The sequence below is a fragment of the Microtus oregoni genome, unplaced genomic scaffold, assembly GCF_018167655.1.
Source record: "Microtus oregoni isolate MIOR12 unplaced genomic scaffold, Mior012 000016F_ref0000370, whole genome shotgun sequence".
NCBI classification, from domain to species: domain Eukaryota; kingdom Metazoa; phylum Chordata; class Mammalia; order Rodentia; family Cricetidae; genus Microtus; species Microtus oregoni.
The window spans coordinates 35,176,736-35,248,824 of record NW_024543075.1 but is presented as its reverse complement, the minus strand read 5'-3'; the positions used below and the strand labels follow the sequence as shown (position 1 = coordinate 35,248,824).

The 72,089-nt window shown below is 45.4% G+C and overlaps 1 pseudogene; it reads left to right on the top strand.

The window, feature by feature from the left end:
• Window positions 1–24,804: 24,804 nt before the first annotated feature.
• Window positions 24,805–58,035, top strand: LOC121457353 (annotated as a pseudogene).
• The last annotated feature ends 14,054 nt before the right edge of the window (window positions 58,036–72,089 follow it).

Genomic DNA, 72,089 nt, shown 5'->3' with positions numbered 1-72,089 from the left:
AGGCACACACACGATGAAGCTCTGACCCAGGATGGATGTAGGCTAGAATCTCCCTGGTAAGCCACCTCATGGGCTACACAGATGATTAGAAATGGGCTAAATTAATATGTGAGAATTAGCCTAGAAGAGGCTAGATAGAAATGGGCCAAGCAGTGTTTAAAAGAATACAGTTTGTGTGTTGTTATTTCGGGGCATAAGCTAGCCAGGCAGCCGGGGTGCTGGGGACGCAGCCCCGCCGCTCTTAATACAACAGAGTGGCGCCCGATGTGATGGACTAAACCCACTTAAAAAACTTGAGAAGGCTTAAAAATAAGGGAGAGAGAGTTTAACACAGATTTTTGCTGTTTGTTGGTGGCGTGCTGGAGAGAGATTTCCTGATTCGGCATCAGCAGCAGAAAAAACGCTGTGTCATTTTAAAGCGCGGCTTCTTGGGGCTGTGCGGCCAGTGCAAACTCTGGCTTTAAAGCATTTCAATGGTTTTTATGGGACTGGATGTTTCTGTTCCCGCTTGGGATCGGAAGGAGAGTGCTCTGAGACCTTGCCGATGGCTCAGCGTTCCCCACCTGCACCTGGGCAGAAGGCAGAATCAGGCTTAGGCAGGCGGAAGAGCATGGCGGATTCCTGCCGCCATATAGAGAGATGTTTTCAGACTGCGCAGTGCTCTGTGTGTCAGATTTGGATGTAACGTGGATGAAAAGAGTTTCTGTGCTGCACGCTCAGTCTCAGAATTAAAGTGCTGAGTGCCGCTCCTACCTGGCGGCCCCAGAGCTAGCACAAAATGGTATGTCCTCCATTTTGAAATTTTCCTGACTCAGCAGCAGGAAAAAACCTATGTTGTTTTAAAATGCCGGCTTTCTGGGCCATCCTGCCAGGGAAAACTCTGACTGTTTGAGGCAGGAGGGCCGGCTACAGAGAGAGGACTTGAGTGTTGTCTGTTGTAGCTCGCTGGCTGGCAGGGACCTTGAAACGCCATAGAGTTGTGGCTATAAACATGGCTACAGCCTGTTTATCCACCATGAGGCTGGAAAGCTAAGGAATGGACTGGATCTAGCTGGCAAAGCCACAGCTTTAGTCCTACTGATATTGCTTGGTAAATTGAAGACTCATGTATTCAGAAAAAGAGAAATATATAGTAAAGAGAGATTCAAAGACAATGAAAATTTCTAAATGGCTTACTCTGTGTTAAAAATATATGCAGGCTAAAAGTTGAAGTTCTTAAAGTAAAAAAAAAAAAAGGAAGAGAGTTGTTGGGTGTGGTAGTACACACCTTTAATCCCAACACTTGGGAGGCAGAGGGAGATTGACCTCTGTGACTTCAAGGTGTGGCAGCACAAGCCTTTAATCCCAGTGCCTAGAAGGCAGAGACAAACAGATCTCTGTGAGTTCAAGGTGTAGTAGCATACACCTTTAATCCCAATGCCTGGGAGGCAGAGACAGGTGGATCTCTGAGAGTTCAAAGACAGCCTGGTCTACAGAGTTACTTCAGGTCAAAGATACAGAGAACCTGTCTCAAAAAGCAAAAAGTTAAAAGTAAAAATAAACAAAATAGAGGTTAAAATAAAGGGCACAAAGATGGAAAATACACAGAGAATTTTGATACTGTATGCTATTATGCTCTCTTTGAATTATTTGAATGCTGAGGAAAGAGCAACAGCTGCTAAAAGATATTTATTTATAAATGCTGCTGAACTAATCCAACATAGATATTTTGAAAATGCCTTGACTTTGAAATTTGGATCTAAGGACATGATGCTTTGGAAAGGAGTTTCTTATTTTGTTTTCACAGAGGATGAGACCCTGTTCATTTCTTCTATTCTGATATGGTATAATGGACCACACCCTCCTGAAGGGTTGGTGTGAACATCTTCAGAAAATTGCTTCGCTCAACTGCCAACTGAGAAGAAACTAGCACACAGGTTATACCATGAAAGACCTAATTAACGACGCCCCCAATCAGCAGGAAGCAGTTTGGAGAGAAAAAACTGCGCCCATGTTCCCAAATATGGTTTATAAACGTTCTTTAACATTTAAAGGGGGATATGATATAGATATGAATAATTTGTATTAGTGTAGATTTTGCTTTATTGATAGAGATTTAAGGTCAATTTTGTTATACGTATATGCATATTTCTGCTATTGATTAAGATATTGTGATTGTGTAGTTCATTAAAAAATGTAATGTATAATTAAGAAATATAGGTTAATGGATAATCATCAGTAATAGTCAAGCTTGTAGTCATGTTAGTTAGATTTTCTAGATATATAGAGATACATTTCAGTTAGATAGACATTCTTCATATCTTTCAAAGACTGCAGAATATGGCATTTTTAAATGTTTTAATAACTTAGGGTTTTTCATGACAATGAGACACAACTGCTCCTGGCAGCACCAATCTACTTCAGGAAGAAGATGGGCATCGAAGAGGATCCTTATGGAGTTTGATAGCCATTTGGCCAAGAAACTGCTCTTGCCTGGACTATTGCACAAACTGGACACAGAGAACCTGCAGAGAGAGGACTACTGAACTTGCCTAAGGTGAGATGATCTTTTGGGGTTCCTGATTCATGAAGGAGTCTGCAAGACATTCTGCAGGACACAACAGATAGTGACTGAACTGACTTTGAAATTTCCTGCTTCATGGAAATGTCTCTGGATACCATGGGCCTGTAGGCCGAAGATGGATGCCCCAATGGTACAGAGGAACTTTGGGTGACTGTCCAGGCAGCGAGATGTCTCTGTCATTTCTAGAGTTTGAAAGTTGCTTATTTCTTGTTTGCTTAGGTAATATAATATTGTATCATTCTGGAGTCTTTGTTGGAGTTAAAGAATAGTTAGTTATAGTTTTCCTTAGTTATGATAAAGATTATTGTAATTTTTATTTGATAACTGTTTTGTTATATATAATTTTGCTATGTTAAAGTTAAAGCCTTTCCTTTTTGTTTAAACAAAAAAAGGGGAAATGATGGAGGAAGGTCATTGGTTAAGTAATATAGAAACTGCTTGGCCTCATAGGTTAAAACACAGGTGGGAGGAGTAAACAGAACAGAATGCTGGGAGGAAGAGGAAGTGAGCTCAGAGAGACGCCATGCTCCCCTCTCTCTGAGGCACACACGATGAAGCTCCGACCCAGGATGGACATAGGCTAGAATATTCCCAGTAAGACCGGTGCTCACAGATGATTAGAGATGGGTTGATCGGCATATCAGTAAGGGCTAGAGCTAAAGGGCCAAGCAGTGTTTAAAAGAATATAGTGTCCGTGTAATTATTTCGGGTAAAGCTAGCCATGTGGGCGGCTGGGTGCCAGGAACGTAGCCCGCCGCTCCTAATACAACAACTACTCAGAGACCATTTGTAATTATACAAAACAGCAATCTTACAGCTTAACCATCATTTTACTTTTACAGGATCCCATAGGAAAAAACATCACCCCCATGACAGCAGGAAGTAATTCTAGGAAGCAACATCCCCTCTTCCAACAAAGTTTATCCTCATGGTTAGAGACACCATTTAGGGGTTGATTACTACTCGCATAGGGTTGGGGGTTGGGAGGAAATTATGTAGGCCTAGAGATCTCAGAAAAAGGGAAAATTGAATGGGATAATAGGTAATTTAGTGTGAACTTATTCACACTAATAATAATAATAGTGAGTAATAGAGTGAATACTTATAAGCTATTATTTATGGACAATTTACACTAGTATAGTTTCTTGTATATTGATACAAGTTATATTTGTTATTTCTGTTTACAATATTTGTACACCTATGCAAAGTTATTTTGTCATATTGTATGCATGCATGTTTCTACCTCTGTTTAAGACATTTTGTATATAGCCGGGCAGTGGTGGCGCATGCCTTTAATCCCAGCACTCGGGAGGCAGAGGCAGGCGGATCTCTGGGAGTTCGAGGCCAGCCTGGTCTACAAGAGCTAGTTCCGGTACAGGCACCAAAGCTACAGAGAAACCCTGTCTCGAAAAACCAAAAAAAAAAAAAAAAAGACATTTTGTATATTGATACAATTTAGGATATATTTATCATATTGCATTATATATTTCTATCTCTGATTAAGATACCAATATATTGTTTACATTTTGATGTTATTGTCCTCCTTTACTGCACAGCTTTTTAAAGATTGTTTAATATTCTGATATAAAATCTTAATATTTAAATTATGTAGGGATTAAGTATTATAGGTAATGGAGGAAGGTCATTGGTTAAATAAAAAGAAACTGCTTGGCTCTCATTGGTTAGAGATAGGTGGGAGGAGTAAACAGAACAGAATGCTGGGAGGAAGAGGAAGTGAGCTCAGACTCCACAGCTCTCCTCTCGGGAGCAGACGCCTCAGAGAGATGCCATGCTCCGCTCTCCCGGGCAGATGCACGCGATGAAGCAAGCCGCCAGGTTAGACATGCTGAACCTTTCCCCGTAAGACTGGTGCTCACAGATTATTAGAGATGGGTTGATCGGGATGTGAGAATTAGCCTGTAAGGGCTAGAGCTAAAGGGCCAAGCAGTGTTTAAATGAATACAGTTTGTGTGTTGTTATTTTGGAGCATAAGCTAGCCATGTGGGCAACCGGAGTGCTGGGGACGCAGCCCCGCCACTCTTATTACTACAGATTGGCGCCCAGACATGTGGACAACTGAATCCACTGAAAGCCTGAGAAAGCTTGGGAAAGAGAAGAGCATGTTTTTTTGGTAGCTGCAATTTAATAGAGACTTCCTGACTCAGCTTTAGCTGCAAAACCCTGCAGCTCATTAAGAGGTCCTGCCACAAAACACTTAAATGGTGTTGACGAAAAGCTGAACACATGCTTTTCGGGTTTTCAGCCGTAGCAGGAAAAAAGCTGCGCCGTTTAAAAATGCCGGCTTTCTGGGCTGTCCTGCCAGGGCAAACTCTGACTCTTTTACACAGGCAGTTCGTGCCGATTTGCAAGGACAGGCTGCTGAAGCTCGCCTGCTGGCAGGAACCTTGAAATGCCATAGAGTTGTGGCAGTAAACATGGCTACAGCCAGTACCTCAGCCATGAGGTTGGAAAGCTAAGGAATGGGCTGGATCCAGCCGTCAAAGCCACACCTTTAGTCCTACTGAGATTGCTTGGTAAATTAAAGACTCATGTGGTCAGAAAAAGAGAGATTCAAAGACAAAGAAAATTTTTAAATGGTTTACAGTGTGTTAAAAATATATGCAGACTAAAAGTTGAAGTTCTTAAAGTAAAAAACAAAAAAAAGGAAGAGAGTTGTTGTGTGTGGTAGTAGTCATTCATGTTTGTTATACTTTTAGTCAGACTAATTAGGTTCTTTAGCTACATAGAGGTTGTATTCTGCATAGTTAGGTAACCTTCAACACCACTTCAAAGATCTGTAGAACATGGCATTTAAATAACTTAGGATTCTATTGACATGAGACACAATTGCTCCTGGCAGCACTAATTTATTCCCAAGAGATTGTTGAGCACCAAAGACACTCCACTTGGAGTTTGTCTTCTTGGGACAACTGGCCTTTGGGCAAGAAACTGCCCATGCCTTGACCACTGACAAAGTGCACGATGTCTGGACTGGACAAGCAGGATACAAGAAAAAAGACTGTCAAATCTTGCCAAGACAGATTAAGATGGTTTTGAAACATTTCCCTGCCTCTGAAAATGGTCTGTCAGTTACTCTAGGCCTTAGTCAAAGTTGGTTGCTTCAACATTGCAAATGAAACTTTGGGTGATTACTCAGGCAGCCAGTTGTCTCTGTCATCTACTACACATTTTGGAAGCTGCTTAATTGTACTTCCTGCCTATTCAATGGGGTTGAAGATTAGATAGTCATAGTTACCATCCTCTTATGATCTAGCCAAGCCATTTCCAATGTAAGACTTAAACTCCTAGCCGGGCAGTGGTGGCGCACGCCTTTAATCCCAGCACTCGGGAGGCAGAGGCAGGCGGATCTCTGTGAGTTCGAGACCAGCCTGGTCTACAGAGCTAGTTCCAGGACAGGCTCCAAAGCCACAGCGAAACCCTGTCTCGAAAAACCAAAAAAAAAAAAAAAAAAAAAAAAAAAGACTTAAACTCCTTAGGATAGAATGTTAATTAAAACATTTAGTATTCTTTCCTTGCTTAATATTGTTTATGCTGGTTGTAATTCTAACCTTATATTTGATCTGTTCCTAGTGTATATAGTTTTGTATTGGGTTTGGAACTCTCTTGTTTAAACAAAAGGGGGAGGTGCTGTGGGAGCTCCTTTTGCTCCTTCAGCCAAAAGCCTTTAAGACACCAGCCCTCTTAGGTGTGGTCTCTTATACTATGGATGTGCTGTAAAGCCTGTGCTTGCTTTCTTGCTTCTGTCTCTCACTTCTGGCTGCTAGACTCTGTTCCTGTTCCTGTTTGTGCAGAGGACTGTGATCTATAATTGTGATCTGTAAGTTTCCCCTAAATAAATAACCCTTTATTATACGTAATTCTGAACTAGTGTGGGATTATTTTGTATCTTCCACCATCACCTCCCCCTCATGTTCCCCTCCAACTTCATGTCTTCTTTGTTTCTCTTTTTTTTAGGCATTAAATCCAATTAGTGCTGTCCATATGTGCATGACTGTGGGGCATCCGATGCAGCATACCAACATAGCAGTGGCTGCACTCCTGAAGACAACCGACTCTTTCTATCAATAGCGTCAGCTTCAAGACAGGCATGTGGCATATGCCTTTAATCCCAGCACTGGTGAAACCCAGGCAAGTGGATCTTTGAGCAAGTTCCAGAACAGCCAGGGCTGCACAGAGAAATTTTGTCTGAAAAAAACAAAACAAAAGATCTTCAGCCTGTAATGGGGCCTCATGTACCCTTCTCCCACCCATGCTAGAATGTTGTCTGGTTTGGTCTTGTGAAGGCAACTGAAGCCGCTGTGATTTCCTAAGTCCTATGGCCCTGTCATAGTCAGAAGACACTGTTTCATCTCAGCCTTCCTTGGCCTCTAGCTCTTGAGATGTTTCTGCCTCCACTTCCCTGACATTCCCAGAGCTTGCAGAGCGTGTGACATGGATGTCTCATCCTTGGCTGAGCACCATTACATACCAAGTGCACTCTGACAGTTATAAGTCTCTGTGTGTGTGCTGTCCACTGCACAGTATGGCTTCTCTGGTGAGGACTGGGAGCTGTACCAGTCTGTGGGTGTACAGATACGTATCTAAAAGGCACTTTTACAATACACCCACTTAGCAATTGTAGCAGATTCTCCCTCAGAACCTATGAGCTTCCAGACTATGGGTTCTTGGCCAGATTTACAACACCATTAAATGAGTTGGTTTTTTTTTTTTAAGATTTATTTATTTATTTATATAGTATCCTGCCTGTAGGCCAGAAGAGGGCACCAGATCTCATTATAGGTGGTTGTGAGTCACCAGGTGGTTGCTGGGAATTGAACTCAGGACCTCTGGAAGAGTAGTCAGTGCTCTTAACTGCTGAGCCATCTCTCCAGCCCTTGTTGTTGTGGTTTTTTTTTTTTTTTTGGTTTTTCGAGACAGGGTTTCTCTGTGGTTTTGGAGCCTGTCCTGGAACTAGCTCTTGTAGACCAGGCTGGTCTCGAACTCACAGAGATCCGCCTGCCTCTGCCTCCCGGGTGCTGGGATTAAAGGCGTGCGCCACCACCGCCCGGCCCTTGTTGTTGTTTTAAAATGTTATTATTTATTATTTTTAATTGTGCGTGTGCATGCGACTGCATGTCCCCTCAGGAGCTGAAGGCATTTGGATCTTCCCGGAGCTGGATTTACAGGTGTTTGGAAGGCCTGGTATGAATGCTGGGAATGGAACTCAATTTCTCTGCAAGAACAGTGCATGCTCTTTAATCACTGCACCATCTGTCAACATCCATCTGTCTGTTTATCTTTAAGACAGGGTTTCTCTGTGTAGACCAAGCTGGTCTCAAACTCAGAGATTCACTGCCTCTGTCTCCCAAGTGCTGGGATTAAAGACATGCTACCACACCCAACTCCATATTATTTTTAATTGCATGTGTATGTGTATGTCTTCACGTGGGTATCTGCACTTGAAATGTCCTCCATGGGGGCTGGGAAATGAACTCAAGCCCTCTGCAAGATCAGTATGTGCTCTTAACTGTTGAGCCTTCTCTCCAACCCCACCCTTAAAAGAGTTTTTAAGACTTAGGAAAAAACATGCTGTTGTAGGGTGTTCACTAGAGAAGACCGCTCAGACATGGGTTTAAGCCAATAGAGAAGTCTTTATTAACTGGCCGCAGGCTAGCATTGGGTGTTCAGGATTCCATTGTTGCAATGAGCCTTTCTCAGGATGAGCTTTTAAGCACAAAACCATGTCCTGGGTTCACATACTTAACAAGAACAGTTAGTCAGAAGCGGAACTACAGAAGCCAAAAAGCAAGGTTAGTACATGTCGAGACTTTCCCAGAGCTCTGTGCTTTGATGGATTAGGTCTTTGTTTTAGTTTTGGCAGGTGGTGCTGTCTACATGTTGCGTTTTACAGCCTGAACGGTACTTCCATTGTGGAGTCCGTTACGCTAAGGTCTGAGGGCCTACTAAGGGGAGGGATCCTGTTATACATTATATAACCAAGTGAAAAAATCAGTAAGCAAAATGACATATGTTGTTGAGCACCTAATTCCAATTCCTGTAGATTGTCAGGGGAATGGATTCAAGGCCAGCCTAGGATACATGAAGCCCACTCGCCAAAACTCTCCAAGATAAAAATAATGCAAGCAAGATGATTCCTCCACTTCCTCTTTGTGCACAGTTATGTACCAGGCTTTTCGTCTGGGCCATCAACCAGCTCCCAAGTCATTGCAGGGAGATTTCTCATTCGTTGTGAATTTAGGCTCGTTTCTCACAACCTCTTATAACTTAACCTGTTTCTCTTCCTTGACGTTTTCCCTAGGGGCTTTTTACCTTTCTTTCCTTCTGTACACCTTATTTCCCCTGCTTCTCTTGACTGACTGGAAGCTGCCTAGCTTCTGGCCCCCATCATGTTCCTTCTCTTCGGTCTAGATTTCTTCTATTTAGTCTTTCTGCCTGCCAGCCACGCCTATCCCTCTCCTGCCTAGTTATTGACTGATTTTCAGCTTTTTGTTAGAACAATCGGATGCCTTAGGCAGCAAGGTGAAACAGCAACCCATCTTTTCATAACTAAACAAATGCAGCAGAAACAAATGAAACACATCTTTGCCCAGTTAAAATAACATTCCACAGCACAATAGAGTGCACACATTGGTTAGTACCTGTGAGGAAATTTTCCTAACGAGAGCTCTCTGCCGACGCAAATTTCCAATCAAGCCAAATCAAAACAAGTCAAATTAAAAAATATCCAGGTTTAATGGGATTCCTGCACTCTCGGGTGGCCCCGAGGGGGAACCAGGAGGCCGCAACCGCAATCACCAGGAGGAAGGAAAAGGGACCCTGAGATTCTCCTTTGGAAGCTCACATAAATACCCTGTGGGCGTGGTCAAGACCTTCCATGCTGGGATTTGGAGACCAGACCTATAATACAGCTCTCAGGCCTGGGGGCTGGGGGCTACACTTCCAACTTAACAGTACCTATTGTTAATGTCAGAATAAAGAGTAATAACTGAATGAAGCTTAATTAATCCACGGGCTACAGAGGTGAGTGTGGCTGACATTTCTTCTCGGTCTTGAAAGATGAGGAAGGGCCTTGCCAAGTGGATGTGCTTTCTAGGTATGAGTGTCAGGTGAGCGAGATACAGGAAATGAAGCCCCTTGGGACATTAGGGGTGACAGACGTGCAGGCATTCCGTCTTGGCGCAATGTCAGCACAATCCTCGGACAGTTTCCCTTGCCTGCTGGGCTCATGCTTTCTATTTCTGGGTTTCAGTTCTGTAATAAACCAGCTGCCGAGAAGTAGAAAGTTCTTGTTTTCGTTCAGGCAAGAGTAGGAAATAGTAACAAGTGAGCAATCGAAAGGATATGTAGGAAGCCCCAGGCTACAGCAATCGAGTCCCAGGGCCTCGACAGGGTGGTCTACACCATTTTTTTGTTGATGTCATTGTTTGCTTTTCTCTTTCAAGACAGGGTTTCTCTGTCTAGCCATGGAGACTAGGCTGGCCTCAAACTCCCAGAGATCCTCTGGGGTCCTCTGCCTCTGCCTCCCAAGTGCTGGGATTAAAGGCGTGAGCTGCCACACTGCCCAGCTAATGGTACAATGCCTTTAATTCTAGCACTCTGGAGGCAGAGTCAGGTGCATCTCTGGCTGGGAGTTCAAGGCCAGTCTGGTGAGTTTGAGGACAGCCAGAGCTACATAATAGAAAGATTTTGTTTCTAAAAAAAGTCACAGGGAGGAGAGGTGGGGAGGGGTGTCAGTTGGTTTTGGCCTCTCTGATCCCCAGTTCTAGAAAGGACCTGGGGTAATTGTTCTTGCTCAGTTATTGGCCCTGTTGTCTTCTTTCTCCTTAGCAAACCAGTTCAGCCCACGGTCACATCCCCTTCGTTCAGTGTTCTTGGTGCCGTCTCCTCTGTGCCTAGGTCTCTGTGCATTGCCATTCCCATACCTGCCCTGTCTCTGAATCCCTGAATGCTGAGTGGCTCAGCAAACAGGCCCAGGGAGCTGGTGATGGAGGGCAGGGCTGAATTAGGAGCTCGGTACCCAGAGGTGACAAGGAAGAGCCTAGCTCCCTTCCTCCTGCCCTAGAGAAGTACATACTTTTGTGTGCCTCCAAAGCTTTGCTGGTGTGAGCCTGGCGGGGGAGGACCTCAGGGCAGGATGGGTTCAGGGTTTAATGTAAGAGCTGAAACCAGAAGAGATCCAATCTCAAGTAGTCAGGGGATGCATAAAGACTGAAGGAAGTGATGGTCAGTGCAGAAAAGTTCCTTCTCAAACAGCAGTGGCCGGCTTGGATCCTGGCTGGCACCGGAGAGAGCCTGGGCTGGGGCAGGTGCCAGCTGCCCCCAGCTGCCCCAATGTTGTGCAATTGGTGTATCATTCTGACACACCCAAGAGCTCACACATGCCTTGGCTCCCGTTCTCACACAGAGAGGCCCAGACCCGTGCGCAAGTCAGCAGCATGCGTGTTATGACCTTTCAACAGTTCCTCTGCACCAGGTCTGCATGGAATCCTTCCTCGAGCACAGACTCTGGCCCATGTGCCGATTCACACCTGTGCTAGTTTCCCTTTGCTGTAGTAGGAGCGGCGGGCTGCGTTCCTGGCGCCCTGGAACCCGGCCGCCCGCACGGCTAGCTTTACCCAAAATAATTACACGGAAACTGTATTCTTTTAAACACTGCTTGGCCCATTAGTTTTACCCTCTTACTGGCTAACTCTCATATCTTGCTTTAACCCATTTCTAATAATGTGTGTAGTCCACGAGGTGGCTTACCAGGGAAGATCTTAACCTGCATCTGCCTCGGAGAGGAGAATCATGGCGACTGCCCCATTCGGCTTCTTTCTCCCAGCATTCTGTTCTGTTTACTCCGCCTACATAATTTTCTGTCCTATCAAAGGGCCAAGCAGTTTTCTTTATTAATTGACCAATGAAAGCAACAGATAGATACATGACCCATCTCCATCATTTCCCTTTTTTCTGTTTAAACAAAAAAGAAAGGCTTTAGCTTTAACATAGTAAAATTACATATAACAAAACAGTTATCAAGTAAGAATTACAGTTACAGTATTTATATCTACTTTATCTTTTATCATAACTAAGGAAAACTATAACTATCCATTCTTCAACTCCATCAAAGACTCCAGAAGGATATAATATTACCTAAGCAAACAATAAGTCCAAAGCTCTAGAAATGATAGAGACAGCTCGCTGTCTGGATAGTCACCCAAAGTTCTTTTGTACCGTTGGGGCATCCATCTTCAGCCTACAGGCCCATAGTATCCAGCAGACTCTTCCACGAAGCAGGAAATGTCAAAGACAGTTCAGTCACTTTCTGCTGTATCCTGCAGAATGTCTCGCAGACTCTTTCATGAATCAGGAACCCCGAAAGACCATCTTACCTTTAGGCAAGTTCAGCAGTCCTCTCTCTGTGGGTTCTCTGTGTCCAGTTTATGCATCAGTCCAGGCAAGAACAGTTTCTTGCCCAAATGGCTATCCAACTCCATAAGGAGCCTCTTCGATGACCATCTTCGTCTTGAAGTAGCTGGTGCTTCCAGGAGCAGACGTGTCTTATTGTCATGAAAAGCCCTAAGTTATTAAAACATTAAATGCCATATTCTGTAGTCTTTGAAAGATATGAAGATTGCCTATCTAACTGAAATATCTCTCTATATATCTAGAAAATCTAACATGACTACAAGCTTAACTATTATTGATGATTATCCATTAACAACCTATATTTCCTAATAATACATTACATTTTAAAAATGAACTTCACAATCACAATACCTTAATCAATATCAGAAATACACATACATATAACAAAATTGACCTTAAAATCCATACCAATGCAAATTATTCATATCTATATCCTATCCCCCTTTAAATGTAAAAGAACATTTATAAACCATATTTGGGAACATGGGCGCAGTTTTTTCTCTCCAATTGCTTCCTGCTGAATGGGGGCGCTGTTATTCGGGTCTTTTATGGTGTAACCCATGTGCCAGGTTCATCTCAGTCGGTAGTTGAGTGAAGTAATTTTTTGAGGGTGTTCACAGCAACCTTTCAGGAGGGCATGGTGTGAAAACTGCTTGGCCCTTTGATAGGACAGAAAATTAGGTAGGTGGAGTAAACAACAGAATGCTGGGAGAAAGAAGCCGAATGGGGCAGTCGCCATGATTCTCCTACCTGACACAGATGCAGGTTTTGATCTTCCCTGGTAAGCCTCCTCATGGACTACACACATTATTAGAAATGGGTTAAAGCAAGATATGAGAGTTAGCCAGTAAGAGGGTAAAACTAATGGGCCAAGCAGTTTTCTTTATTAATTAACCAATGAAAGCAACAGATAGATATAAGACCCACCTCCATCACTTTGCCAGAAGACCTTAGGGCTCTCCCTCAGGTAGAGTTAAAAATAATAAAGCAGCTGGTCTCCTGATAGGAGGAAGGGAACACAGAGAGCAAGGCTGAGCAGACATCAGGTGGTATGGGAGAAATGGAAAGGCTAAGGTCCAAAAGTCAGCATAAGGTCCAGGCATGGTGATTCTAACTGTGGTCCAAGGACTTGGGCAGCTGAGGCAGGAGGACTGCTACAAGTTCTAGCCAGCTTGGGCTACAGAGTAACAGCATGAGAACTTATCTAAAGAAGAGGAGAGGAAAGAAGAGGAGAGGGGAGGAGAGGAGAGGAGGGGAGGGGAGGGGAGGGAAGGAGAGGAGAGGAAAGGAGAGGAGGGGAGGGGAGAAGAAGAGAGGAGAGGAGAGGAGAGGAGAGGAGAGGAGAGGAGAGGAGGGGAGGGGAGAAGAAGTGAGGAGAGGAGAGGAGGGGAGGAGAGGAGAGGAGAGGGGAGGGGAGGAGAGGAGAGGAGAGGAGGAGAGGAGAGGAGAGAAGAGGAGAGAAGAGGAGAGAAGTCAGGCGTGATGACACACACTTGTATACCCAGCAGCACTTGAGAGGCAGGAGGATCAGAAGCTCAAGGTCATCTTCACCTATCTAGTGAGGCGAGAGACCCTATCTCAAAAAGGAAGCAGGGTGGGGAGGGGAGTGAGAGAGACTAGGGGAATAAAGACAGGACAATAGACAGAAAGAGACTTAAGAAGAAAAAGAACTTAGCACGTGAACTTGGCATAGGTGACATGCTAGTCTATTAAGAAAAAAAGAATGAAATGGAACATTTACAAAGCCTTTGACAAAGTGTCCACACATTGCCAGTGCTAGGTGAGAAGTCAGTCTCTCCTCTCCTGTACAGCCCAGACGTGTCATTAGCACCAGACTCTGCAAGTCACCATTGAGACACTGGGCAGCATCCTGAGCATAGGAAACCTCAAAGCCCGCCCCACAGTGACACACTTCCTCCAACAACTCCATGCCCAAATCCAACAAAGTCATACATCCTAATAGTGCCACTCCCTATGAGATTATGAGGACCAATTACGTTCAAACCACACACATTTTATTTATTTATTATTTATTTATTGTGTGTGTGTGTGCACATGCTGCAGTGCATATGTGGAGCTCAGAGGTCAACTTGCAGAAGTTAGTTTCCCACTGATGGAACTGGAGGTCTGTAAAACATTCCCCATTCATGTCGTAGTCAGGATTGAACACGGGGCCTCATGTACGCTAGGCAAGCACTCTACCAACTGACTTATAAACCCAGCCCTTAAATTAAGACAGCTTTAAAGTACATTGGTGGAGGGGCTGGAGAGGATCCTTGGCAGTTAAGAACACTGGCTGAATTTGGGTGGATCTCTGTGCGTTCGAGGCCAGTCTGGTCTACGACACTGGCAGATCCTCCAGAGGGATCTGATGCCCTCTGTCCTCCACAGATGTACACGAAGGTGAAATACCTATGCACACTCAAAACCAGAGAGGTGCAGAGTTACAGCGAATTGGAGAGATTTCTGCCGTGGCCTCACGCTGTCTGGAGGCATTCCTGGCTTTCAGATTGGCGGAAGCTAGTGTTTGCTGAGAATACAGTCTTAAGGTTTGCATAGTCACAAGATGAGGTCAGACATCGGGGTGGACAATGAATGTCTTTCAAAGGGGCTGAAAATAGCCCAAGATAATTTGGCTCTTGTCTGCCACGTTTTAACACTCCATAAGCAGGAAGGTCAGTCATTTGACCTTGTATTAATAGCCTATCTGTCTCTCTGTCTCCCTCTCTTTTCCTCCCTCCCTCTCTCCCTCTCTTTCTCTCTCCCTCTCTTTCTCTCTCTTTCCCTTCCTTCCTTCCCTCCCTCCCTCCCTCCCTCCCTCCCTGACTATGTCTCTCTTTGGAAACTTCAGTATGGTAACAGTACTATGTGATTATGTGATCATGTCTCCGACTGGTCCTGGTCCAGTGGCAGTCGCTTGAACCAAGAAGGTTCCTCAGATCTCATGATAGGTAGCATGGAATCCCTGCCCTGGAGCCAGACCTTTCTGCAAACAAAGGGGGCGTTCAGGAGGCCCAGGGAGCTGCTTCTCTTGGCAACAATGGGGTGAGCTGCAGGCTCTTGGCAGCGCTGAGGGTCCAGGCTGCCGCCTGCAGAAAGAAGCACCCCTGGATCTGTCCACAGTTCATACTTAGGGGTTCCCTTTCAGTCCTTCAGTACAAATTCCTCATCCTGCGGTTTCGTTAAGGTTCCCAAAGCTTCCATCATTCCAAGAACCAGTTTGCTCGCTATCCCTTCATGTCAACAGACCCATGAGGAGTTGTGGCACTGGGGACGATTGTCCCAACACTCAGTTTTGAATTTTCCTTTGTCAGAACCACAGTTCTGTGAACCAGTGTCTGCCCGAGACAGCCACAGGAGGAAGGACAGCCAGGCATTTTCCTGGAGTGTCTTCAGAGGACAGCCATCTGGCTTGAGCGTCACACGTGACTCAGATCCTTGTTAGTAGCAAGCCTCGCGGTGCAGGGAAGCAATACCCACTTCTGACCATACAGCTGACTCTGCCGGCCTCGGTGACCCCTTGTCAGCCCCAGGCGGGCAGCTGGAGAGGCTCGGCATCCTGCCGTAGTTCAGCGGGCCATTAATCCACAGAAAAAGCTCAGGGCTTTAACGGGGAAACAGGAAAGTATTCTGGCTTTCGGCCCCTTGCAGACTAAACGGACATTCAGGACAGTGCACCACACCTTCAGCTGGTAAGAGTGGAAGTTGTTCACGTTTCCTCTTCTACCCAGGAGAGGAAGCACCTGTCGGTCTTAATTATACCCTGCTGTGTGACTGGGACAACATGTCTGAGTGAAGACGTGAGGAGAATTTAGGTTAGAGAACAGAAAGTTGAGTTTTACTAATCTCTCTGTTTCTGTCTTGCTTCAATAATTTTGGGTGTGAGCCTAGCCTTTAACAGCTAAGCCATCTCTCCAGCCCATGTCTCTCTGAAGACAAGAACTCAGATAGCTAAGGCTGGGCTTGTACTTGACCTTGAATTTCACTTTTTAAAAGATTTATTAAAATGTCATCTATGTGTATGTGTATATGTATCTCTTGGTGTGTATACCACATGCATGCACATGTCTTCAGGATCAGGAAGAGAGATCAGAGCCCCTAGAGCTAGAGATATAGGCAGTGTGAGCCACTGGACGTGGGTGCTGGGAACCAACCTCAAGCCCTCTGGAAGAACAAGAAGTACCCGCTGACCACTGAGCCATCCCCGCAGCCCTAACCTTGAACTTATGAACGTCCACATTCACCTCAGAAGTCATCACTTCCATTACAGGCATGGGCCATCACGTCCATTTCTGCAGTGCTGGGGCTCGAACCCAGGGCTGTGTACACCCTGGGCTAGCACTCTACCCACTGAACTACACCTCCCAAGCCCCTAATTTTGTCTTTTCCTTGATGCTACAGATCAAATTCATGGCTGTGGGTATTCCCAAATACCCACAAATGGCAAGCTCTCTGCCACTGAGCTACACCCCCATCAAAGAAAATTCAGTTTTGACCATGTCAAGTTTAAGTTCACTAAGAATTTTGAGAAATTAGTTATATAAGGCCCGGGGTTCAATTTTCATATGGATCGCTGGCATTGAGGGAAATGTTGAGTGTAGGAGAGTCTGAGAAGAATTTGTAACGTGACAAATATATCCAGGATAGAGCCCTGAAAAGGCACTGTTTAGAACATTGATGGGGAAAAGGGGATGGGTAGTAGTGGTGGAGAAAGAAGATTCAAGAATCTAGAAGAAACCAAACCCACTGGGCAGTGGTGGTGCTCGCCTTTAATCCCAGCACTCAGGAGGCAGGGGCAGGCAGATCTCTGTGAGTTCGAGACCAGCCTGGTCTACAAGAGCTAGTTCCAGGACAGGCTCCAAAGCTACAGCGAAACCCTGTCTCGAAAATCAAGAAAGAAAGAAAGAAAGAAAGAAAGAAAGAAAGAAAGGAAGACCAAACCCACTTCTGCCCCAGGAGGTGACACAGCCTGCATTAATGTTCCCCAGAGAAACCGAACATACAGCAGACACAGTTCTTCTAGATATCTCTCTCTCTCTCTCTCTCTCTCTCTCTCTCTCTCTCTCTCTCTGTGTGTGTATGTGTGTGTGTGTGTGTGAGATGCACGTGCCTGTGAGTGCTCCTGCCTTGTGGTTGTTGTGGAGGTCAATTTATAGGAATCAGTTTTCCCTTCCCCCCACATGGAACACAGGATGACAGGCCTGATCTGCCCGAGAAACACTAAGGAGGCCTAGAAAGGTGTTAAAGGGGAGATGTCAAAGAGAAGTCAAAGAGCTGATGGGCCAGGTGACCTGGGGCCCTTAGGGCTAGGAACACAGTAGCTTTTAGATCTGATAAATGGGAAACCTCAAAGGATTTAAGTACAGGACTTCTAAGAACTGACTTCCTACTTATTGTTTGTTTGGTTGTTTTTTTCTTGGGGTGAGGAGGGGTAGGTGGGTATTAAGATAGGCTCTTATGTTGCCTAAACTGGACTTGAACTTGTTATATAGCTTGTAAAGACCTAAAATTCTGGATCTTCCTGCCTCCACCTGAGATTGCAGGCATATGCCCACCATGTCTGGTTTTATTTATTGTTTTTTATTTGTCTGTTTTTCAAGACATGTTTTCTCTGTATAGCCTTGGCTGTCCTGGAACTCACTCTGTAGACCAGGCTGACCTTAAACTCACAGAGCTCTTCCTGCCTCTGCCTCCTAGGTGCTGAGATTAAAGGTGTGAGCCATCACTGCCTGGGTTATTTATTGGTTTTTAATTTTAAATTAAATAAATTGTGCCAGGTGGTGGTAGCACAGGCCTTTAATCTCAGCACTTGAGAGGCAGAAGCAGGGGAATCTCCGCGTTCTAGGCTAGCCTGGTCTACAGAGTGAGTTCTAGGACAGTCAGAGTTACACAGTAAAACCCTGTCTTGAAAAAAAAATAAATAAAATGTATCTGTATATGTGAGCGTGCATATTTGCATTAGCTCATGCATTCAGGTCCTTGAAGAACCCAGAGGAGGGCATCAGGTCCCCTGGAGCTGGAGTTAAAGAGATGTTAGCTGCCTGACGTGGGGTTGGGAACTGAAACCGAGAGCAGCAAGTGCTCTTAACCACTGAGCCATCTCTCTGCTTGGGTCAAGGCTTCATCCCAGCCCCTGGCACCCCTATACCCAAAGAGTCTGGAATGTTTGGGTGGAAAGTTCCATCCCAAGACCCTTCCCCTGGGAGTTGCCCCAGTCCAGACTCCCAGTCCAGACTCCACCTCTGAGAGAGCCCACCAAACGGCAACCCCTCCCCCAGAGATGCCCATAACCACGGGGTATTTAAATAGCAACCCAGAGAACAAATATGTGGTTTCCTGGTTTCCTTCCCCATCTCCTCTCTGAGGGCCTGGAAGGCCACCTGGGTGTGTTAGTATCCATTGAACCTGGGCTTTCTTTGATTTGGTTTGATTTGGTTTGATTTTGATTATTGTGTAGGCAGAGGGGTTTTCAGGTTGCAAAAACTTCACTCTCGTCATTTTATCGATTTTTGTTTGTTTCTTTGTTTCTGCTCTTAAATGTATTTTTATTAAGATTTATTAATTTTTATGTATACAGTGTTCTGTCTGTCTGCTTGCTGGCCAGAAGAGGGAACCAGATCTCATTATAGATAGTTGTGAGCCACCACGTGGGTGCTGGGAGTTGAGCTCGGAACCTCTGGAAGAGCAGTCAGTGCTCTTAACTGCTGAGCCATCTCTTCAGCCCCCAGGCACTCTACTCTTATCGAGGTTAGAGGACAGCTTTCCAGAGTAGAGCTTCTTTACTATAACGTGGGTCCTGGGTTAAATTCAGGTTATCTGGGGGCTGGAGAGGTGGCTCAGAGGTGAAGAGCACTGGCTGCTCTTCCCAGAGGTCCCGAGTTCAATTCCCAGCACCCACATGGTGGCTCACAACCATCTATAATGAGATCTGGTGCCCTCTTCTGTTGTATAGGCATACATGCAGGCAGAACACTGTATATATTAAAACAAACAAACAAACAAAAGATTTATAAAGCCGGACAGTGGTGGTGGCGCACACCTTTAATCCCAGTACTCAGGAGGCAGAAGCAGGCGGATCTCTGTGAGTTTGAGGCTAACTTGGTCTACAGAGCGAGTTTCAGGACAGGCTCTAAAGCTACAGAGAAACCCTGTCTCAAAAAACAAACAAACAAACAAAAACAAAACAACAACAACAACAGAAAATCCCTGCTGTCAGGCTTGGCAGCAAGCACTATTACCCACTGGGCCATCCAGTCAGTCCCCTTTAGTGTGTGCGTGTGTGTGTGTGTGTGTGTGTGTGTGTGTGTGTGTGTTTTGAGACAGGGTCTCATTGTAGCTCAGGCTGTGCCCAAAGCCAGCCTTAAACTCCTAATCCCTCTGCCTCCCTTTTTAAAAGAGAAGAGTTAAGATGAGAAATGGTTGATTTGCTATTAACTGTTAGAAGCCCCAGCCCACTCATATACATGTTACCTGGGCAGTGGTGGCACTTGGGAGGCAGAGGCAGGCAGATCTCTGTGAGTTCAAGGGTAGCCTGGTCTACAGTGTGAGTTCTAGTACAGCCAAAACTACACAGAGAAGCCCTGTTTAAAAAAAAAAAAACCAAAATAATAAATTTATTTATTACACACGGCTCCCATATATGTAATGTGTCTGTATGTGTGTCTGTGTATGTGTTTAAGAAGAGTAAATGGAGAACAGTGGTCAGTTAATTTAGACATTCAAATGTTTAAATTCATCCCATGTATTTATTTGTTTTGTGGGGGAAGTGGAGAGGAGTGAGAATATGTGTATCATGGCGTGTGTGCAGAGGTCAGAGGACAAATTGCTGGAGACAGTTTTCTCATTTTGTCATGTAGGTCCTGGGGATTGGACTAGGGTTGTTGGGTTTGAAATCTGAGCCATCTCACTAGCCCTTAGACTTTCAAATTTGAGTGTATATTAGGTATCTATGCAGAAGTCAAGCATACAGATGGATCTTGGATCTGAGTGTGGAGTTCAGAACAGAGTGGATCAAGGATTTTATTTGAAGAATGGTAGAGTACCTGTGGCATTTAAATCCACAAAACCAGAGACTGGAGAGACAGACGATCTGGCCCTTTGGAGCATGTACTGCTCTTACAGAGGAACAGAGTTTGGTTCCTAGCACTTATGCTGGGCAGCTCAGAACTGCTTGTAACTCCAGCTCAGGATATAAGACGCCCTCTTCTGACCTCTTTGGGCATTACACTCACATGCACATATACAAACATATATACAAATAATTAAACTCACTCAAAACTTTTTCTTTTGCTTTAATGACCCTTTCTTTCCCTGAACTGTGTGAACATTTTAATTCCTACGTAGAAAAGGATTGCGCATATTAAAAGTGAAGCCTTAATACTTTGTGTCCGGCTGACTATCCTTTGGAAGAGGATTGGGTGAAGCGATATTTTTGCAATGTCACCTCCCTCTGAGGTTGTTTATATTATGTAATTCAGATACAACATATTTGACTTTAACACCTCAGCCTAATTAATTTATCATTGTTTTTCAAAATATTATGCACAGTCCAGACAGAATCAGTGGGTTTTCTTCTGGTCACACACTCTTGCTTCAGGGATATTATTATACTTTCTGTTCCTTCTGCCTGAAGCACTCTTCCCTCAGGTTGGAGTAGACCTCTTGCTCGGTTCCTCCATCTTTTAGCTCAGGTCTCATCTTATCTGAATGAATCCTCTACGCTGACTAACCAGATTCTAGTAGCAAGTTTCCTTTGCTGCTCTGGGTTTCCTCTTAGCCCTTCAATACAGACAGTGGACCCTTTGAATGCTAGGTCTGGTCTATATAGTGAGTTCCAGGCCAGCCAGGGCTACTTAGTGAAACTGTTAGTATTCAGACATCTGTACTGACCTGTCCTTGGGGTCCTGACAGGTTATGTCCTCAGCTGCAGCCACTAAGAGCACCCCCTATGTTTGTTCCCTTTTAAAAGATGGGTCTTGTCCACTTCCTGTCTCTCCCACTCCCTCCAGCTCCCTCTTTCTCTCCCTCCCTTTCTCTCTCTTCTCTTCTGCCACTCCTTTCCCCAGGGACCAGTCTCTGCCCCTTCTCTCTCCTCTTCAAATAAACCTCTATGTGAGCCCTGTTGCACAACATGACTTCACTTCACAGTGTTTTAAATAAACTACAACAGAAACCCTGTTTCTTTTTTTAAAAAAATATTTATTTATTTATTATGTATACAATATTCTGTCTGTGTATATGTCTGCAGGCCAGAAGAGGGCACCAGATCTCATTACAGATGGTTGTGAGCCACCATGTGGTTGCTGGGAATTGAACTCAGGACCTTTGGAAGAGCAGGCAATGCTCTTAACCACTGAACCATCTCTCCAGCCCCAGAAACCATATTTCAAACAAAGAAAATGCTCCACAGTCATGCAATCCCAGGCCACTCTAACCAGCACAGCTACGTGGTAGCAGATTTTTCCCACTTTGTTTTGTTTGCTAGCTTTTCTGAAAACCTGCACCAGACTCTCAAGCATCTCCCCATTTCAGGGTGGATGGCTGGGAACCCACTGTGTAGCTGAGCCTCATCTTAAACCCCTGATCTTGCTGCCTCCACCTTCCAATTAAGCTAAGTGGTTAAGAGGACTGGCTGCTTTTCCAGGGGACCTGGGTTCAAGTTCCAGCATCCACATGGTGGTTTGTAGCTGTCTGTAACTCCAGTTCCCGGGACTCCAATGTCCTACCCTGGCCACTCTGTGATGTAGGAATCTAGCAAATCACTATGTGGGTGGACATTAGAATGAACAATCTTTTTTTTTTTTTTTTGAAGTACTTTGACCTTGAAGAGTCCTTGTGACTTGTGGAAAACAGTGATTGTTTTGCTGAAGGGGCATCGTAGCCATTCCGTGACTTTGTTCACAAGGCACCTCAGGCACACCCGAGGCTCTTGTGTTGTATTGTGTATTGCAAACGATACATAATAAAGGACTAACGACATGAAGGCCTGTGATGCTCTCCTTTCCTAAGACAGGTAAATTAGATTCGAAACCTTGATATGAGGAAATACTCTGTAATTTTCAACAAATACGTTTTTATACAGCTTTCCAGGTCCAGAACATCAGAAGAGGCTGGACCTTCTGGCTGTCACATAGGCCTTGATCTTGGGAGTGCCATTTTTCAATCCATCTGCACTATATGGTGCATCCCGACATCCCCGAGTCCCAGGCACTTATATAATGCACAGACGTACATGCAGGCAAAGCATCCATACAAATAACGTATTTAAAAAGGCAGACTTTTAGCCTCTAGCAAGAGCTAGAGGAACATCTCAGTGATAGCTTACTTGTATAGCTTACATAAGGCCCTGGTTTGATTGTTTTAGCATCATACACACAAAAAAAATTTGCCACTGTTGCAGATATATAAATTACTGTTGACTGAGATTTCTGTCCTGCCTGGTCCTGCAGTCGTTCAGCCCCAAAGAAACACACAGAGGTCTACATCAATTATAAACTGATTGGCCTATTAGCTCAGGCTTCTTATTAACTCTAATAACTTATATTAGCCCATAATTCTTTTTTTTTTAAATATTTATTTATTTATTATGTATACAATATTCTGAAGGCCAGAAGAGGGCGCCAGACCTCTTTACAGATGGTTGTGAGCCACCATGTGGTTGCTGGGAAATGAACTCAGGACCTTTGGAAGAGCAGGCAATGCTCTTAACCACTGAGCCATCTCTCCAGCCCTAGCCCATAATTCTTGTCTGTGTTAGCCATGTGGATTGGTGTCTTTTATCAGTGAGATGTTCTCATCTTGCTTCCTCTGTGTCTGGCTTCCTCTTTGACAACTGCAGACTGACTCTTTCCTCTTCTCAGAATTCTCCTGTTCTGGTCACCCCACCTCTACTTTCTGCCTGGTCACCCCGCCTATACTTCCTACCTGGCTACTGGCCAATCAGTGCTTTATTAAAGCAATACAACTGATAACTCTTTACAGGGTACAAGATCATTGTCCCACAAAATTTCCAGGATTGTTTTTAAGTGAAAATTTCTAATTATTAAGGATAATAAACATTTCCCTTCCTATTTAGCCTTCCATATTTAGCAGTTGGTTATATATAGATGTATTTGCTGCTGTTTGAGATGGTCTCACTCAATAGCTCTTGTTAGCCGGGGACTCACTGTGTAACTTGCCCTGGCTTGAACTCTGGGCTGTTCTCCTGCCTCACCTCCTGAGTGCTGAGATTACAGACACTGGCCTGCACATCCTTTTTTTGTGTCTGTTGTTTTACCAGTGAACATGTAGACTCCTTACAAGTCAGAGTAAAAAGTCTAGCACACAATCCACAGAATGGGAGAGAGTTTCAGCTAATGTAGCTCAAGAATCTATTTAGAAAATTATTGTTAGGGGCTGGAGAGTCAGTTCAATGGCTGAGAGCATTGGCTGCTCTTCCCTAGGACCCTGGATCGATTCCCAGCACTCACTTGGTAACTCCTGTGTCAGGGGCTTTAAGACCATCTTCTGCCCTCCGTGGGCACTGCCTGCATACGATGCCCACATATGGTGCACACAGGCAGCCTCAATACCAATACACATAAAATAAAAACAAGGGAGGGGGTAAGGGTAGACAGTTTTGAACTTCTAATCCTCCTGTCCCTACCCCTCAGGTGCTGGGACTATAGGTATGTTCTACCCATTTGTCTTATTGGATTTTGTTAGTGTTTTTGAGACAGGGTCTTGCTTTGTAGCTCAGGCTAACCTTAACGCAAACCCTATCTCTGCCCCGGAACTGCTAGATTACAGGCTTCCACCACCATCTCTGGTATTTTTATGTATAAATCTTTACTCATTTGAGACAGTCTTTGCTTGAATTTTGGTGGAGACATTTCTCTCAAGCAATTACTACTGTCTTTTGGAAGTCCTGTTCAGTGTTCATAGTTTTGAATTCCCTTGTAATTTTTTGTTATATTGAGAATTTAAATATTTATCCACAAACGTAACTTTTTCTCTTTTTGCTATTGAGTGCCTATATGTCTTTAAAATATTTACCATTTTAATCCCTGGGAGTTTATTTAATGTATGATGAGGAACTCAGCATTTTTTTCCCTCGAAGTCTTCATTTTCTAGGGCATTCCTGCGAGAGTTAACCCTCCCTATGGCCATATTTGGAAATACTGCTTTACACGGGCCTGATCAAGTTTGTGTACATTTGCTCGGTCTCGTGCTTTTTGGTAGATCTCATGTTCTATTTTTGGCTAGAGTCTCAGATCCTGCTGAGCAAGTTCAAAAGGAACGTCTCGCCCCCTGCTGGCGGGCGCCGGTAGTCCTGGGAAGAAGGGACAAAAGCCACCACGTGGCTCACGTCCTGGTCGGTCTAGGTGCTCCTGGGAACGAACCTCAGGCTTGCTAGGCAAGGGCCCCGCCCCTAATTAACCTTTTTACAAGCTTTTTTTCTGCTGGGGTCTAGAGCGCCCCCGGTGCCAAGTCTCCAGCACCAGGTAAAACCGGCTTTGCTCTGTCTGCTGCAGGGTGCGCTGTCCCTGCTAGATCGAGGGTACGAGGTTTTGGACGGGGCTGCACGGTCGCTGTGAGGAGTTAGGCTCTGAGCGTTGCCCCTCTTCCCACTTCCCAGGCCCCTATTTTCTCTTTGCACGAACTTGATTGCATCCTTTCCGGTCAAGGAATTATAATTGAAACACTAGTCCGTCACAGAGGGGAGAAACATGTCTTTCAATATATGACGTTGAATATATATCCCTGAGAGTCGTATAAGGAGCTAGCCTTGGGAGCCTAGAGTAAGGTTTGGTGGCTAAAGTCACAGCGAGATGCAGAGGGTCTCAGAGGATGGAGGGAAGGCACGAAGGACAGAACTGAGGAGCGCGGTCCAGCAGATGCTGAGGCTGGGTTTTTACACCACTCCTCGGCAGCCCGCCCAGAGGTGCGTGTGCGCAGCCGCAGTCCCATAGCGGGACCGAGAGTTCCCAGCAGAGGGCACTCACGGGCAGGATATTCCACAGGCTCACCCCCGGTGACCCAGGGGCTGCACCTATGGCTTGGGTTTTGCTGGCTACTGTTTGATCATGCCCTGACAACCCAGTTCTGGAAAACTAAGTCATAATCTATCAAAAAATACAACTTAGAGACAGGTTAACTATCCAGTGGCTACAGCATTCGGCGAACAAAACAAGTGATCAAGGCCAGGCTCTGCTACATAGAGAATTTGAGGCCACCCAGAGTTAAGGAGGATTCTATGTCAGAACAAACCCCTTAAAGTCCCATTGTCTCTCGGGCCCTGAAATCGCCTTTCCTAGCTCTGTCGGAGTACCCTGCCTCTCTGGTGTACACACGTAACTAGTCTTTGAAGGTATTATTTCTTTTCAATGAATTCCTATTTGTTTATTACCGCCCTGTAAACAGGCTTGGGAAATACCATTCATTCTAAGATGTATTTAATTCAAGCACACCAGGGTCCTTCACCTGGGGCTTGACTCAAGTAGAATAATCAGGACCCAGGGTGGCTCATGAAACATTGGGAACTGTTTCAACTTCTTAGGCAGATGTGCAATATTTTTGGAAAGAAGTCCAGTAGTTTTTCTGATTACCAAGGAGTTCGTAAGTTTAGTTTGTAGGTCTAGGCTCAGAACAAGCAGCTCAGACATTAAGCGCACTTACTGCTCTTCCAGAGGACCTGTTTCAGGTGGCTTGCAATTGCCTGTAAGCTCAGCTCCGGGAAACTCAACGCTCTTTTCTGGCCTCAGTGCAGACACACAAAGTTAAAAATAAAAATAAATCTCCTTTTTCGTTTGTTTGCTTTCAAGACAGGGTTTCTCTGTGTAACAGCCTTGGATGTCCTGGAACTTGCACTGTAGACCAGGTTGGCCTCGAACTCACAGAGATCCACCTGCCTCTGCCTCCCGAGTGCTGGGGTTAAAGGTGTGCGCCACCATCGCTCGGCATCAAAAATAAATCTTACAAGGAAGAAATACAGGCTGAACGTAGCTGTGCACTATGGTGGTGAAGGCAAACAGACATTCCGAGCCAACCAGGGCTACATAGGAAGACTCTGAAAAAACAATGCAGGCCTCAAATCACTGCTGGGCTAGGGATGTATGGCCATAGCATATAACCCAGATGTGGGAGCACATGTCCATGGTGGAGAGATGAGTACCCGAGGATCCAAAGTTCAAGGCTTCCTTTGGTTACACAGCCACTCTGAGAACTTGCTTCTAGATAAACAGATTGCAAATGAAAGGCAATAAGAATCAATGTTATAAATTCAGAACCCTTCAGGGAAGGAGCCCCTGACCCAGGCCTGGCCTCTCCAAGCAGAGTTCTGCAAAGTTGCTTCAGCCCGGCCTTCACTCTCTTCCTTACAGATGGGCTCAGCTCCACCCAGGAAAACTCCGAGGCCCAGTTTTTTCCTTTTAAAGCCAGGTTAGGCTCAAGTAAACGTACTTCTGCATTTTTGGCATTTAAATAGAAATCCTTCCCTGGTGGGTTTTTCCCCTGAGTTAGTCATGCGAACGCTCCATGCCTCACTTACCACTAAGTTTCAGGTGCCTGGGCCGTTCTTTTGCACGCATGCTGCTCACGACCCTTCTTCACCTCCTCGCATTGGAGTCCCTGGGGAAACTTGGGTCCTGACTTCAATGGGTTGGGATTTTCCTTAGGGTGTGTGTGGGGGGGAGTTAAACACGTGGGGGGGGGATTAAAACGTATATTTTTATAGTATAAAAGAAAAAGAGAGAATACAGGTTGTTCTAATTGTGAAAAAAAAAGGCATGGAATCCTTTTAATAGACTTAATACAATAACTTTGTATCTTTTATTTTAAGATTTTTTTTTTTTTTGAGACGGTTTCTCTGCAGCTTTGGAGCCTGTCTTGGAACTAGCTCTTGTAGACCGGGCTGGCTTTGAACTCACAGAGATCCGCCTGCCTCTGCCTCCCGAGTGCTGGGAGTAAAGCTGTGTACCACCACTGCCTGGTTTTTTATTTTATGCGTGTGAGTGCTTTGCCTGCATGTATGTAGGTACACCATGTGTGTGCACGGTGCCTATGGAGGCAAGAAGAAAGCGTTGTTTCCTCTGGAACTGGAGTTAGAGATGAATGTGAGCAGCTAGGAATGGAGCCTGGGTTCTCTGCGAGATCAGCAAATGCTCTTGATCGCTGACCTGTGTCTCTAGCCCCAACAACGTTGTTTCTAACATAGGTTTCCTAAGAATTCATATTTTGCATTGCTAAAATTATATCGGACTTAACTCTATGTTAGGAACAGATCTGTTTTATAGTCTCTACCTTTTTATAATATGTTGCAAGCATTTGTGCATGTGTGTGTTTGCCTGTATTCATGCGTGTGTAGGCAATGTTCATGCATGGGATTATAAGAGCTTGATATTAAGGTCCCTCTCCACTTTATTTACTTATTTATTTAAAGACAAAATCTCTTACTGAATCTGTAGCTTGCAGTTTTGGCAGATTGGCTGGCCAGGAGCCCCAGGCCCTACCCTTCTCTGCCCTCCCCTAGCCCAGGGGTTCTGAGCCTGTGCTGCCACACCCAGCCTCTTACACGGGTCCCTGGGGATCTGAACTCGATTCTCAAGCTTGCACACAAGCACTTTGCACACAGGTACTTTACACACTGAGCCATCATCTCCGTAGTCCCCACTAGCAAGCAATGTTCTGTCTTTTATTTGGGTTTTATTGTTGTTTTGAAACAGGGTTTCTCTTTGTAACAGCCTTGGCTGTCCTGGAACTCACTCTATAGACCAGGCTAGCCTGGAACTCACAGAGATCCATCTGCCTCTGCCTCCCAAGTGCTGGGAGGATTAAAGGCATGCGCCACTGCTACCCAGCTTGTTTACCTGTTTTTGAAACAAGATCTCACTGATTGGACTAGGACTGCCTATGTAGACAGGCTGGCTTCAAGTTTACAGAGATCCATCTGCCCCTGCATCCCTAGTACTGGGGCTGAAGGCATGCGCCACCATGCCTGGCTGCTTATTTATCTTTTTTTTTTAAAATAATTTTATTTAACTTTATTTCATGTGAGTTGGTGTAAAGGTGTCAGATTCCCTGGGACTGGAGTTACAGACAGTTGTGAGCTGCCATGTGGGTGCTGGGAATTGAACCCGGATTCTCTGAAAGAGGAGCCAATGCTCTTAACCGCTGAGCCATCTCTCCAGCCCCCTGCTTATTTATCTTAAGATTGGGTCTCATCCCCAGATGATCTCAAACTCTGAGTTTCTTTGGATCCTTCTGCCTCCACGCCCTCTGTGCTGGGATGCAGGAGCGTACCATTGCACTCAGTGTATATGGAGCTGGCACTGGGACCTCACCCATGGGGCTCCGCCCACTGCTTCATATTTAGTGTCTGCTTTTCCGCCATGCAGCACACTTCATTTCCCCTTGGTTGTACATTTTTGCCTGGGTTTCAGGTGTGTGTGGTGTCATCTTCTCTTCCTGGCGATGAATTCTCTGCAGCAGTCTCATCTGTTGCTTTTATCCATTTGGCAGCTATGGGTCAATATCAACTGCCTGCCAGTTTTTTTGAGACAAGGTTTCTCTGTGTAGCCTCGAATGTTCTGGAACTCTCTCTGTAGACCAGGCTGGCCCCGAACTCACAGAGATCCGCCTGTAAGACAACTTACAGGAATCAGTTCTCTCCTTCCTCCACATGGAGCACAGGATGACAAACCAGTGACCTGGAGTTTCTCAGGCCTGATCTGCCTGAGAAACACAGAGGAGGCCTAGAAGGATGCTAAAGGGGAGATGTCAAAGAGAAGATGGGCCAGGTGATCTGGGGCCCTTAGGGCTAGGAACACAGTAGCTTTTAGATCTGATAAATGAGAAACCTCAAAGGATTTAAGTACAGGACTTCCAAGAACTGATTTCCTACTTATCTGTTTATTTGGTTCTTTTTTTTTTCGGGGTGAGGAGGGGTAGGTGGGTATTAAGATTGGCTCTTATGTTGCCTAAGCTGGACTTGAACTTGTTATATAGCTTGTGAAGATCTAAAATTCTGGATCTTCCTGTCTCCACCTGAGATTGCAGGCATATGCCCACCAGGTCTGGTTTTATTTATTGTTTTTTATTTGTTTTTCAAGACACGGTTTCTTTGTATAGCCTTGGCTGTCCTGGAACTCTCTCTGTAGACCAGGCTGGTCTCGAACTCACAGAGATTCGCTTGTTTCTGCCTCCTGAATGCTGGGATTAAAGGCGTGCGCCATCACCGCCCTTGCCCAGCTGCTGGGAGTTAGAACTCAGGTTTCTGCTTGCATAGTGAGGACTTACCTCCTGAGCTGTCCAGCAGCCCTCATCTGACTTTTTTGGCGAGACTGCCCCTGACTACCCTAGTTAGTACAATGTTTTTAACCCCTGTGCCTGCTTTCTTAGTTTGAGCTTTTCTTTGTGATGTATATTTCCGCTTAATAACACATATATGATGTACGATCTGAGTATGAGTTCTTCAGCAGCAGTGTCCGACCAAATCTTGGTTTGTTTTTTTCTTTTACTTATATCCCCGACTACCGCGAACAGTGCCTGGAGCGTGGCAGGTAATTGGTAAATGTTGAGTTCAGGGGATAATGCACCAGTCTGATGGCCGCTGAGGCCGACTGCGGGGTTCATTCATTCACTGTTCACTCAGCTGTTGCCAAGCGAGTTTTTTGCATCCACTGTATAAAGATCTTGGTCCAGCAATGTTGTGTCTAGGGTCCTCTTGTGTTAAGGAGTGAAGCGCATTAAAGAGGTGGTTCCAGTGGGTTTCAGGAGCATCCTGGGGTTTCCGGAGTAGCCTGGTGTTTCAGGGGCAGCCTGGTGTTTTGGGAGTAGCCTGGTGTTTCAGGAGCAGCCTGGTGTTTCAGGAGCAGCCTGGGGTTTTGGGAGCAGCCTGGGGTTTCCAGAGCAGCCTGGTGTTTCAGGAGCAGCCTGGTGTTTCAGAGGTCTGCAGAGTAAAGGACGTTACCATAAAGCAAACAGCTTTCATCTGCTGCCTCGGAGCTCTAGGCCTGTGCCCCGGGCATAGAGTACCACAGTAGGGCCAGGGCTCCACTGCCACCGCGTAAGCTGTGGCGGCTGAGACCTGCCTGGATCCACTGTCCCTTCCTTTATTAATCCCTTGTTAACTGGGGCCAACCAAGCTCTTGAGCAGGTTATGTCGGTCACTGGAGAAGACTGAGAAGATCCGCCAGTTAGACAGATAGCAATCAAGAGATACATGTGGTTAACTAGTGTTTTCCCATTGGTTTATTTATGTAGAGTTGAGACGACGGCTTTCAGGGGTCAGTTCTTGCCTTCCAGGTTGCTGAGGTAAGATGTTCCTTTTCTTCTTCTTCTTCTTCTTCTTCTTCTTCTTCTTCTTCTTCTTCTTCTCTTCCTCTTCCTCTCCTCCTCCTCTTCCTCCTCCTCCTCTTCTTCTTCTCCTCCTCTTCCTCCTCCTCCTCCTCATTTCTTTTTTGTTTTTTGAAATAGGGCTTCACTATATAACAGCTCTGACTGTTCTAGAACTCACTCTGTAGAACCAGGCTGGCCTCAGAAATCTGCCTGCCTCTGCCTCCCAAGGGCTGGGATTAAAGTTGTGCGCCAGCACCACCACCACCACCCAGCTGGTAAAATGTTTCTTGTTTCTACAGCCTTGCTGTCATCTAGGCTGACGGGCCTGCAGTCTTCTGGGCATTTCTTCTGTCTCCACTTCCCCTCTTGCTATAGGCATGTTGGAATTACAGACGTGAGCCACTGCACTCAGATGTTAACTTTTGGCTTTTTTTTTTTTAACAATTGTTTATTTTCTTGTTTCTGTGTGTTGTTGGCGCACACATGGAGATTAGAGGGCAATCTACGCAGGGACCTGACTCTCCTTCCACCTATGGGTTCTGGACATTGAACTCAGGTCATCAGCTTGGTGCTAGCCCCTCCCCCGGCCCCCATCTTCCTCACTGCTTCCCTCCTAGGTTCTGGGAATCAAATCTGGATTGTCAGGCTGCACGGCTAGCACCGGGCCACCCAGGTTTCTCTCTTTCTCTGTCTCTGTATTTCTCTGGTACTGGCGATTGAACCCAGAACTTAGATACACTAGGCAAAAGCTAAACTACATCTCCAGCCAACCAGTGGGCTTTCCAACATGGAAGTTCCCAAAGGATTGACACACATGATACTATGGTTTGATTCTATTTCCCAGAATGTTCTATATGTTGAGCCAGATGGGTGGGACACATCTGTAATTCCAGTACTCATGACCTACATACACATCGAGTTCCAGGACAGTCAGGGCTATGTAGTCGGATCCTGTCTTTTTTTTTTTTTTTTGATTTTTCGAGACAGGGTTTCTCTGTGGCTTTGGAGCCTGTCCTGGAACTAGCTCTTGTAGACCAGGCTGGCCTCGAACTCACAGAGATCCGCCTGCCTCTGCCTCCTGAGTGCTGGGATTAAAGGCATGCACCACCGCCGCAGGGCTGGATCCTGTCTTAAAAGAAAGAAAAAAGGTTTCCACGTTGGAAACAGAGTCCCTCAATTGATATGACAAAGGTGTTTGGAGTAGGCCTTTGAGAGGTAATTAGGATGAGGTAATCTCATGAGTGGGACCCTGTAGTGGCCTCCCTGGCCGCGTCACACGATGCCTTCCACCATGTTGGCTCAGCAAGAAGGCCCTCACCAGATGCCAATTAGATGTCGGTCCTGTGCTCAGGAACTTCCCAACCTCTAAAACTGCGTGCCAAAACATTCTCTGATCTACAAATTACTACCAGTGGACTAAGAAAGCAAATAGACTAGGACACGAGAGCCAGGAGGGGATTTGCCTCTTCTGCCTGCACATAGAGTTCACTGACCCCAGACCTTTGAGGCCACTGGAAACCTTAGGATGGGGCTGTCCGAGTGTGGGTGGAACCCCTCACTTGGCTTGGCAGCTTGAGGTAGAGGCTAGACAGAGGCCCGTGTAACCTATGACCTTGTCCCCCCACCCCTCACTCCCACCCTTTGGCTACTCCAGACTGTTTTTGGAGACCAGATCTTAATGTTTTACAGGCTAGGCATGGCCTTACTGTGTAGCTCAGGCCAGCATGAAACTCTTCATCTTCCTGCCTCAGCCTCCTGAGGGACGGGATTACAGGTGTCTGCAGACTGAGTTTTTTGTGAAGCCTAAACTGGCCTCATATTAGACATGTAGCTCAGCCTGGCCTTGAATTTGTGGTCTTCTGTCTCGGTCAAACACTAGGATGATAAGCATAGCCACCATGCCTGGTCATGGCCCTGGATTTGATTCCCAGTACAGTAAACAAACAACAACAAAGCAATATATATCTATTATCAGCTTGCTGAGCATGGTGACATTCGCCTTTGATCTCAGCACTCAAGAGGAAGAGGCAGGCAGTTTGTTTGAGGTCAACCTTGCCTACATATCAAGTTCCAGACCAATCAACACTACCTGGTGAGACCTGGTCTCAAAACAAAACAAAACAGCCGGGCGGTGGTGGCGCACGCCTTTAATCCCAGCACTCGGGAGGCAGAGGCAGGCGGATCTCTGGGAGTTCGAGGCCAGCCTGGTCTACAAGAGCTAGTTCCGGGACGGGCACCAAAGCTACAGAGAAACCCTGTCTCAAAAAACAAAACAAAACAAAAAACAAAAACAAAACAAAAAATGTATCAGGTGACAATTCAATTTTGAGTTTTTGGGAAAACAAAATATATTTTACTCACTTATGCTCCTTCATTCAGCTAATACCAAAGTGGGCTTGTCAAGACTGATTTACAGGTATATATTTTCTCTAGTCCAATATACTCAAGAAGAATTGGGAACTTAAAAATAGCATTATTGTTTCTTTAGACAGGGTTTCCCTATGTAGCCCTGGCTGGCCCGAAACTCACAAAGATCTGCATTGATCCTGAGTTCTGGCATTGAGACATGAGCCACCAGGCCCAGCTCCATTTTTATATTTCGAGGCAGGGTCTCTTACTGAATTCAGGATGTGCAGGTTTGGTTAGTCTGGCCAGCTTGCTCCAGAGTGATGAGCTTGCATGCTCAGCCAGACTTTAACATGGGGGCTGGTTGGGGTTCTGAACTCTGGTCCTCATGTTTGTACTGCAAGTATCCACTGAGCCGTATCGTCAGCTTCCTCCAGCATAATTTTTTGAAAATCAAATATTAAGATGGGAGCAATGGTACAGGCCTGTAATCTCAGGAGAGGGAATTATATGAGACTTGTCTGGGTGGGGGAGGGTGGCGAGAAAGAAAGAAAAGTAAGAAAAAGAAGTTAAAGTCACTTCGGTTCTCAGGCACCTTCAACTATGGCTTTTTTTTTTTTTATTTTAATAATCCCTAAGGGAAGGAAGGGGCCTGGAATCCACTTGTCACTTCTGGGTGTATTTAACTTTATTTTGTGTGCATTGGTGTGAAGGTGTCAGATCCCCTGGGGCTGGAGTTCCAGGCACTTGTGAGTCACCTGATGTGTGTGTGCTGGGAACTGAATTCAGGTCCTCTGGGATAGCAGCTCAACCATTTCCTTAGCCCCTCACCCCTTTCTCTTGTTTTCATGTTTTTATGCATGTGAGTGTTTTTTTTTGCATGTCTCTCCAGGATTTATTCGCATAACCATGTAGCAGATGAAACACTGAATCTTTTGCACTGTCATGATGTTCTACAATGTGAGAGAGAAAAGAAGTGGGAAATGCCGTGAACCAGCTTCCCCAACGTAGCTGCCCACCTGTCCCAGGTCTCCCGCATGTGAGTGTTTTGCTTGCATGTATCCAGTGTACTATTAGCAGTGCCTGGGGATGGCAGAAAAGGGCAGCGGGCATCAGATCCCCTGGAACTAGAGTTATAGCCAGTTGTGAGCCACTGTTCCCTGCAAGAGCAGCCAGCACTCTTAACTTCGGAGCCATCTCTCTAGGCTCGGTTTTATTTTACTTTTTGAGATAGGATTTCTCTGTGTAATTCTGGCTGTCCTGGAACTTGCTCTGTAGAGCAGGCTGGCCTTGAACTCAGAGATCCCCTGCTTCCCAAGTGTTGAGATTAAAGAAAGGTACTACCGTCTGTCATTATTTTTGTATATGGGGGTCTCATACATCCAGATCTAGCCTTGAGCTTTCTATGCCTCTACTTCCCCAGTGCTGGGGCTACAAGGTACCCACACACTATGCCCCCCAAAAAGAAAACCCCTCTTAAATATGACAAGAATATGTGCTGTACAGCAAACATGGTTTGGGGGATCCATAAGGACTCTGAAGAAAGACATATCCAACACCCACAATGTACTGGGAACATTTTGGACTTCGGGGAACTTAGGAGTCAGGTGTGGTGGCTCAGAGTCGGTATCAGTAGGATCAGGACTTCAAGGCCAGCCTTGGCTACCTGAGACCTAAATCCAGAAGCAAACAAATTACCCCCAATAATAGAAATTATGATAGCCCTGTGGGGTAGAGATTCATGCTGCAAAGCCAAGCAGAGAGCTGGGGAGTGTGGTGAGGTCTGAGTGTGGACTGAGCAGACGCCCCAGCGAAGACAGACAGGAGGAGAAGACAGGCCTGTGAATACCTGGGGGAACTTGAGGAGAGAATCCAGCCTGGCTAGTTTCCATACCGGGAGACCTGGGAATGGAGCACAGTGAGGGCAGCTGGCCTGGAGCTATGGGAAGAGAAGAAAGGGCAAGGCAGGTGAGCCCAGGACCGAGAGGCCAGCTCTGGTTTCAGTCTGGGTGGAGAATGGAAGATTTTGAGGCAAGATTGTTCTGTTAGTTTTTGAGAGGGTTTCATGTAGTCCAGGCTGGCCTAGAACTCTATGTAGCCTGACATTGACCTTCTAATCTTCCTGTCTCTACCCCAAGTGCCGTGACAGGCATGTGCCCATTATGTTTATATTATGTTTATGACCCTAAAACAGCTGGAGCTCTTGGGAATCCCACTAGCCTGGGGATGGAGCTCCTTACTATGGCCCTTTAAGGCTAGGAGGAAAATAACTTGGTTTTATTTATTTCTATTGCTCTCTTCACTGTTTCTTCTCATTCTCCCCCACATTGTTATTATTTCATAAATACCTGGATCTGGGCTGGGTGGCGGCGCATTACTGTTGATCCCAGCACACTCGGGAGGCAGAGACAGGCGGATCTCTGTGAGTTCAAGGCCAGCCTGGTCTACAAGAGCTATTCCAGGATAACTAGGACTGTCACATGGAGAAACCCTGCCTTGAAAACCATAAATCGTGAATAAATAAATAACAAATGCCCAGCTCTTCGCAGCGGTCCTGCATCCTGTTACCGACTGTATTTGTTTCCCTACGCTGTACTCTGAATGTGTCCCACCGTTCTGCTTCTCTACCTTACCCTGTAGCCTTAGTCGCTATGGTAATATTTCCGGGGCAAAGCATCCATTGTATGACGATGGATGTCTAAGGCTTCCCCTAAGATACTGGCACTGCTGTGGGCCTGATCTTCCTCTTCTCTGGAGCTTGGGAGTCTGATTTTGTGGTTCTGGGGATTGAGCTTCAGCCTTGAAAACTAAGTAAGGACTATGCCACTTAGTCACATTCTCAGCCCAGAATTAAAAATGTTAAATTGATTAAGAGCACATTTTGCTCTTGTAGAGGACCCAGGTTCTATTCCCAGCACCAACATGGTGGCTCCCAGCCATCTGTGACTCCGCACTGCCCTCTTCTGGCTGCTGCAGTCACCAGGCACATGCGGTACACATACGTATGCAGAATTAAATAAATAAACCCTACAAAATGAAAATGTCACTGGGAGGTGGTGGCGCACACCTTTATTATAGTCCTTGGGAAACAGAGGCAGGTGGATCTCTGCAGGCTGTGCCTGGTCTGCAAGTAAGTTCTTGACTATCAAGAACAGCATGAAGAGACCCTATCTTTAAAAAAAGTAGCATTTGGGCTGGAGAGATGGCTCAGAGGTTAAGAGCACTGGCTGCTCTTCCAGAGGACCTGAGTTCAATTCCCAGCAACCACATGGTGACTCACAACCATCTGTACTGAGGTCTGGCACCCTCCTCTGGCGTGTGGGCATACATCGAGGCAGAATGTTGTAAATAAATCTTTTTTTTTTTTTTTTTTGGATTTTTTGAGACAGGGTTTCTCTGTAGCTTTTTGGTTCCTGTCCTGGAGCTCTTGTAGACCAGGCTGGCCTTGAACTCACAGAGATCCACCTGCCTCTGCCTCCCGAGTGCTGGGATTAAAGGCGTGCGCCACCACCGCCTGGCAATTAATAAATCTTTTTTAAAAAAGTAGCATTTTATTGTTTTTTTACAATTTCATAGACGCATGAAAATGCATTCTGATCACATTCGTTCCCCCACGGCTGCTCCAACTCTTCCCAGACCCACCCTTCAGTCCACCCAGATTAAACTTTTATTTTGTGTTTGTGTGTGTGCATGTGGTTTTTGCATGTGTGCATGTTCATAAGTACACGTATGCTTGTGTGTGAAAATCAGAGGTCGATGTCAGATATCTTCCTCCACAACTAACCATCTTAAAATATGTTTTTCATTATTTAATTAACAAATTAATTAATTTGCGTGTGTGCCATGGCGCAGGTGTGGATGCCAGGAGATTATGTAAGAGTCATTTTCTCCTGCTGCTTTATGGGTTCTGAGGACAGAACTCTAGTGACCAGGCTTGGAGGCAAGCTCCTGGATCTGCTGAGCCTTCTCACCTACCCACCACCTTAATTTTTTTAAAAGCCAGTCGGTGGTGGCACAAATCTTTGATCCCAGCACTCAGGAAGCAGAGGCAGGTTGATATCTGTGAGTTTGAGGACAGCCTGGTCTACAGAGTGAGTTCCAGGACAGCCAGGGCTACACAGAAAACTAATTTTTATAGAGGTCTTCAGGGGACAACTTTTGGGAGTGGTTCTCATCTTCTACTATGTTGAAGCAGGATCTATTTATTTATTTTTTTCGAGACAGGGTTTCTCTGTAGTTTTGGAGCCTGTCTTGGAACTAGCTTTTGTAGATCAGGCTGGCCTTGAACTTAGAGATCAGCCTGTCTCTGCCTCCGGAGTGCTGGGATTAACAGTGTGTGCCACCACCACTGGGCATGCAGGGTCTCTCTGCAGGGTCTGTTTCCATTTCACTGTGTGCTCCAGGTGAGGTGGGCCCACATCTTCTGCCTGGTTTTCCTGTCTGTGCCTCCCATCTCTCTCTAGGAGTCCTGGGATCACAGATAGGTGCCACCACACCCAGACTTTTACATGTGGGTTCGAACTCAGGTTGTTTTTGGCAAGTACTTTTGCCTGCTGCGCCATCTCCCCAGCCCTCCACCGTGCTTTTTGAGAGAGGGATTCTTGTCACTATGTTCAGCAAGACTGGCTACCAAGCCCAAGGATGCTCTCGTCTCAATCTAACAGTGGGTTTATAAACAGGAGCTGTGCTCAGCTTTCTGTAGTGGGTGCTGGGGCTCCAAACTCAGATGCTCACACCACAAGCCCTTGACCCATTGGTCTTTCTCCCCAAAGCACTTTTCCACTTTTGTTGTTGGAATCCAGCCCCCGTGGGTTTCACTGGAGAACCTGATTTACTGTATTCACTCTAGAGTGTATCTGTGTATGGCCTTGTGAGTTTCAGCTGGGCTGTTTTTCTACTTCAAGGATTTCTAACTGGTTCTTCCTCATCTTGTTTCGTTTCTGCCTATTTTTGCTTAATAATTTCACTTCAAAATGGAAAGTATGTATTCATTCTGAGTATTTGCTATATTACTAGTTTTAAAGTTTTTAATACTTTTTTACAAACTTCCCAAGGAAATTTGAGAAAATTTCTGATCTGATGTGAAGGTCAAAGGCTATCTTTCTCAAGGGGAAGAACCTTTCTGTGTTGTCAGGTGCTGGTTCAAAGCTCTTCACTGTTGTTCTGTTTTATTTTCCTTTTGAAGTTTTCAGGATTTCATGAAGCCCAAGTTGGTTTCAAATAAACTATGTAGCACCTTGAACTCCTGATGCTCCTGCCTCTACCTCCCAAGGGCTAGGATTCTGGGTATGAGTTACCCAACCAGACTCAAGGCTCTATTTGTGTGAGAAAGTATTTCCTTAGGGCTTCTTGCTTTTTCCTCATTTCTTCCCAAGGCCCTTCTGTTGGGTCATCTGGGCCTTAACCTGGGGTCAGGGCTCCTCATCAGGGGTGTGTGAGATGGTGAAGTGAGTTGTGGGAATAGCAGATCAACCATGCTGGTTTCATCTCACCTTAGTGCTGAGAGTCTACAGCCTGACAGCCATTACCTGCCTCCCCCCCAACCTAAAAATATTTATTTTGCCAGCTGGTGGTGCAAGCTTCTAGTCTAGCACTCAGGAGGCAGAGGCAGGCAAAGCTCTGTGTCTTCCTGGTCTATAGAGTGAGTTCTAGGACAGCCAGGTCTACACAGAGAAGCCCTGTCTCAAAAAGCCAGTCTTTACCAATCTGTCTGTCTACCTATCTATAATCTTTGTGTTTATTTTATCTCTCATATTTTAAGTATATGTGTGGGTGTGTGCACATGTGAGTGTAAGTGTCTGTTAAGTCTAGAAAAGGACATCAGATCCCTGAAGCTGGAGTTACAGGCAAGTAGTGTAAGTGTCTGTTAAGTCTAGAAAAGGACATCAGATCCCTGAAGCTGGAGTTACAGGCAAGTAGCTGTGAGCCAGCTAATATGGGTGCTGGGATTGGGTGCTCTGAAAGAGCTATACTTACTCTAAACCATTGAGCCAGCTTCCCAGCTCCCCCTCCCCATTTCTATACCCCCCCCACACACACTCAGACAGACTTCCTCTGTATAACCCTGACTGTCCTGGAACTCAGCTGGCCTCAAACTCAGAGATCTGCTTGCCTCTGCCTCCAGAGAGCTAGGTAGGATTAAAGGCATGCACTACCACTAACCAGCACCCCCTGTTTTATTCATGAGTATGCTTGTGTGTAGGTACTTGAGGAGACCAGAAGAGGGTGTTGGATGCCCTGGAGCTGGAGTTACAGGCAGTTATGAGCTCCTGATGTGAGCGTTAGGGTCTGGATCTTCTCCTGGGAAAGCAGAAAGCTCTGTTAACCATGAAACCATTTCATCTCATTTCACCAGCCTGTCTGTCTGTCTGTCTGTCTGTCTCTGTCTGCTTGTCTATCTCTGCCTGCCTGCCTGCCTGCTTTCCTTCCTGCCTTCTTTCTTCCTCAAGATAGTTTCTTGTAGCATAGGCTGGCTTCAGACCATGTCTGTGTGTAAGCTGTGTAGTCAGGAGTGAGTTTGAACTCCTGACCCCCGGTCTCCACCTTCCGAGTGTTCCCACCCACCCACTAGTGTCCACACTCCACCCATAGAGACGTCAAGTTTGAGACTTTAGTTCTACCATCTCCCCAGGCTTCTGTCCGTTTCTGATTCCTGGGGATTTGTCAGAACCTGTACGTTTTTTTAAGTCTACTTTATATTTTAAATGTCATGGCTAGGTGTACAAGTAAGGGTTTTTGGAGGCTTAAGCTCATATCCTTGTACAGAGTTCAATCCCCCTCACACCTGGTTTCTTTCTCCACCCGCCATCATCGATGACCTGATTGTTGCCAGCCCGAGGGAGAGTTTTCTGTCCTAATCTTACTTGATTCTTCCTTGGCTTTTGACATACCTCATCTCCCTGCTATTATTTTCAAATTTACTCAATTTATTAATCTTTTGCTTTTTGAAGAGGGTGTTGTGTTGCCTAGGCTAGCCTTGACCTCACGTCAAGCTGAGGGTGACTTTCAACTTCTGATAATCACCTTTGTTTCTCAGATTCCAGGGTCACAGGTGTGTTCGACGGTGTCTAGTGACTGATTTCACATTTTATGTGTGCGTATATGTGGTATACAAGAGCTCTACTGGGGGGCTGGAGAGATGGCTCAGTGGTTAAGAGCATTGCCTGCTCTTCCAAAGGTCCTGAGTTCAATTCCCAGCAACCACATGGTGGCTCACAACCATCTGGAATGAGGTCTGGTGCCCTCTTCTGGCCTGTAGACATACACACAGACAGAATATTGTATACATAATAAATAAATAAATATTTAAAAAAAAAGAGCTCTACTGCTGAGCCACACCCCATCCCTCACTCTGCTCTCAAAACAACAGTCCACTTGGTCACTTAGAACCCTTATGAATCTTACCCCCTTGTCCTGCTGAAGCCTCCAGATGCAGCTGGGAGCTAGGAAAGGCTCTGGAGCCAGGGCCTTGCTCTTCAGTGTGCTCAACTCCTGTACATGCCCCTGTCAAAGGAGGAAACACATGTCTGGACTGTATGTTATTTTCTTGACACCCTCATGGTATAGACAATCTCGATCTTAGGGAGTTTTGTGTTGTTAATGTTTGCTTATTTTGACAGGGTCTCATTATGTAGCCCTCTTCTGGTCTAGAATTCACTATGTAGACCATACTGGCCTTGAACTCACAGAGATCCACCTGCCTCTGCCTCCTGAGTGCTGATTACCAGTGGCTATAATATCACTGATGATGTCTTTCTATCCCCAGCATAAATAAGCATTTACTTTTTTTTTTTTTTTTGGTTTTTCGAGACAGGGTTTCTCTGTGGTTTTGGAGCCTGTCCTGGAACTAGCTCTTGTAGACCAGGCTGGTCTCGAACTCACAGAGATCCGCCTGCCTCTGCCTCCCGAGTGCTGGGATTAAAGGCGTGCGCCACCACCGCCCGGCCAAGCATTTACTTTTTAAAAAGATGTTTTACATTTATTTATCTTTATTTGTTATATTTCTGCCATGTGTATCATCAGGTTTGAGAGCAGGTACCTTTATCTGCTAAGCCATCTTTCTTTCTCTTTTTAAAATTTAATTTAATTTATTTATTTTTATTCTTTGAGATAGGATTTCTCTGTGTAGCCTTGACTATGCTGGAACTCATTCTGTAGAGTGGGTTGGCCTCTGCCTCAAGTGCTGGGGTGGCACAGGCCTTTAATCCCAGCTCTTGGGAGGCAGAGGCAGGCTAATCTTTGAGTTTGAGACCATCCTGGTCTGAAGTGTGAGTTCCAGAATAGTTAAAGATACAGAGATCTCCTTGTCTTTGAAAAAAAAAAAAGAGATTTTCATATGTGGGTTTTTTTTCTAGACTCTATTTTTTGGCCGTTTGTTTATGAATGAATTGTATGTGTGAGTGTATGTATGTGCCCATGGCCAAGAATAGAGTGTAGAGGTCACAGGACAACTCTGTGGAGTCCTTTTTAGAGTTCCAGGATTGAACTCAGGTCAGCAAGCTTGTGTGGCAAGGCCTTTACCAGCTGAGCTGGCTGGCTGGCCTGATTTGTTTGAGGCAGGGTTTCATGTGCCCTCGGCTGGCTTTACAGTTGCCTTGTAGCTGAGGCTGGATCACAGGTGCGCCCTGCCACACCTGGTTGCACTCTTAGTTTTAGTTCTCTGTTTATTTATTTTTTTATCCACTCTCCATGATCTAATTAGTACAGACTCTTTTTGCTATTCAGTAGGTAAAAGCATGTTTCTCACTGTTTTGCTTAGTCAGAAATTTCCTGACTAAGTCTTTCTCCTTTTTTTTTTTAAATGTAAACTTTAGAATCAGCTTATCTCTATCAAAAAAATGACTAGTGTTTTTATAAAGATGTTTAGGGCTGGAGGGGAGCCTGGCATGGCCCTGGGTTTGGTCCCCAGTAGCTGATCAAAACAAAAACAAAACAACAAACAAACATCAAAATCCCCAAAAGACAAAAGACGGAAACTAAATAAAACAAACAAAACCCAAGTTCATTCTCAAACAAATATGGTTCTTTCTGGGAATTTGTATTGCAAGAATGGGTGGGTACGTGTGCTTCCGATTTCTTTAGTTATTCCATTATGTTCCCTAGCAGGGCCGGAACATTTCTTTCCATGTTTCCTGCTGGGTTTGTTCTCAAGCCTCCTTCCATTTTCTATGTATGTATGTATGTATGTATGTATGTATGTATGTATGTACGTTTAGGTAGGGTCTTACTAGGTAGTGCTGGCTGGCCTGGAAGTCTTTCTGTAGATCAGGCTGGCCTCGAACTCACAGAGACCTCCCTGCCTCTTCCTTTCTCATTCTGGGATTAAAGACATGTGCTACTGAGCCTGCCACAAAATAATAATTTGTGTTGTTGTTGTTTTTGTTTTTTGAGACAGGGTTTTCTGTCCTGGAACTCACTCTGTAGACCAGGCTAGCCTCGAACTCATAGAGATCCGCCTGCCTCTGCCTCCCAAGTACTGGGATTAAGAGTGTGTGCTCAACCTAACAATTTTTAAATAGAGTTTAAGGTGTAGATTTTAAGCACAAAGGAAAGAGGTGCTCGGGAAAGATGAGAATTCCCAGGTGTGGGGCTGCAGACATCTTCCCAGTGGTTGCATGTGTGACCTGTGGCTTTCCAGGCTCCATCACTCAGAGAGTATAACGTACAAGGCAGTTTAAAGGTTAGGTTTTCCGTTTGTAAACAAAGATGTAAAGTGGGCACTGTTTAGATTTAGGAATGAGAGACGAGTCATTAAAAACAACCCAGTTTCTCGATCATTTGGAGCCTAAGTGAGCTGAGGTCTCTTTGACTTCTCTATTTGTGGTTTTTTTAGCAAAACGCACATGGTCTTTCTAGACCTTTGTCCCTGGTGTCAAGGTTTCCTGACTTCCAGAAGGAAAGGCAGCTTCTCTCCTTCCTGGACTTTCTTTGACTTTCTTTATTTCCTGCCGCAGGTGGAGTTCTTCAGTGAGAGTTGGAACAGTGAAATAATCCGTGAACAAGGCAGCCCAGATGCCCCCTGCCCACGAGCTGAGGGTCACATGACAGAGTCAGGGAGACTGACTTCAGAAAGTCCCGTTCATGGGGCCGGTGAGATGCTTTGCTGGGAACATTTAGAGTGAGGATCTGACGGGGGCTCCCTAGTACTCACCTAGTACCATGGTGGTGGTAGAGAGAGGAGGACCTCGAGAACTCCCTGACCAGCCAGTTAGCTGAGCTGGGGAAGTCCAAGCTCAGTGGAGACCCTCACTCACAAAATAAGGGGGAAAGGGTTGAGAAAGAACACCAACCTCCCTACATACATGTGCACCTGTGTGTGTGTGCGCTTCTCCCAACAGGAACACACACACACACACACACACACACACACACACACACGGTCCCATTCAAACATAAATAATACCATCTCTTTATAGGTCTTGGTGGCACTTAGAAATTTCTTCTTTTTTTCCCAATGAGCTAACTTATTATTTTGAAACAGGTTCTTATGTGCTCCAGACTGCCCTAGAACTGGCTGTGAGCATGAACTCTTCTGCTTCACCTCCTGATGACTGGGAACAGTTATGAGGCACCATGCCCAGTTTTATAGGGTGCTTGTTACGATTTCAGCCACAATATGGCTGACATTTCAGGGTTCTAGGGCCACGCATGTGGCAGACAAGCCCTCAGGCGTGACCCACATGCAGCATGGTTGCATCATCTATGTATGATGCACCTGTGTGAGCCCTTGTGCGCATGAGTGAGCTCCGTTATCTGTGTATGATGTAACCACGTCGTTCCCTTGTGCGCATACGCTAGGCAGCCTTTAAAAGCTGCACGCACCATCTTCAGCCCTCTCTCTCACTGTACACTGACCTCACCAGGCCTGTACCCCCCCCCCCAATAAACTTGTAAGCGGGTTTGTTGCGTGTTCCATGCGTCCTTCTCACTCGTACAAGGAAATTTCATTGGTGCTATGAGGCTTGGGAGGCTCTTCCTCCCCTCTCCCAGAGTCAATCCAAAACTGGGTATTTTTTCCACAACAACCACATGTTCCATCTGCCTAAGCGCGACCTGTATGCACACCACCAGCTTCAGTTGGTGAGTTTTCCCATTCTGGTCAGCTTAAGGGTTTCTCCAAACCCAAGGAATTGACTGTTGAGCTCCCGGCAATCTTCTGGTGTTCCTAGAAATGGGGGGACAGCCCCAACCATGGCCTTCATGGCTACGGTTGAGCCCTTTGCTGAAATTCATCTCTGGATTGCTTCCCTTAGCTAAAATCACAATTGGATGACCCAGGGTTGCTCGCCTGCCTCAGATTTTTCTTTTTCTTTTCTTTTCTTTTGGACTACCCGTCAGTGGTCCCCGCCGTGAGAGACGGCTCAGTCTCCAGCCTCTTTGGCTTCCCAGTCGCTTTCACACCCTGCCTGTACATAGAGGACGCTCTCCTACAAGCCCTGTGGTGCTTACCACCATCATACCCAGCCTATAGAGGGGAGACATCCTCCTATAAGCCTTGTGGTATTGCCGTTTTTGCAGGTTTTCACAGTTTCAGCTGTGGGTAGCGATCCATCCAAAACCATCAATCCAGCCTCCCTCCTGAGATGCCTTTTAGAGGCCCTAAAACCCCAGGCCTTAATGCCCTACTTATAGATTCCCATACTTGTCCATCTTTGTTTAAAAAAAAATGGCCTCATTACAATTTAGATAACAATTTAAAGTGGCTGCCTAATGGCACCTTTGATCCTGATAATCTGTGGGAGCTTTCTAACTGCTGTCAGCACACAGGCAGATGGAAAGGGTTTCCTACATCCAAGCCTTTTACTATCTAAGCTCTAAGCCTAAGCCCTCTCTGTCCTTGCAATTTGTTTGCCTGCTCACATGTACCTGGCTATGCCATCTGTCCTGGAAGAACCCTACACTTCCACTCTGGACCCGACTAACAAACCCCTGCCTTTTCGACCTCAGCGGGCAGCTACTCTTACTCCTTCTTATAATCTCACCCTCCGTGATATCTCTATGATCCTATCTAATAACCTACTTCCTGAAGAGTGCAGGTGAGTTTGGGAGCAGCCCAGACTTCATGCAGATGAGGTTCACCAAACACATGCAATCCCCACCACCACCCCCCCTGCACACGCAGGCAGAGGTGGTCCCTGAGCAAAAACCACACTGGGATTATAATACCCCAGGTGGAATTTTAGCTAGAGACCGGTTTTTGACTTGGCTTCTGGCAGGTCTCTGCCCTCAAACCAGTAAACTATAATAAGCTCTCAAAGGTCATTCAAGATACGAAGGAATATCTGGGCAGTGGTAATGCCTTTAATCCCAGTGCTCCAAAGCTACAAAAAGAAAAAGAAAAAAAAGATGGGAAGGAAAATCCTTCTGCATTTTTGGAATGCCTCACTAAAGCTCTGTTACAATACACTAACTTAGATCCAGAAACCACAGAAGGCAGACAGTTACTCATGACTCTTTTTTTTTCTCAGTGCTACCCTGACATTAAGGCTAAACTTAGATGTTTGGAGAAAGGCCCCTTGTCCCCACCAGCAGAAGTCTTAGAGTTGGCTTTTAAGGTGTACCATGCAAGGAATGACAAAGCCCATAATCATCACTGTCACGTGCTAGCCACAGCCCCCTGACTGGCCAAGGTGACAGACCACCTGATCCATGCTGCTCCCTTGCCCCCTGGGGCTAGAGAACCAACAGACCCATGTTTCAAATGTGGCAGAACTGGTCACTGGGCCCAAGCATGCCCTAATTCTCATATCGGTCCCGCGAGACCTTATCCAAGATGCCATAGGGAAGGACATTGGCCAGTCGATTGTCCTTGTGCACATCGTGACATGGAGACATCAAACCCAGAAAATTTCCAAGTTGACCTTCTAGGTCTGGCCATGGACGAGTGAGGCTGCCTGGGCTCCTTTGACCCAACCACAACCATCATCTGTAATAGGAAGCCACAGATAAACATCACAGTATCCGGATAGTTCATATCCTTTCTCTTGGACACCAGAGCCACATACTTGGTACTGAGGGAATTCTGGGGGCCTACCTCTTCTTCTAGTTTCCCTATTGTTGGGGCAGGGGAACAGCCTTATCTACATCAGCAGACCGCACCACTTAACTGTGTTTTAGGGATATTTATCTCACTCATTCATTTTTAGTCATGCCAACCTGCCCAGTACCTCTCATGGGAAGGGATTTTTTTTTTTAGCAAAAGTAGGAGCTTCCATTTCATTTGCTCCTCCCATTCACCTTACCCCAGATTCACCAGACTCTCCCCTCCTCCCCCTTCTAGCCTCCCAACCTCCCAGCTCCAATGTGTTTTTTCCTCTACCAGGCTCTCAGGTGAACCCCCAAGTCAGGGACACCCAAAATCTCTCTGTTGCTAAACACCATTTCCCCATTGTTATCCAATTACAAGATCCTACTAAGTATATTACCCAAGCTAAGTACCCCCTCTCTCTCCAGTGCTTCAAGGGACTTAAGTCTAACCTCTGACCTTCTAAGAAAAAAGCTCCTTCGCCCCACCTCTTCTCCCTTTAACACCCCTATGCTTGCTGTTAAAAAACCTAAGGGAACCTATCGCCTGGTTCAAGATCTCTGGCTCATTTACTCCGCAGTGGTCCCTCTTCATCTTGTAGTGCCTAATCCTTAAACACTTCTTTCCACTATCCTCCCAGGAACCTCCCACTTCTCAGTTCTAGATCTTAAGGATGCTTTTTTCTCTGCTCCTCTCATCTCTCAATCTCAAATTATCTTTGCCTTCACCTGGACTGAGCCTGACACTCACCTTTCCACACAGCTCACCTGGACTGTCCTACTCCAGGGATTCCGGGACAGCCCACACCTGTTTAACCAGACTTTAGCTTCTGGTCTACTCTCACCGTCTCTCCATAAGTCTAAACTCATACAATATGTAGATGATATTTTACTCTGCAGCCCATCCTTGGAGAGCTGCAAAACTGATACCTCTGCTCTTTTAAATTTCCTGTCCAAAAGGGGATATAGAATCTCACCTTCCAAGGTCCAGCTGTCTACCTCTCAGGTAATTTACTTGGGATTAACTATTACCCCAACCAAAAAAGCTATTATTCTAGACAGAAAAAAGCAAATTCAGTCCCTTGCAGTTCCTTCTACAAAAGAAGAGGTTTTATCATTCCTAGGAATAGCTGGCTTCCTGCGTTCCTGGATCCCCTCTTTTTCTCTCCTCACCTGCCCCTTATACAAGGCAGCTCTCGGCTCTCTGCATGAGCCCCTTCTCCATCCCATTACTAAACCCTTCCAGAGACTCCAGCAGGCCCTTATCCAGGCCCCAGCTCTTCATTTCCCAGATTTAACTTGTCCCTTCTCCCTCTATGTAACAGAGAAGAAGGGATATGCCCTTGGGGTCCTAGGACATCAGCTGGGACCCTCCTTTGCACCTGTAGCATACCTGTCAAAGAAGCTGGACCTCACCACTCAGGGCTGGGCACCCTGCATACGTGCTTTAGCGGCCACTGAGCTTTTTATTCCTGAGTCAAAGAAACTAACCTTTGGGTCACTAACCACTGTCTTCTCCCACCACAATCTGTCCCATCTCTTAAATTACAAAGGCTTACAAACCTGACCCCTTTTCTGAGTCCTTTCCCTCCAGATGGCACTAGTAGAAGATGCCACACTCACTTTCTAATCCTGCCCACCTCTTAATATCTCAAATCTCTACCTCAACCCAACATTAATTATTTCCCATCTCATTCCTGCATAGAAACCTTAGAGGATCTACTGTCCTACCCCTCACATATACAGGAGGGCAAACTGTCCCAGGCCACCTATACCTGGTACACAGATGGCAGCTCCTTTTTATGTGAAGAGACCCATAGAGCAGGCTATGCCATAGTGTCAGATACTGGGGTGGTGGAGGCACAGGCACTCCCTGTCCATACCACTAATCAGCAGGCTGAATTAATAGCCCTTACCTGTGCCTTCCAGTTAGCAAAGGGACAATCTTTAAATGTTTACCCAGACTCCAAATATGCCTTTCATATCCTCCTGTCCCACGCAGCTATCTGAAAGGAGCGTGGTGGGCGTCTTACGATGAAAGGAGGATCCATAAATAACTCAGGTTACATTATGGACTTGTTAAAAGCCTCCCATCTCCCCAACGATATAGGAATTATTCACTGTCGGTCTCATCAAACCGACAGTTCTATTATTTTCAAGAGAAATAACCAGGCTGACCAAGCAGCTAGAACAGCAGCATTCCAGAGCCCAAACCTACCTCAGTCACCTCAGGGGGTTCATACAGTACAGCCCACATTCACACAGACACTCCCTGACACCCAGCAAATTCTGTCCTACCTACATCAGCTCTTTCGTCCTAATAGCAAAGCTCTGTTTCATTTTGTCAAGGCTGACCTCTAATCCACCCCTGAGGACTTAGAATTCTTAAAAGCTATCACTACCTCCTGTCAGATCTCTCAAAAGTCAGATCCCAAGACCAAATACCATAGCTTCCCTTTCCCTACCGACCAGGCCAGGGGCTCCCTTCCAGGAACTGACTGGCAGCTCTATTTTACTCATATGCCCTCAGTCAGAAGAGTTAAATATCTCCTGGTCTTGGTTGACACAATGTCTGGGTAGATTGAAGCATTTTCCACCACTAACAAGAGGACCCAGACAGTCTCTGATGTTCTTCTCAGAGAAATCATTCCTGGTTTGGAATTCCAACCTCTCTTCAGTCGGATAATGGCCCAGAGTTTACCTCCCAGATCTCTCAAATTTTATCTAAGGCTCATAACATTCCCTGGCATTTTCATATCCCATACCATCCTCAGTCTTCAGGGAAGGTAGAATGAACTAACCAGTCCTTAAAAAAATGTTCTTGTTAAGATGTTACAGGAGCTTCACCTTGACTGGGTAAAACTTTTGTCTCTGGCTCTTCTTAGGCTTAGGGCTCTCCTCAAAAGCCCCCTTTCCATCTTGCCCTTTGGACTCCTGTATGGGCGGCAGGTTTTAACCCCCAGCCTCTCACCTAAAACCTCTCCTCTTCCTGATCACCTGCTTACTCCGCTGTTATCCCATCTTCTCTCCCTATTATGGGATTTTTCCAACCACACATTACCTCAACCATGTGACAATTCATACCCTCTGGCGATTAAAATAGGAGATCAGGTACTATTCTCTCTCCCAGATCAATGCCCCTCACCCCTAAATGGCAGGGCCCCTTTAAAGTAATTCTTGTAACTCCCACAGCTTCCAGGCTCAAGGGACTCTCTCATCGGATCTACCTGTCTTACTTTAAACCTTTTACTCTTCCAGCTCAAGATAATCCCTCCTATACAGTAACTCAAACAGGGCCCTGCTCCCTTAAGTTCCAGAGGACATCAAGATCAGCCACTTTTTCTCCAGTTCCAGAAAAATAAAAGTCTCATCCTTACTCAACTCTCCTGTGGCAAAACCTCCATATACTCTTCCTCTTCCTCTTTTTCCTATCTGCTTTACCAACTTCTCTATATCTCCAATATCATACTTAAATTTCCAATTAATCACTCAGCTGTTATCACAGGGACCATCATTAAACACAGAGCCAGAGGTACAAGGATTGCCAAAAGCCCAGGTGGTAAGAAACAATAACGAGTTTGAGGACATTCACAAACTCCAAAAACTCACAAAACAGACTTTTACATAATAGGTTTGCCAGGCGGTGGTGGCGCACACCTTTAATCCCAGCACTGGGGAGGCAAAAGCAGGTGGATCTCTGTGAGTTTGAGGTCAGCCTGGTCTACAAGAGCTAGTTCCAGGACAGGCTCTAAAACTACAGCAAAACCCTGTCTCGAAAAACCAAAAACCAACCAAACAAACAAACAAAAAACCCAAAAAAACCGTAACAAGTTTATCACTGACTGCAGCAGTGTCTCCTGGATGCTAAGGTAATAATACCATGATGCTAAAGAGAGCAAGTGCCTGAAGATTTGCTTCAGGCAAAACATTGAGAGGTCCAATAATTCCCCTTTCTAATAATTACCCCTTATTTTCCCTCCCCTCTCCCCACTGTATTCTATTCTAACACTATACCATCGTAATCATAAGCTTTTAATATGTCTAGAATTTTTTTTCCAAACATTTTTTTCATAAGCTCCAGGGAGCCAATTGGACCTATCTAAACAGACCAGACTCATCCAGAGTAAGTATCATTCAATTCTTCCCTTATCATTCCTGGTCTTGGGAACCCCTGGGAAATTCCCTCCTCTACCCCCCCCCCCCAAAAGCCCCCTGCTATCTTCCGTCTTGGGACTCTCCTCCCTTAATCACCAGGATCTAAAATTTTTTTCCAGACATAATTTTCTGCCTTTCCAGCATCTTGCGAGGTTCAAGCTGCCAGCCAGCCAGTTCCACAGAGCCTGGAAAAAACACACAAGCAATCAGCCACCCCAAGACGTGGTCAAGCATCTCAATTCTCTGACGCCCACAAAATCAGCAAAAAGCAGTCTCGAGAGACCTGACTACGCCCACAAAATCAGCAGAAAGCAGTCATGAGAGGCCTGACGATGCACCGTTCCCACCCATTAAAGACCCCAAACTCCCCAAATTTTTATAATAAACAAAAGGGTGGAATGTTATAATTTCAACAATATGGCTAACACTTCTGGGTTCCAGGGCCACGCATGTGCGGACAAGCCCTCAGGCATGACCCACTTGTGGCATGGTTTATCACCTTTGTATGATGCAGCTGTGTGAGCCCTTGCACGCATGCGTGAGCTCTGTCATCTGTATGATGTAACCACATCATCCCCCTGTGCACATGTGCTAGGTAGCCCTTAAAAGCTGGATGGCACCATCTTCAGCGCTCTCTCTCTCTCTCTCTCTCTCTCTCTCCCCTTCTCTTTGCACACCGACCTCACCAGGCCTGCACACCCCCCCCCGCCCCCACCAATAAACTCCTAAGCAGGTTTGTTGCGTGTTCCACGTTTCCTTCTCACTTGCACCAGGTAATTTTGGCGCTGAAGATCCGCTACGGAACTTGGCGCTTGTGTTCTAGCAACTGAGCCATGTCCCTTAACGCAGCTCTTTTTGGGTTGTTTTTATTTATTTATTTTTTCACATTCATTTATTTTATGTATATGAGTGTCCACGGGCATGTGTATCTCTGCACCACATGTGTGTCTGGTGCTTGTGGTGGTCAGAAGAGGGCGCTGGAGCCCATGGCGTTGGAGTTCTGGACCATTGCTTTGTGGGAGCTGGGAGTCAAACCTGGGTCTTCTGCAAGAACAAGTGCTCTTAGCTACTGAGCCAGCCCTGCAGTCCCCCAGCTCTTCACTTTCCCCGCCTTTGTAGAGTCACAGAGTTCATGTGCCGTTTTCCTCTGATACTAGGAAGACTGGGTCATTCCTTGGAGTTCTTAACCTCATTAATAAAACATTCCTGGACAGACCCTAACAGAAGCTCAAGGGCAGTTTTCTTAGAGGCTAAAGAAAGATTACAGGCAAAAATAAATAAATAATAAAATAAAAATAAATAAAAAAATTTAAATAAAAGAAAGATTACAGGCCAGGCAGCTATAAATCCTGGCAGATGCCTAGAGGAAGAAGATGGAGCGGAGAGAAAAAGCTATGCTATTTGAGTTAAGCTGCTATGGAGGACAGACAGACGGCCAGATAAGCAGCCATATGGTGGTGAGGGGCGCTTCAGAGAAGTAAATCCTGAAGTGTCACAGAAACCTTGCTTAGAAAAGGGACTGAAAAGCCAGGCAGAGGTGGCACCTGCCTTTGATCCCAACACTTGGGAGGTGGAGACAAGCAGATTCTGTAGGCTAGCCTGGTGTACAAATTGAATGACTGGACAGCCAGGGTTGTTACAAAGAGAAACTCTGACTCAAAACACAAACAACACAAATAAAAATAAAAGAAGACGAAGAAAAGGGACAGAAAGACAAAAAGTAAAAGCTGTGTTTTGTTTTAAGAAGCATAACTGAGCTCTGTAAATTACTGGAAAAGGTAAGGATGGGGGATTCTGGGAAAGAAAAGGACATTGTCTCTATAGAGGGCTAATTATTCAGCTCCTTTCTTTATTTTAAATGTTTTATTCATTTTACATACCAACCACAGTTCTCTCTCCCTCTCCTCCTCCCCCCTCACCCCACTCCTTCCACCTCTAACAGTTTAAGGTGAGCTCCCCTTTCTGAGGGGTGGGTTTTTGGCCAGGTGATTGACCCGCCCAACTGGATTACAGTTCAGGCACGTCTCCACCCAGCTGTAGATAACATTCTTTTGGTTAGGAAGCAATAGTTTTTCCCGGAACGGTTCTCCAATTTGCTACTGATACAGCAGCTGCTGCCCCAGCTCTCTCCCTTTGGTGTAGAGCCTTGTGTCCCTACAGCACCTCACGCCACTAGAGAGCAGACTGTATACCAAGTTGTCTTTGGGATGTTCCACCACTTGTAAGGCAAGCCCTAGAAAACAGAAGGTGCTTAATAAGGGGTTACAAAGTAACTGACCACATTTAAAACTGAAAGCATTTCTCCAGAGTTCTGTTAATCCTCAGGCCAAAGTCTCAGAAAGCCTGGTTGAACTTTAAGCTTTCCCCGAGAGTACTAGATAACTATCAGCTCTGGTTACTCCTGCCCCCAAGGGTGGGGCAAATTAACCATTTCAGATGTGTATGCGTGTATTGATTTCTTGACTGGAGTAGGCTTTGGCCATTTACAAATTGAAAAGCCCTCTGGCTGCTTGTTTATTTGCTCTTTGGTTCATTCTGCTCTTCCCTGCCCACTTTAAGCTTAACCTAAAAGACATAACTTCCCTTAGTTACTCCCTCACAGCGCAGGCCTGTGGCTTCCCTGCAAGGTCAACTTTACAGAAAATTTTGAGCTTAATTAAGGCAATCAGATCTGTCTCAATCAAACTCTTCAAACCCAGCCTCGTGTTTCTGTTGTTTTTAAAAAAGAAGACTCTTGTCTGGTAGCTCAGGTTGGTGTCAGACTTACCATCCTCCTGCCTCAGCTTCCCAGTGCTGGGGATAACAGGCTGCCGGCTCCAGCCTCAGGTTCCTGTTGGCCCTGATCTCTAACTGAACATGGAAGGTGTGATGTTGTAACTGGAGTGTAGAGTAAGTTTTTTGAGGGAATGAAAGGATTCTGTTTTGAAACAGTACTCCTGTAGCCCTGATGCCAGAGGGCTGGGACTACCTTTGGCTGATTTGGCAATTATGGAAGCTTATCTTTTCATAGAAAGGCCATGGGCTGGGGGTGTGGCTTTGTGGCAGGGCTCCTTCCTGAAAAGGAAATAGACACAGGGAGGAAGGGAGCAAGAGTGAGCGGGAGGGAGAGGGAAAGAGGAAGGCCGGTCTCATGATTTGGTTTATAATATACCAACCCACCGGTTTTCACTTACTCTTTCTTTTGCATGCATGGGCACGCAAGTTTTTGAGTTCATGTGGAAGTCAGAGGGCTATGTGGGTCTTTCTCAATGTTCTCTAACTTGCGTGTGTGTGTGTGATGTGTATTGTATGTGTATTTATATGTGTGGGAGAGGGGATAGACCTGAGTGTAGAGATCAGAGGACAATTTCAAGTGTTGTTTCTGTTTTGTTTGAGACAGTGTTTCTTGTTCATTATTGCAGCCACCAAGCCAGCTGGTCCGCCAGCTCTTTGGGATTCAGTCTCCACCACCTATCTTCTGGTAGGGCATGCTGGCTTGTGCTACTGCTTCAGCTGTATCATATCTGTCTATCTATCTATCTATCTATCTATCTATCTATCTATCTATCCATCCATGTATTTATTTTTTATATACTTACTTATTTTATGTGTATTGGTGTGCCTGCATGTGTGTCTGTGTGAGGGTGTCAGAACCCCTGGAACTGGAGTTATAGACAGTTGTTAGCTGCCATGTGGGTGCTGGGACTTGAACCTGGCTCCTGTGGAAGAGCAGCTAATACTCATCTCTGAGCCATCTCTACAGCACCAGCTTTTTTTCTTTTTCTCTTTCCTTTCTCTTTCTCTTCCTTCCTTCATTTCCCTCCCTCCCTTCCTCCCTCCTTTCTTTCTTTCTTTCTGTTTTTCAAGGCAGGGTTTCTCTGCGCAGCATTGGAGCCTGTCCTGAAACATGCCTTTAATTCTAGCACTCGGGAGGCAGAGACAGGCGGATCTCTGTGAGTTCGAGGCCAGCCTGGTCTATAAGAGTTAGTTCCAGGACAGGCTCCAAAGCCACAGAGAAACCCTGTCTTGAAAAACCAAAATAAATAAATAAATAAATAAAATAATGACATTTGTCTATCATCTTTCGATCTTATTTACTTACTTATGTATGTGAGCACGGGATGCCACAGTGCATGCACACAGTCAGAGGACAATTTGTGGGGAGCTAGTTCTCTCCTTGTACCAAGTGGGTCCCGGGAATTGAAGTTGGGTTGTCAGGTTTGGTGGAAGGTGCCTTTACCTGCTGAGTCTTCTTTCTTGCCCCATTTTTCTTTAAGTAGAGGAAAGTTTCAAGTTTCTTGGTATCCCAAGGAAGGACATAAGCATCTAATTAAACTGTAGAATGTTGTGGACTGTTACTTTAACTATGTAAGTAAAGATATGCTGTATTTGTTTATGCTGTGGACTGTTACTTTAACTATGTAAGTAAAGATATGCTATATTTGTTTATGCTGTGGACTGTTACTTTAACTATGTAAGTAAAGATATGCTGTATTTGTTTATGCTGTGGACTGTTACTTTAACTATGTAAGTAAAGATATGCTATATTTGTTTATGCTGTGGACTGTTACTTTAACTATGTAAGTAAAGATATGCTATATTTGTTTATGCTGTGGACTGTTACTTTAACTATGTAGGTAAAGATATGCTATATTTGTTTATGCTGTTGACTGTTACTTTAACTATGGAAGTAAAGATATGCTATATTTGTTTATGTTGTGGACTGTTACTTTATGGAAGTAAAGATATGCTATATTTGTTTATGCTGTGGACTGTTACTTTAACTATGTAGGTAAAGATATGCTGTATTTGTTTATGCTGTGGAATGTTACTTTAACTATGTAGGTAAAGATATGCTGTATTTGTTTATGCTGTGGAATGTTACTTTAACTATGTAAGTAAAGATATGCTGTATTTGTTTATGCTGTGGACTGTTACTTTAACTATGTAAAGGAGTGTTACCATTGTGCTGCATTTGTTTAAATATATTAAGATGTGTTGCTGTTTTACCTTGCTTCCCTAAGGCACCTGATTGGTCTAATATTAAGTTGAATGGCCAATAGCCAGGTAGTAGAGGGGTAGGCAGGACTGGTAGGCAGAGAAAATAAATAGGAGGAAGAATCTAGGCTAGAGAGAGGAGGAAAGAACAAGGGAGAAAGAGAGGGGATGCCTGGGCTAGGCAGGCAGCTGCCAGCCAGTCAGCTTGCCTTGGTGTAGGACATATAGAATGAATAAAGGTAACCCCTGCCCCGGCAAAACGTAGATGAAGAGAAACAGGTTTAATCAAGTTATAAGAGCTAATGGGACTTGCATATAGTAGGGCTGAGCATTCATAATTAATACTAAGTCTCGGTGTCATGATTTGGGGGCCTGGGGTCCAAGGAAGCCTGTTACAGCCGAGTATGTTAGGGACAATGCTGCGGCTCCTGTACAAAGACTGTTGCTGAGGGGGAGGAGGGGAATGAGAGTAGCCCAAGGCATTGTGAGTGGGCCCCGGGCCCTCGGAGGAAAATCTGAGCTGGGCAGCCCAGCAGTGCAGGTCTGACTCTTGGCAGCTCCGAGTCTTGCTTTAGAGGACTTCCTGTTCCCCACCATCTCAGCCTGAACAGGGCAAATCATTCCACACTCATTTCTGGAAGGCTCTGTCCAGCTTGCATTTCCCCGGTGGGCATTCCATCCCTTTACAGGCTTCTCAGAGTCTTCAGCATCCTCTGAAGCTCTCAGTGGTGCTTCTCAGGCCTGTGGAGGCCCTTGGGTCTCTTCCGGTAGGTAGACACAGGCTCTCTGTTCTGAATCCTTCTCAGGAGCCCAGGCTGTGGAGGGATTAGACCGGGGTTCTAATCCTAGCTCTACTGTGAACAATGTATACTTCAAGCTGAACTTGAATCAAGTGGAATTTAATCCCTTTAAATGGCACATGTTTAATAACAACACTTGGGAGGCAGAGGCAGGGATCTCAGTGAGTTCGAGGCCAGCCTGGTCTACAGTGCTACTTCCAGGACAGCCAGAGCTGTGTGTTACACATAGAAACCCTGCCAGGAAAAACCAAAACCAAAACCAAAAATGAAAACAAAACAGAAAAAGCAAGAGATTTGATCTTAAAACGTAAATATTTGTTTGTCTTTGTTTTCGTCTCTGTTCTGAGACAGGGTTTCACTATGTAGCCCTGGCTCAGGAACTCACTACGTAGACCAGGTTGGTTTTGAACTCACAGAGATCCTCTCACTTCTGTCTCCTGATCCCTGGGATTAAAGGTGTGCCACCGCTGTGTCTTGAATGTAGTGGTTTGTTGTTTGGGGTTTCAACAGTTCAGCTGACGGTGTTCAGGGCCATCCCGATTGAGTTTGTCAGTGCTATGCCATGGGGTATGGACGACGGGGAGTAGCTTGGCCGTTTGTAAGTGGAGGTGATGGACAGACCGAAGCAGACAATCACGTGTTCTCCTTTCCTGCCTCGCAGTGATAGCATCTGACCAGCACATCAGACGTTTACCCTCATGCCAAAGTCCTGCATGAATGTGGCCTCCACTTCCTCACTGTAGCCGACTCTAGAGTTTCACAATCTGCAAGCTGAGGTAAGACTTCTGAATAGCGAGTAGAAGTCCTTGCTGCCGCGTTATTTTTAACGTGACATTTAGACCTATGAAAATGAGCCACATTCTCTGAGTCAGAGGCCTTCACTGGCCTTGGCTTCACTCCTGTCTTTGTTGGGCAACCGTTGAAGCCAGCACTGTGCTGGGGTAGGCTGGGAAGCTGCGAGAGACCACCCCCCATTTCTTTTCGTTCATGGTCCTTTGGGACCAGTCTACTTGGTTCTCTGCTATCTCCTTTCTGAGTTGCAGGTGAATGACTTTGCCAACTTATGATGGCAAGGATGGTAGCACCATAGTACAGGAGGACCAGTCACATTGTTGGCTCATCGGTGACCACATATACCACTAGGCTGCGGCAAAGATTGAAGTGAAAATTCAGCAGATGACACTAAATAGTCCCGTGGAGACTGGAGAGAGATCTTAGTGGTTAAGAGCATTTGCTGAGCCAAGCGGTGGTGGCGCCCGTCTTTAGTCCCAGTTCTCAGGAGGAAGAGAAAGGAGGATCTCTATGAATTCGAAGCCAGCCTGGTCTACAGAGCGAGTTCCAGGATAGCTAGGGTTCTTACACAGAGAAAGTCTATCTCCAAAAACCAAACCAAACCAAAACAAACCAAAACAAAGCAAGCAAACAACAACAACAACAAAAACGAGTGTGGGGCCTTGGCCGGAGGCCCCCTTTTCCCTCCATGGTTTCTCTCGCTCCCGTGAATAACTTGGCTCCCAGGGCTCCACTTGCCCGCCTCTCGGGACCATGTCGCCTCCATCTGAAGGCTCTCGTCACGCAGGCCAGGTCGCCTCTCCCACTCTGCCCTCACCGCGGAAAGTTAAGTTTGAAATGTGTGTGTGGGAACACGAAGGAAACATGGACGTGAAGAAGAGGACCCATCCACCTGGAGCTGAGGATCCGGACCCCGGCAGCAGTTCGAGAACTTGCCCTGGATAACTGCAAAGCAAATGGGAAAATCGAGGGGTTAACGGATGAATTTGCGAGCCCAGAGTTCCTTGGTTTAATAAGTATAGGCTTGTTTTCACTTTCAGGCCTCCCCGTGCTACCTATACCGAAAAAGCTTGAGCCCAGCGATAATAGAATCTCTGGAAGTCAGGACAGAGTAGCAGAAGAACTTCCAAGCCGTACACATCTAATCTCTGGAGGTCAGGACAGAGTAGCAGAAGAACTTCCAAGCCGCACACATCTGAACGTAAGTGGAAATAAGCTAAAAGATATCAGCACCTTGGAACCTTTGAGAAAATAGGATTGAAAAGCCTGGATCTCGTTGGCTGTGAGGTCACTAACCTGAACGATTACCGAGAGAGTCTTCAAGCACCTGCCCCAGCTGTCCTATCTGGACGGCTATGACCCAGAGGACCAGGAAGCCCCCGACTCAGATGTGGAGATTGATGGTGTGGATAAAGAAGCAGATGAAAAGGAGACGAGGAGGAGGAGGATGAAGAAGAGAATGAAGATGAGGATGTAGAAGGAGAAGATGATGAAGTCAGTGGGGAGGAAGAAGAATTTGGACATGATGGAGAAGCTGATGAAGATGAAGAAGAGGAGGATGAAGAGGAGGAAGAAAGTGGGAAAGGTGAAAAGAGAAAGAGGGAAACAGATGATGAAGGAGAAGATGATTGAGACCCGAAACAATCTGCAAGAACCAGAAATGTTGAGTGTTGGTTGGGCTGTCATGGGTTTGGTAGCCCCGCCCAAAGAGCCAAAGAATAGTTCTGAAGACATTCTGCCTTCCTCCATCTCCCCTTGGTAATCCGCCACCAAGCCTGGGGACTTCTGCCTCAACAAAAGTGTAAACATCGTTAGGTTTTTGTGTAAGACTTGCTGTATCGTGACAGCTGTGATGGGTGACTTGACTGTCCTGGCTGCCGGTTACACTGCGATTGTAGTAACATTTTTACTTTCTGTACAACAAGGAAAAGCTTTGTGAATAAAATCTTAACATTTTGAAAAGAAAAAGAAAAAAAAGAAAAGCCAAAAAACCCCCCAAACAAACAGAAACAAATAAACAAACAACCAAAAAACAAAGAGCATTTGCTGATCTTCCAGAAGACGTGGGTTGAATTCTCAGCACCCACATGGTGACTCACAACCAGTGTGGCTCCAGTTGTAGGGGACCTGACACCTTCTTTTCGTTCTTCAGGCACCAGGCATGCATGTGGTACATGCACACAAAATACACGTACACAGAAAAATAAATCAGTAGCTTCAGGTAACAAGCCATTTCCTTTCCTTGTGTGTACATTTGTATTTAGTGTTTCTTGTTTCCGTGTTTGTATGAACACACCTTTTGTGGAAGTAGAAATGGTTCAGAAGTCAAGAGTACTTTCTGCTCTTATAGAGGACCTGAGCTCAGATCCTAACACCCACGTGAGATTACCAAAAGCACCTGGAAATCCAGTTTCGGGGGCGCTGAGGCCCTCTTTTGACCTCCACAGGCTTTTGCACACATGTGGTGTGTGCACACACAGATATATCCACACATAATACTAAAAATTAAAAAAAAACCAGCCAGGTGGTGGTGGCACATGCCTTTAATCCCAGCATTTGGAAGGCAGAGGCAGGTGGATCTCTGTGAGTTCGAGACCAGCCTGGTCTACAGAGCTAGTTCCAGGACAGGCTCCAAAACCACAGAGAAACCCTGTCTAGAAAAACTGAAAACAAAACAAAACAAAAAACCACAACATGCCAGGTGTGATGGCACGTACCTTCAATTCTAGCACTCTGGAGGCAGAGGCAGGCAGGATCTCTGTGAGTTCTAGGCTGTCCTGGTCTACAAAGCAAGTTCCAGGACGGCCAGAGTTGTTACAGAGAGAAACCCTGTTTTGGAAAACCAAACCAAACCAAACCAAACCAAACCCAAACAAAACAAAACAACAATGACAAAAATTTAGGAAAAAAAAACTCACCAAAACAAAACAAAACCTATACAAACAAAACCAACAAACAAAAATCAACAATAAGAAGATCACACAACATGACTTTTCAGTCATTTGGCTTGGGATCCAGTGTCTGAGAAGCCCTGCAGGAGGGGACTGCTCTGCCTGGATGCACAGGACAGAACTTTGGCTTTCCCATGTCCGCTTTGAAGTTTTCCCCGCTATAAACCGGAGGCTAAATGGAGGCCGCAGACAGCCTAGCTGCATTTTGCTTGGATCTACAGCATTATGTTTTTATTTTTAAAGCTTAACTGATGGGCTGAGGACGTGGCTCAGTTGGTCGAGTGTTTGCCTCGCGTGTACAGAGCCTCTAACTCCCAGCGCAGTGTAAACCAGGCCTGGTGGCCCACATCTGTAATCCCAACCCTCAGGATTACATATCCAATTCTGTTTCCAGGTTCTTTAAACTCCATGGTGGTTCTGGGTTCTGGGTGGGCAAAGAGACATGCTCAAGTTCCAGTTGGATTAATGCTCAACCCATCAAATTCACACGCTTTGTATACAGAATTTAGAAAATAAAACACTTAAATCATGGTTCTGGGCTGGGAATATAGCTCAACTGATAAGTGCTTGCTTAGTCTGCACAAGGCTCAGGGTGGGGCTCCTGGCACCACTCACACTGTGAAGACACAGCCCTGGGATTCTGGCTCTTGGGAGGTTGTGGATCAGAAATTCAAGGGCACGCTCGATGCTTATTGAGTTAGAGGTTTGTGGAGGCTACATGAGCCTGTCTTGGAAAACAAACCACCCTCACTTCTTCATTTAAGTTCCTATTATAAGCTATAAACTTGGATGAAGTAAAAGATCCTGATCAGGAAAGACACGAAACAATTTGGGAGCGTATTGTCTCGCACACCGAAAGTCCAGAGGGTAGAGGAACTCCACAGAGGGCTCAGCTCAGGCCGCTATCTCCTGGCTCTGCCCTCCTAAGAGTGTCACGTTCAGGCCACGAGATGTGGCTGCTTCAGTACCATCCCCATATCAGATACAACAATTCAGAGGACAAAGTGTGAGTCTTGTTCCCTTCCCGGGGAACCTATAGAAAAGTCGTTGGAAAGCTCCTGACCTTTGCTCCCATCTCATCAGCTCAGACTGTCCTGCCCACCCTACACCAGCCACAGGTAAGGAGCAGGAGCGAGCGCTGAGAGTCACAAACGTCCTGTACAAACTCAACTGAACTTGACTCTCTTTCCTCTTCGTGCTGGGGTCACCGGTGTGCCCCATCACACCTGACCTTCTGCCTTTTTTTCCCTCATCACTTTTTTATGGAGGTGAAATTCGTGTATTATAAAACACATCCTTTTACTAACGAATGTACCTTTCCAGACATGGCAGCACAGGCCTGTGATCCCGACACCACAAAGAGGGTCTGAAGTTTAAGGTCAGGGCTCTTGAAGTGATTCACGGGATAAAAGTAAAGAGGCTTGCTGAACAGGCGGGCGACCTGAGTTCAATCCCCAGAGCCCACACAAACGGCGAAGGAGAGAGAAAGGACTCCATCAAGTTGTTCTCTGAGCTTCACACATCGCCCTGGTACCCACACTCATACACTCACTCATGCATACATTAATAATAATAAACATTTAGCCAGGTGGCACACTCCATTAATTCCAGTGCTTAGGAGTCAGAGGCAGGTGGATCTATGAGTTCCAGGCCAGCCTGGTCTACAGAGCAAGTTTCAGGACAGCCAGGACTACACAGAGAAACCCAATTTCAAAAAACCAAAAACAAGCAAGCAAGCAAGCAAGCAAACAAACAAAAAACAAAAACAAACAAAATAATAAACAAAAAATTTTGAGGTAGGAAAGTTCAAAGTCACCCTCAGCCACTTAGTAAGTTTGAGATCAGCGAGGGCTACATACTGAGTGTTCATCTAAAGCAAAACAAAGGTTAGAGTGTACCTTAAATCTCGTGTACACTGATCATAATGTAACTGTCACCACAGTTAGTTTTTTTTAAGTTTCATACATATATATGGTTTCAAAGATATTTTAAAAGTTTATTCAATTTTATTTTATGAGCATTGGTGTGAGTGTGTCAGATCCCCTGGAACTGGAGTTACAGACAGTTGTGAGCAGCCATGTGGGTGCTGGGAATCGAACCTAGGTCCTCTGGAAGAGCAGCCAGCGCTCTTAACTGCTGATCTATTTCCCCAGCCCCCATGTTTTTTTTTTTAATTTTTAATGTCAATTTGTCTTTTAAATCTTTTTCTACATTTTAAAAAATTATTTTTGAGATTATAGTTTAATTACGGCACCCTTCTTTTCCTTCCTCCAGATCCTCCCATATGTTTCTTCTCGCTCTTTTTCAAATTCATGGTCTCTTTTCTCGTTGTTACTGAATGCATGTATGCATGTATACATACACATATTTCTAAATATAACCCGCTCAGTCTGTGTAGTGTTATTTGCACGTCTGTTTTCAAGGTCGACCATGGGACATGGGACAATCATTTGAGTGCTTTCTCTGGGGAGGACGGCCTCTTCCGCCCCCAGCTTTATTCAGCTGCGTGTAGTTCTTCATGTACGGCTGAGGTCTCATGAGACTTTTCCCTATCTGTGTTGGCATGTCCGTTGATGTCCCTGTTCAGCTCATGTTTGGCAGTCATGTTGGTGAGACTATTGGTGTGGCTTCCAATATTACTGGAAGACACATCTCACAGCAAACTTTTGGATCCTCTGACTTTTACAGTCTTTCTGCTCCCTCTTCCAAGACGATGCCTGAGCTCTAGGTGTGGGAATGTTTTGTAGAAGTATCCATTGGGATCGGCTCCACAGTTCTTTTTTTTTTTTTTTTTTTTTTATTTATTATGTATACAATAATCTTTCTGTGTGTATGTCTGCAGGCCAGAAGAGGGCACCAGACCTCATTACAGATGGTTGTGAGCCACCATGTGGTTGCTGGGAATTGAACTCAGGACCTTTGGTAGAGCAGGCAATGCTCTTAACCACTGAGCCATCTCTCCAGCCCCCATCGGCTCCACAGTTCTGCCTTTTGATTGGTTGTGATTTTCTGTAGTGATCTCTGCATTAAAGAGGAGTTTCCTTGATGCGGGTGTAAGGACAAATGTTTATAGATTATTAAGGATTATGCTGGTTTTGTAAATTAGAGGTTGTAGATTCTCCTCCACTAAGCTTGACTTCACTAGCATAGAGTAGCTGGCGACGTTTCCAGCACCCTCTTGGTGAGTTGGTTTTCAGTTTCACTCTGTAGACCAGGCTGGCCTCAAACACAGGGAGATCCATCTGCCTCTGCCTCCTGAGCGCTGGGATTAAACGTGTGTGCCACCACCTCCTGGCTACAATTACTGTCTTTAAATTAGAATGCTAACATTATGTGTGTTTGTGTGAGCCACAACATGCGTGTAGAGGTCACAGAGCAAGTTGCAGGAGCTCTCTCTCCTTCTACCGTGTGCATCTTGGGGGTTGAACTTAGGTCATCAGGCTTAGCAGCAAGTACCTTTACCTGCTGGGCCATCTTGCCAACCTACGACAGACTTCAAAAATATTTTCAAAAGACCTATTTATTTTATTTGTATAAATGTTTTGCCTACATGTATGTAGGCGTACTGTGTATTGCCTGGTGTCTGAGAAGGTCAGAAGAGGAAATTGTACCTTCTGGAACTGAAGTATTGAGTGGTCAGGAGCTACCATATGGGAGCTGGGAGTCTAACACAGGTCCGTCTGCAAGAGCAGCAACAGCTATTTGCCTCTGAGTCATTTCCCTAGCTCCCCATGACTAAATTTTCTATTCTTTTGCCTCAGTCTCCCAAATGCTGGGACTGCCAGTGTGAACCACCATGCTTGGGTTTTATGTAACACTGAGGTTCAAATTTAGTTCAAATCAAAGCCACTGATTTATATTAAAACTTCATTTTTTTATTCAACTCTGGTATTTCAATTTCAATATAAAATTGTAAGTAATTTTTACTGAAAGTTTTAACCTTTCCTCAAATCTATTACCGTAACCTTATCTTGGTTGGTAAAGGCAACTTTACTGAGATCCTCCCCAGCCACCATGCAGACTCTTATATGTCCACACCTAGGGCTGGAGAGATGGCTCAGCCGTTAAAGGCTGGGCTCACAGCCAAAAATATACATCCATGTCTCGACACAGTAGCAGCTCATGATATCAGTTTCCTAATCAAGTTTGATTTTTATTATAATATTAAACTATTCACTAATTTCATACTTAGAGACTTCCAGAAAAGGCTTAGCACTGATGCAGAACACAGATCACAAATAGCCAGGTAGACACGTGTGCAGCTAACTGGAAAATCTGTCTTACAGTTGAAGACTAAATTGGACCAGAAATGAAAGCAAACAAATTTGCATCGATGAGGTGAGCTCTGAAAGATGCTAGATGACTCAAATAAGAACCCAGAAGAAGAGGTTACAGTAATAGACTTGAGGAAGGCTTAGCACTAAGCATTCAACAGAAATTACCTACAATTTTATATTAGAACTGAAATAATAGACCTGGATAAAAATGAAGTGTTCATGTAAATCAGTGGCTTTGAAAGAAAAAGCAGGGGCAGGAGAGATGGCTCAGCGGCTAAGAGCACATACAGCAGTTTCAGAGATTTGACCCGTTCCTAGCACCCACTCTGGGCACCCATGCTGGGAGGATCACACCCTCTTGTATCACGAGCTCCAGGGGAATCCAACATCTCTGGCTGCTGCAAACACCTGTACTTGTGTGCACATTTCCACACAAACACATACCTGCAAGTGAGAACAATAAAAAAGAAATCTTTAAAAGAAGAAGCAGTGCGTCCACAGTGTGTATTTGCTCTTGCTCTAGAATTGACTTGCTCATCCACCAGCTAGATTTTGTGCTCCTTACACCTCAAAACAAGCAAGCAAACAAACAGCAGTAGGACGCCAAGGCTTTTGAAGCCAGCTGTGGTGAGACATCCCAACATCTGGAGGGCAGAGGCAGGAGGAGAGCAAGCCTGAGACTGGGAAGGCTTTTACCTCAACAGAAGCAAAACCTACAAACAACCCATGGAGTGAGAGGGAAAGAAAAACGAGACTGGCTGAAGCACAGCTCGGAGGAAGAGAAAGTCAGGAAGGCTCATACACTGTCAAGAAAAGGGTGCTGAGAAATGTCGGAGCGGGTGTGGCGGGTCACACCGACTGTAGCTTTACACACGGTAGAGCAAGAGGGTTGCTGTAAGTTTGAGGCTATCCTGGTCTATGACTAGTCTAGACCAGCCAGAGCTACATACCAAGACCCTGTCTAAAAATAAAATAAATCAAAACGAGGCCCAGTGGCACGCTGTAATCTGCATTTGGAAGGCGGACACAGGAGGATGGCTGCGAGTTTGAGAAAAGCACCTGGGCTGAATTCAGCCTGGGCTGAGTTCAAGGCTGGTGCCTGGGTTACGCGGTACTTACGGAGACCCTGTCTCAACAACAACAACAACAACACAAAGCGAATTGGAGCTGACAATTGCCTTTACTCGGTTGCTGAACTTCCCTGGCAATAGCCAGTATCTTCCAGTCCCTCAAACTCCTGGCAGGGACTGGACAGACAGCAAAGATCTGCTGCTTCAGCAAAGAGACCGGTCCAGCTTCCACGACCTTCACCGGGGGTCCTCTTGGTCCCCTTTCTTTGCTACACTGAATACTACAGATCAGATGTTACATAAAGACGAGAGATTGATTTGCCTCGAGCTTCTGAAGGTTGGGAAGTTCAAGAGTGGACAGCCGCCTCTTGAGACGTCCTTCCTGCTGGTGGGGACTCTGTAGACTTTCTAGGGGTTGCAGGGCATGATATGAGGGGACAGAACCTGCCAGTTCGTGTCTCTTCTTTAAAACATCCCAATGGCTGAGGGTTCCACCCTTAGGCCTCATTGAACTTTCCTCATCCTGTGAAGGTCCCATCTCCAGGAGACATAACAGAGCTAGGGTTCCCCTCGCCACCTCACCTCACCATATTTCATCGTGGGGTGGGTTTGTTTTGTTTTGTGGACAGGTTCTCGGTGCAGCTCAAGCTGCCTCAAACTGGTTGCTGATTATGTTTTACTCCTTGTTCTTTTGGGGCCCTCCACTCAGCTCACACACGGAGTCTTTTTCTTACTTAAGAATGCCAGGCCTTAGCTTGGCATGCTTCTAGCTAGTTTTCTTTTTCATTTCTTTCTTTTTTTCTTTTCTTTTTTTTTTGATTTTTTTGTTTTTGAATAGTTGAATAACTCAGGCCATACTTCAAAAGCAAACATTTCTTTCCCACCTTTCAGCATTAACTTCTTGTAAAAACAAATATGTCAAATACTTTGTTCCCAACTTTTACATCAAAACAATTTTTTTTTTGAGACAGGGTTTCTCTGTAGCTTTGGGGCCTGTCCTAGAACTCACTATTGGAGACCAGGCTGTCATCAAACTGACAGAGATGGACCTGTCTCTGCCTCCCGAGTGCTGGCATTAAAGGCATACACCACCACCACCACCTGGCCTAGGTAGCTTTTCTTTTCTTTTTTTTTCTTTTTTTTTTCTTTTCTTTTTTTTTGTTTTTTCGAGACAGGGTTTCTCTGTGGCTTTGGAGCCTGTCCTGGAATTAGCTCTGTAGACCAGGCTGGTCTCGAACTCACAGAGATCCGCCTGCCTCTGCCTCCCGAGTGCTGGGATTAAAGGCGTGCGCCACCACCGCCCGGCATAGGTAGCTTTTCTTAATTTAAATTATCCCATCTATGTTTTGCCTCCGGGCTTTTATCTTTCTCTATTTCTGTATACCTTTCTTCTTTCTCTGTGGCTTGCTGTGTAGCTGGGTGGCTAGCCCCTGGAATCTCCCTCATCCTCCTCCTCCTCCTCCTCCTCCTCCTCTTCCTTCTCCTCCTCCTCCTTCTCTCTCTCTCTCTTTCTCTCTCTCTCTCTTTCTTTAAAAGCAGGCCTTAAGTCCAATCCTCCTCTTTCTCCTCAATCTCTTTTTTTGCCTCCTTTTCTATTCATTCTCTCTGCCTGCCAGCCTTGCCTATCCTTTTTCCTGCTTTGCAATTGGCCTTTAAGTTCTTTATTAGACCAATCAGATGTTTTAGACAGGCAAAGAATCACAGCTTCACAGAGTTAAACAAATGCAGTATAAAAGAATGCAACACATCTTTGCATCATTAAACAAATGTTCCACAGCACAAACAAATGTAACACATCTTAAAATAACATTCCACAACACAAACTTACTGTGCCGAGTGGCCTCTGACTGTCTTCCTACCTTCACCTCCTGAGTGCTGGATGACAGGCATGTGCCACCATGCCTGGTATACATGGCATTGGGGACCAAACCCAGGCTTTTTTGAACCCCAGGTGTAAGAGCCGAGTGATACCCTCGGCTCTTCAAAATGAGTTCTGAAGGGAACATTCAGCTCTGTGAGAAGAGGGTGTAACAGGAGCCTGCGATGAAGTCAAAGTGCCACTTCAGAAAGCAGGAGCTGAACCAAGACAGGAAACTGAATAATCCTGACGGCCCCAGAAAGACCAGGGGAAGAGAGGGTGTGGTAGCCAGTGGTCTGTCGGTCTGATGCCACACGGAAAGGCTGACGGCACAGACCCCAGCCTGTGTTTCCTGCTGTGGCTCTCCAACAGATTAGGGACCAGATGATAAAGGATTTCAGAGCAAGATGAAACAAAATAAGAAAACAAGCCAACAGCCAAAGCAAGCCAACAACCCAACAGGAGTGTGGGCCTTCAGGGTGCTAGGAAGAATCAGACCTTTCTGGCTACACTTTCTTAGCCTCTTACATGGCTTCTTATTCCTTCTTTCAAAAACTGTTTTGAGACTAAATTTTTAAATTTTGGGGGAGGGGGGTCACTATGTAGACCAGGCTGGGCTCAAACTCCCAGAGATCTGCCAGGATTCTTTCTTTAAGCCACACCTTACGTTCTGATGTTCCCTTGGATTTTCCCCTGTGATTTTTGTCGAATCTGTCTGATTTCTCTGGTGATCTCATCCACGCCTCGTCATACGTGTCACACCTGAGTGAAGCCTTACCCATAAGCCCTCATGCCACACCCTTGCCCCTGACCACAGGCGCTTCCTCAGGCTCTGCCTCCGTCCTCTGTGGTATGTGGTCTGGTCTCCTGATTTCTGTACCTCTGGTTTATACCAATTCCCTTCCGCTATGTCTAGTACTACATTTGAGGGCCTTCATGGCTTTCCTTTGCTCCCAGTACTGTTTGCTGTGCTAAAATGCATACAACAGTTGCCGTCTTCATGCGACATCTGACTAAATAAATAGTAGTAGTACTCCACATTGTATAGATCAGATGTCACTTCTCCATTCACAAACTGATGGACACTTAGGTTGCTTCTATTTTTGTTGTGTTTTGTTTCAAGGCAGAGTTTCTCTGTGTAGCTTTGGAAGTCCTGGAACTCTGTAGCCCAGGCTGGCCTTGAACTCACAGAGATCCACCTTCCTCTGCCTCTGAGAGCTGTGGTTAAAGGCTTGAGCCATCACTATCCAATGCTTCCATCTTTTGGTTACTATGGATAACAAGGATGGGCATGATGGCATATGCCTGTCATCCCAGGAATCTAAAGGTTGAGGCTGGAGGATTCCTATGAGTTCAAGGCCAACCTGGGTCACATAGTGAGTTCAAAAACAGTCTTGGATATATAATAAAAGATTCTGTTTCTAATACACAAAGAAAAGAGTGGAAAGATGTCTCAGTGGTTGGAAATATATATTACTCTTGTAGAGGGTCCAAGGTCAGTTTCCAGTGTTTGTATTGAGCAGCTCGCAGCCACTAGAGTTTTAGGGGATCCGGATATTTCTCACCACCTCAGGCACCTGCACCCATGTGAATGCGCCAACATGATTGAGAGAGAATAAAAAATGAGTTTACAAAAATATATCTTGTTTTCAATTCAGTTAATTTTTTCGTGTGTGTGTGTGTGTAGGTCATACAACAACTTTTGGGAGTTGGTTTTCTCCTTCCATCATGGTTGATGTACTTGGGATCAAACTCAGGATTAATAGCGGTGGGCACCTTTCCCCACCAAACCATCTCCCTGGCCTTGTTTTCAGTTCTCTTGGGCATGCATACAGAAGTGGAATTGCTGGACTATGGAAACCTATTTTTAACTTTTTGGGGAACCACCATACAGTTCTCCTTCCCAACAACACTGAACGACAATCCTAGTTTCTCCATGAAGCGTTTTTATCTCCTGGTTTTCTCTCTCCTGATTGTTGACAACCTAAGGGTTTGAGGGATGTCACCCAGTTTCCAAATGGATTTCCTAAGGGTTCCTGATAATTTGCTTGTTGTTGGAGAAATGCCTGCTTGAGCCTTTGGATCTTTGAATTGAGCTCTTCAGTTTTTCTGTTGTTGAGATTTAGGAATTTAAAAACATATTCTGGATATTAAATCTTTATCAGAGATACAAAACTTACAAACTTACTTTGTTGCTGCTAACTTTCTGTTTGTTCGTTTTTGAGACAAGGTCTCATTATGTGGCCTGAGCAGCCCCGAACTTGCTGTGTAGATCACACCCAACTTAAACCACTAAATTTTTTTTTTGATTTTTCGAGACAGGGTTTCTCCATAGTTTTTTTTTTTTTTTGGTTCCTGTCCTGGAACTAGCTCTTTTTTTTTTAAATATTTATTTATTTACTTATTATGTATACAATATTCTGTCTGCATGTATGCAGGCCAGAAGAGGGCACCAGACCTCATTACAGATGGTTGTGAGCCACCATGTGGTTGCCGGGAATTGAACTCAGGACCTTTGGAAGAGCAGGCAATGCTCTTAACCGCTGAGCCATCTCTCCAGGCCCCCACACCCAACTTAAAATTGAATACATTTAATCTGTGTGTGTGTGTGTGTGTGTGTGTGTGTGTGTGTGGTGTGTATCTGGGCGAGAGAACCTGTGGAGGCTGGAAGAAGGCCTGAGATCCTCTGGGTCTGGAGTCACAGTGCTGTGAGCCACCTGACGTGGGTGCTGGCTACTCAAGAAGAGTGGGAAGCACAACTTCCCAGGCCTTATGCTGACTTTAAAAAATATTTATTTATTGCCAAGTAGTGGTGCACGTCTTTAATCTCAGCACTCAGGAGGCAGAAGCAGGGGATCTCTGTAAGTTTGAGGCCAGCCTGGTCTACAAGAGCTAGTTCCAGGACAGCCAGATACACAGAGAAGTCCTGTGTCAGAAACCAAAAAAGAAAAAAATGTTTCTGTGTGTGTAGGGCAGGCATGCCACAGTGTGAGTGTGAACGTTCAAGCATGATTTGTAAGAGCCGGTTCTCTCCCCCAACCATGTCCATTAGCCATGGAACTTGGGTCTCCAGGCTTTGTGGGAAGTGCCCTTACATCTTACTGGCCATGATGCTGTTTTGATACACAATTTTAAAAAATTAAATTAAATTTCTATAATTTGTTATTATTGTGTTTATGTAGGTTTCAGCTTCCTGCCTCTATCTCCTGATAACACTGGGATTACAGGCATGTGCCACCAAACATATTTCTAAATTAGTTTCTTTCTTTCTTTCTTTTTATATTTTTTTTTAGACAGGGTTTTCTGTATCCCAGATTGACCTCAAACTTAGTGGGTAGCTCAAACTTTGGAACTTCCTGCTTCCCCCGTATGAAGATGCTGGGATTATAGGCATGCATATAGCCATGCCAGGTTCAGACAGTGCTGGGGATGGAACCCAGGGCTTCCTCCATGCTAGGTGATCACTCTACCAACTGAGGTACACCCCCAGCCTCTCTAAGTTAGTCTTTTTTAATTTTTAGATTTTTTATGAGTATAAATGCTTTGTCTGACTATGTGTTATGAACACCACATGCATTCCTAGTGCCATGGATGTCAGAAGAGAGGATCAAATCCCTTGAAACTGGAGTTACTTATCATTGTGAGCCATTATGTGGGTGCTGGGAACTGAACCTGGGTCCCCCACAAGAACAAGTGTTCCTAACCCCTGAGTCATTTCTTTAGTCCTTCTAAGTTCATTTAGACTGCATTATCTTTGTCTAGCACCATGCCGAATAAACGTGGCAATGCAGGCGGCCTTGCCACCATGCCGAATAAACGTGGCAATGCAGGAGGCCTTGCCACCATGCCGAATAAATGTGGCAATGGCAGAGCCGGGCGGTGGTGGCACACACCTTTAATCCCAGCACTCGGGAGGCAGAGGCAGGCGGATCCCTGTGAGTTCGAGACCAGCCTGGTCTACAAGAGCTAGTTCCAGGACAGGCTCCAAAACCACAGAGAAACTCTGTCTCGAAAAACCAAAAAAAAAAAAAAAAAAAAAAAAAAATGTGGCAATGGCAGGCGGCCTTGCTTTGGTTCTGACCTTAAAGGAAATGTTTTCATTTTTACATTATTAGGAAGATGTTTGTTGTAGGTTTGCCTGGTTGTGGATTGAACTTCTGCTCAAAATAAGTCATTTCATCTGCAAAAGCCAAAAACCAAACCAAACCTTAACGCATTATTCTGTATCCCCCTTTCCTCCCTCACATTTCCATTCTCTCTCTTTTCTCCTTCTATACAGCTGTGCACATCCCTTCTCCCCTGCGGCCATCTGTGCACACACAGCTGGCTCCCTCCTACAGAATGCCTTCCGTCTCCCCTGTGGCCATCTGTGACCTCTTACAAACCCTCAAAGCTCAGCCTTCACCTCTGATAAGCTCCTGCTGACTGCCCTTGTTTCTGTCTTCAGTGGGCTGAGCTGGCATTCAGTGTGGCCGTATACCTGGCCTTGGTTGGTCTCAGGGGAGACAATTACTTTGAAACTTTGCATAGCATGCCAGGCAATGTCAAAGAAGTAAACAAGTGTTTGATGGTCAACCCAGCTGCATGCTCTCAGTATTTAAAAACAAGATTTAGACACTTCTACAGCTTGACTGAAAGAGGCCTTAGAGGCCTGTGTACTTATATGTAAGTGTGTGTGTGTATAGTATATAAGTTATAGAAGCTTGTGTATTTGTTATCAGAACTGCTGTGCCAGACTTGGGAGGCTGAGGCAGGTGAATCTCTGAGTTTGAGGCCAGTCTGGTCTCCAGAATGAGTTCCAGGACAGCCAGGCTACACAGAGAAACACTGCTGTGAAAAACCTAAAAAAAAAAAAAAAAAAAAAAAGAAAGAAAAAAACCCTGTTTCAGAATACCAAACAAGCAAACAATAACAGCAGCAACAACAAAAATCTACAACCTATAAACCAAAGAAAACAACCCCTCTATTACTTTAGCCCCTCATTTTTCTCCTCTGCCTGTCTTGCCCCTTCCCCTTAGACGGTGTCTTGCCTTCACAGCTGCCTATCTTCAGGAAAGAACTGTCTCTAGATAGATAGCTCAGATTGGCCTTGGACTTTTCACCCTCTTGGCTTCCTGACTGCTGGGATTACAGATATGCGTCACTAGTTTCATAAGAGCTTTAAAATTATATTTTAAATGTGTGTGGGCTCACTTGTACTATGGCTGTACTTGAAGGTCTGAGAACAACTTTGAGAGTTGGTTGTCTTCTTCTACCATGTGGGATCCAGGGATTGAACTCAGGTCGTCAGGCTTGATGGCAGGCTCTATTGCCCACTGAGCCATCTCCATAGCCCAACTGTCTTAGTCATTCCTCACCAGGATTATTCTGTGGGGCAGAGGGGGCATTATTTTTGCCAGTTGGGTAGCCTAGGGCCTCACTTGGCTCAGCCCTGAGGACTTGGGGCAGACCCGGTTCCCTGAGGCTTATCTTAAATCCTCAGTCTGGCTTGTGAACCTTCCTCTAGAGCCAGAAGTTTCCTTGCTTCCCC